Source organism: Brassica napus, chromosome C7, assembly GCF_020379485.1.
Source record: "Brassica napus cultivar Da-Ae chromosome C7, Da-Ae, whole genome shotgun sequence".
Lineage (NCBI taxonomy): Eukaryota > Viridiplantae > Streptophyta > Magnoliopsida > Brassicales > Brassicaceae > Brassica > Brassica napus.
The window spans coordinates 26,993,525-27,054,472 of NC_063450.1; the positions used below are offsets into that span (position 1 = coordinate 26,993,525).

Below are 60,948 nucleotides of genomic sequence, written 5' to 3' on the forward strand. Positions count from 1 at the left end.
CAGAGGCAAGAGGCTTGTAAAAACATGGTTAAAGTTTAAAAGTTTCTATACCTAGATTTGGAGTTCGAATAGCAAAGAAACAACTTCATACACAAAAGTTGACCAACGGAGGATGTATTTCTTCAAAAGCTTAGAAGTTGTTTTCTTTTATATCGAGGCACTGGAATTAGAGCTAATAAATGAAATGACTATGTTAACTATACTTTTAGCCTTCTTCTGTATCAAAACATTTGCTGTTCTCAACACATATGTAGGGAACTTGCTGACGATCTGCAGATTCGAAAAATCTTCTGTAGAACTGAAGTATAATGACCATCTTAAATAAGAAAACGAACCTCAGGCTTGGGATGTACTCTTCATTCATTATTGCAGACCCACGCTCAATTTTACACATTACTATATGTTTAAAAAAAAATCCACATTAATACTATAATCCAGCTACACAGGCAAGACTATGTCAATGTTAGCCCTTGGCGTTCGGGTCTTCGGATCGGATTCGGACCGGTTCTTTTTGGATCCGGATCTATCGGGTCCTAAACATTTAAACCCAATAGGTACTTAGAATTTTCGGTTAATGTTCAGGTCGGTTCTTCTCGGGTCTGAGTCGGTTTGGATCTATAACTAAAATACCCATAATTTTTCGGGTCCATATCGGGTCCGGATCGGATTCGGGTATTTAGGATTCTAAAAGGACATAACATACCCAAATCCATCAAATTTAGTCGATATTTGTCATATATATCTAAAATTTTACAAAATAACTTAAATGAAACTATTAATAATTAAAATAAAACATTTTTAAATTCTAATTTTACATTTTAAAACTTCATATTACTTAAAGATTGTTACAAAAAAAATAACAAATATTGTTAACAAAAGATATTTCAACTAAATCATAAAATAATATATATAAAATAGAACATAAAAAATCATAGTTTTGGATATACATGTTTTTAAGTCGGGTACAAATCGATTCTTATTGGGTTGGGTCTATTCGGGTCGGTTCTTTTTGGGTCCGGGTCTATTCGGGTTGGTTCCTTTCGGGTAAAAAAATTTAGACCCAAAAAGTATTTGTAAATTTTTGGTTCGGTTCCGGATCGAATATTTTCATGTCGGTTCCGGTTCGTGTTTCGGGTCCATGTTAAAATGTTCAGGCCTAGTCAACGTAATGCAAGGAGCCCTTCCAAGTAGATCCATATTCCCATATAATATATCACACGTCTACATTGGCTTCTGCTTAATAATACCTCTTTTCTTGTAATATTCAAAGTTTACGACGGTTGGTTGTTTCAAGGAATATTCAACTGCCAAGAAACTGAAATGGTAAAATTTCATAAGTATGCTTTAAAGATTCTAGAACACAAACCTATTTGACAATTAAAAAACAGAAATTTGAACTCCCTCTTCAACTTCAGTCACTGTCATGTGGGAGTAGTGGACATTAGGACAACCCTTTGAACTGCCTCTTTCGTCAACCTTCAAAATGTACTGTCCTTTCTTCCTTCTCAAAATTATATATTCTTAAGGTATGAAGTTTTTCTTTTGGTGAAGAATGAAGATGTGTAGGAATAATGCTCATGATCACATCATGAGAATGTTTATATCGTATAGTATATACTTTTGCAGGAGAACACGATGTGAACAAGAAGACAAAAGTCAACAACGGAATCCATAATAAGAGAAACATAGAGTGAAAGAGAGAATCCAAACATAAAGCTTTCTCAGCATCTCCAACTTATTTTTACTTTCTGTTTGCAATAAATTTGAAACATGTGTGTGTTGATCAAATAATGGTCCTTCATGCACGCAGTTTGTAGTCATGTAAAATGTTTGTAAGGTTTACGTCATGTTTTTTGAACAAAAAAAAGGTTTACGTCTTGTTTCTTTTTGATTTCTTTCATGTGCAAGTTTGTATTAATAAAAAGACCACAAATAATAAGTTTGTATTGCTTCAATTTCTCATGCATGCAGCCATACTCCACTATATTAGTACAATTTCTACGTTACTTTTATTACCTTTATGAAACAGACACTGTTTCTCGTAAATAATTACTGTATATTGGAGGTAGAAGCGCAAATAGGGGTGGGCACGGATCGAATATTAGCCGAATTTTTGGTATTTGTGATTTTCTTTGTAAGTTACGGATATCTAATTTTTTTATTTGTTTTGCTTCGGAAAAATACGGATATCCGGAAAATATATAGATATTTGCGGATATTTACGAATACTTAAGGTATGTTTTGATTAATACAAATAATTTATAAAATCAGATACAAATTTGTTTTTCAAATATTTTTGCAGGATATATAAAATAAAAATTAAAAGAAGTAATGAAACTACATGTTTTGTAAATTTTAAACTTTGTTAACAATAATAATAAGACAAAAGTTAAAAACAAAATTATAATTGTCACTAAAAATTTCTCTTTTTGATATAATAATTTTTATAAGTAAAAATGTGAATATAATTTCTAAAATCATATGTTAGAGTGATAATTATAGAAATTTATACATTTAAAACTCTACATATAATCAAAATATACATGTAGTTATATATCGGACGGATTAGATCAGATATCCGCTTCTCGAAATTTTAGTATTTGTGATTTGCTTCGATTTTAACGGATATTGATTTTTGTACTTACTTTGCTTCGTAAGTTTATAGATATCCAAGTTTTTCGGATCGAATCGAAACGAATAACGAATCAAATCAAATTTAACGGATAAAATGTCCGACGATGAAGAAGAAAGGGTCAGATAAATCTTTTATGTTATTTTTACTGTTTGATTTTCAACCCCTTTGGCACGGTTAGAATATTTGACATTAAAATATAGTTTCGCAGTTAGTTTAGATATTTTCAGAACTTTTGCAATATTTGCTTCTCAAACGGCTTAAGAGCACGATTATTGGAGGTTCTTAGGGTAGGGTTCTTAGCGGAATATAAGAACCCGTCTCTTAATTTTTAACTAAAAAAATTAAGAATCGGTTCTTAGTTTTTTTAGTTAAAAGTTAAGAGACGGATTCTTATATTCCGTTAAGAACTCCACCCTAAAAACTCCCATCAATGATGCTCTGACACTTATCTCCTCTAATGCAACAGCCTATTTTTTTAAGTTTGGCTTTGTTTTCGCAATTTGTGGACATGGTTTGATTTTAGAACATATCCTTAGAAGGTCTTGTACGATATATCTCGGATCACTTATTTGGTTATACCTAATTTTCGTATTAGATATATAATTATGCATTGTTGTTAGTAAACTCTGCTTGATGTATGTACCTCATATCATTGTATAAAATTATATGTATTTTCTTCTCTCTTAGACACATCCAACCAAGCAACAAAGAAGAATCAGGTTTGTACTTAAGGTGAAAGTTATCAACTTAACGGGATGATATAAAAATGATTCCTGAAAATTTGGGTTCAAGAGGGGATACTGAAGGCCCGTTTAAGCATTAAAGGGCCTTTAAGCATAGAAGGATACCGGTTAGCATCCAAATTAGGGATTATATTAAATGTTTTCCGTCATAAAAATCAACTATTTTTTTTAATCGAAAAAATGTTACTATAAATGTTTTTGAATGTTGTATTTATAATACTCTGGTTTTTATAATGTTTAGGAGTATAAAAAGAGGAGAGAAGCAATGAACAAATGGTTTTTTTATTCGCAAACAAAAGATATACATGTGATTATGTGAGAGCTAGACTGACAAATATCAGCGGCCATCTTCAATGTGTAATCTTGTTACATTCATGATGCTGTCATAGCCAATGGCGTTAGTATCCCCTTGTGCTGATAAGATTTCAACACGGAGCAAGTGCTCAGCCTCTTGTGGTTCAGGATACTGTTCCGACCACTTATGCTTGGTTTTTGTGCCTCTCAAGCCCTCAAGCTCAGCAGCTACTTCTTTCATCCTTGGTCTTTCCTCTCCCATCAGTCTTGTACACTCAACAGCGATTCTTGCAACTTCCTGTATCGCCTTTTGATTATCCTCATTCATTACTTGACCGTCAATAATCTCATGCAACCTTTTCTCTTTCATGGCAGAAGCAAAGTAACTCACAAGATGTTTTGAGGTTTGTGGCCTATCAAAGCACAATGCCTTTTGACCTGAGAGCAGCTCCATGAGGACCACACCGAAGCTATAAACATCGCTCTTTTCGTTCAACAACCCTGTGTTGTAGTATTCAGGGTCTAAGTAGCCTAGAGTTCCTTGCACCATAGTTGTGAGCTGCTCTTTATCCATCGGTATTAATCTTGAAGCACCAAAGTCAGCTACCTTTGCAGTTAAGTTTTCATCAAGGAGGATATTAGCAGTCTTGACATCTCGGTGGATGATTGGAATAGAAGCAGATGAGTGAAGATAAGCAAGAGTTCCAGCAATTTCCACTGCTATCCTCAGACGGTGTTCCCATGTAAGAGAAGAATCAAACAAGGAACCGTGCAAGTGATCAAAAAGTGTACCACTGTTAATGAACTCATAGACCAGCAAGGGAACTTCAGTCTCTAGACAACATCCCAAGAGCTTGACCACATTCCTATGGTTGATTTGGGAAAGCACAAGTACTTCGTTGATGAACTGCTCTACTTGGCTGCTGTCTCCAAGCCTAGCTTTCTTGATAGCAACTACCGAGTTGTCCGGTAAAATACCTTTGTAGACTGTTCCTTGGCCTCCCTGACCGAGGATTCTACTTTCATCATAACCATTAGTTGCTTCCTTCATGCCTTCCTCAGTAAAGATTTTGACATCAATATTTGATGGGCCTGCTCCTGAGAGTCGCTGTCTCAACATGCCGCCACCGTTTTGCTCAAAGAAGTGCTTTCGGAGCTCGGTGTTTTTCATGTGCTTCATTTTCTTTTGTACACAGCTAACCACAAGTAAGATGACCAAGAAGCCGATGGTTGTTCCTGATCACATCACACATATATGATTAGAGAGTAATTATTTTTTTCAGAAAATCAAAAATACAAAAAAAAAGTGAGGGGAGCTTACCAAGAAAAATCTGAGTCCATACATAATATTCAGGCCTGACTTTACGCATGCAGCTATTGGTGGTGACATTCAAGTTGAAACCAGACGGGCAATTACAAGGAAGTGTCCCATAGTGTTCTCACAGGTGCTGGAATCTAAACAATTATGTTTATGGATATGCAACAAGAAATGTTTGAGGAAAACAATTAACTTAAAAAAAACAAAAAAATAATATCAAGTTACCTTGGCAGCCTTCTGGAAGGTATGGATTCCCAATGTAACCGGTTTTACATTTGCAGTTATACCCGGCTCTAGTAATAGAGTCTGAACATTCAGTGTTCAGACCGCATATTTTACTGTCTCCAACTTGCTGGCATGTCTGTTCTCCAATGGACCAATCTAGTACTATAGGGAAGTCCGTGACATTCCTCAGATTCAAAAGATCTTGTGGAGAAGAGAAGCTATACATACCATCTTCGACTAGAAAGGCAAAGAAGCAAGGATTAAACTCATTAACAGACGTCTTGTTGTCAAAGCGACGTGATCTGATAATGAAACGACTGCTTCTCTTAGGGACGGAGGTGTGGCAGCAGCCTTCACCAGAACAAATTCCACTTTCTTTTGGTGTAGAGTCGCATAAAGACAAGCATCCAGTTGAGTAGTTTCGATCTCCAATAACCGTGGTCATGACCGCATAAGTGTTACAACCCACGGCAGTGAACCTGTTCTTGTTAGAAAGAGTAAGATTAGCTAGAGATGTGGTGTAGACAACTTGCCGAGTCAATTGTGTGCTGTTGTAACAAGCGAGAGATCTAGACTTGAGGACGCGTAGCTCGCCGCTATGAGAATAGTTGATCACTTGCATGGAGCCAGCGGACAGCTTATTTGTTGTTTCATTACAGGTGAGTCTGAAACTATTGTATCCGCCATAGCAACAATCTGGAGAAAGTCCAAAAGGGTATTCGATGGTGACGTTGCCACATCTATCTTTGCAACCGGGAAGAGACTTGCCATTGATCAGCTGAGTATATGCAAGGGATAAAATTGCCACAAAGAACAGACCATGCACGTGCACCTTGTTCATCTTCTCTCTCTCTCTCTCTCTCTCTCTCTCTCTCTTTTCTCATATCCTTGAGGTATATGTGCTTTTTTTATAGAAGAAACCTCAACAAGTCTTGAGATGTTTCTCTCTTGACTCGTTTCCGCAGACACTTTTCTAATCGAGGTGCAAATATATGACCATTTCAATGTAACGCAAGGAAACGTTCAAGTACGCTTGTTTGACAGTGACTCCATACTTTTGTATTCAAAAGATTTGTAGATTTTGACCCGCGGGACTATTCTTTGTTGATACCCGTATGTTTGGTCACTAATACATTTAAGCATGTATGTTCGATTTTGGTTTCGTTTTCCAGTTTTTTTTTTTTTTTTTTGGTTCGGTTCTGGCTCGATTGTGGTTTTTCGATTAAGAGATATAGGAACTGTTAGGTTATTTATTATTTATGAATTTGAGTTTAGTTTTGATTTAGTTATTTAGATTTTCGATTCGGTTCTGAAGTACCTTGGCAACCCTTCTCATTTGAAAGGTATGGATTCCCATCAAACCCTTCCTTACATTTGCAGATGTAACCGGTTCCACGGACAGAGTTGGAACATTCACTGTTCCAACCGCATATGTTTGCGCTTCCAACTTGCTGACATGAATGTTTACCAATAGACCAATCCAGTACCACAGGGAACCTCGTGATATTCCTCAGATTCATAAGATCCTCTGAAGATCTGAAGTTAAACAAACCATCTTCCACTAGAAAGGCGTAGCTGCAAGGGTTGAAGCTATGAACAGAAGTATGGTTTGAAAAGCTATATGGTCTTACTCTGAAGTAGTTGATCCTTCTAGGAAGAGAAGTCTGGCAGCAACCTCCACCAGAACATGTTCCATTTGTCTCCCTAGGAGTGTTACATGTTGACATGCACCCAACTGAGTAATTTCCAACTTCATTAGTGTTGAGAAACGCGTAAGTGTTACATCCTACTGCAGTGAATCTGTTCTTGTCGGAGAATGTTAAGTTACCAAGCCTTGTCCACCGGTTACTACGGCCAGTCTGGTTCCCTTGGCTGTTGTAACAAACATAGGATCTAGTAACCAGGACGCGTAGCTCGCCGCTGTGAGTGATGTTGATCACTTCATTGCCGCCAAAGATTAGCTTATTTGTTTCGTTACATGTGAGTTTGAAACTATTATCGCCGTCATAGTAACAACCTTGAGAAGTGCCAAAAGGGTAGTCGATTGAGACGTTGCCACATCTAGTTTGGCAACCTGACAATGATTGGCCATTGAGCAGCTGTGTATAAGCAAGAGAGAAAATGGCCATCAAGAACAGACTCTGAATCTTCATATTCTACCTCTCTTTGATCTCTTCTCTCTAACTTTGAACCTCTTTTCAGGTTTTTCTTTTAAGTTTAATTCTTATAGGAAATAAACCTCAAGTCTTGAGATGTTCTGTTGACTCATTTTGGCAGACATTTTTCCACAAAGCTACACAAACAAGACCATGTCAATGTAATGTAAGGAGAACCTCAAACTATCCCATATATTATATCCTAACGTCTACATCTGCTACAGTTTAACAATGTGACTTATTTTTGTATTGTTCAAAGATTACGACGGTTGGTAGTTGCAAGGAATCTTCTAATGAGAAGAAAAGGTAAATATTCGGACAATATAATGATTTGATTATATTAATTATTGAATTGAAAAGCAGTTTGGCAATTTAGAAAGATTAATTAGTTGACATTTGGTCAACCATTAGAACTCCCTCTTCGTCAACCTTCAAAATAGGCATGGGCGTTTTTACAGCAAATTGAAATCCGAACCTTAACCCAAACCGGGAAAAAAAATCTGATCAAATCCGTTATAAAAAAATATTCAAATGGGACTTGAGAGTTATTTACTTTCAGATTTGGATACAACTCGAACCGAACCCAAAAAGAACCGAACTGAATTCGGAAGAAACCAAATCAAGCCTAACACAATCCAAAAATTAGTAAAACCCGAATGAGATCATAGTACCGAAAACCGAAAAAAACAAAATTAATTGAACCATACCGAAAACCGAAAAAAATCCAAATTAATCGAAACATACTGAATCCGAACAGGACACCGAACGCCTAGGTCTACAATGTATTGTCCTTTATTCCTCAGAGTAATATATACTTCAAGTATAAAGTTTTTATATATTTTATTTTAGTGAAGAATGAAGATGTGTAGGAATAAGGTTCATGATCACAACATGTGGGAGTAGAAACAATTAAGACAAAAGCAAAAACCAAGTGGAACATTACTACCCATAAAGACATTGCTCAAATGTATTATTCTGATAGTGTAGTGTACAATACCAATGAAGAGTTATAAACATAATGATTGATGACCTGAGGATCAAGAATCTATCAAGCACAAAGATTCAAATGTTTAGTATGAAAAGGAAGATAGAAGAAACTTGATCAGTTTCAAGGGAATGTGGCCTAATCAGCGGCCAGCTTCAATGTCCAATATTGCTACATTCTTGATGCTGTCATAGCCAGTGCTACTGGTTTCACCTTGTGCTGATAAGATCCCTAAACCGAGCAAGTGCTCATTCTCCTCTGGCTCAGGATAGTTATCCGACCACTGATGTTTGGTTTTAGTGGCTCTCAAGCCCTCAAGCTCAGCAGCTACTTCCTTCATCTTTGGCCTTTCCTCTCCAGTCACCCTTGTACACTCAACAGCAACTCTTGCAGCTTCCTGGATCTCCCTCTGGTTCTTCTCGTTCATCACTTGCCCATCAATAACCTCGTGCAACCTTTTCTCTTTTGTGGCAGAAGTAAAGTAACTCACCAGATGTTTTGAGTACTGTGGCCTATCAAAGCACAATGCCTTTTGGCCTGTGAGAAGTTCCATGAGGACTACTCCAAAGCTATAAACATCGCTCTTTTCATTTAGCAACCCTGTGTTGTAGTATTCTGGGTCTAGATAACCTAGAGTGCCCTGCACCATAGTTGTGAGCTGCTCTTTATCCATTGGTATCAGCCTTGAAGCACCAAAGTCAGCTACCTTTGCAGTTAAGTTTTCATCAAGGAGGATATTAGCAGTCTTGACATCTCGGTGGATGATTGGAATAGAAGCAGAGGAGTGAAGATAAGCAAGAGTTCCAGCAATCTCCACTGCTATCCTGAGGCGGTGTTCCCATGTAAGAGAAGAATCAAACAAGGAACCGTGCAAGTGATCGAAAAGGGTGCCACTGTTAATGAACTCATAGACCAGCAATGGAATTTCAGTCTCAAGACAGCAGCCCAAGAGCTTGACCACGTTCCTATGGTTGATCTGTGAAAGCACAAGCACTTCGTTGATGAACTGCTCTACTTGGCTGCTGTCACCAAGCCGAGCTTTCTTTATAGCAACTATGGAATTGTCTGGCAGTATCCCTTTGTAGACTGTTCCTTGGCCTCCCTGGCCCAAGATTCTGCTATCGTCATAATCACTAGTTGCGTCCTTCATGCCTTCCTCAGTAAAGATCTTGACATCAACATTTGATGGGCCTGCTCCTGAGAGTCGCTGTCTCAACATGCCGCCACCGTTTTGCTCAAAGAAGTGTTGTCGGAGCTCGGCGTTTTTCCTGTGCTTCATTCTCTGCTGTATAAAAGTAACCACAAGCAGAATGCACAAGAAGCCGATGGTTGTTCCTAATCACATCACACATATATGATTAGAGAGAGAGTTGTTGGTAGAAAATAAATGAATCCAGAAACCGGTTAGGGAAGCTTACCAAGAAAAATCTTAGCCCATTCATAGTCTGCTGAACCTGAGTCAGGCTTCTCGTTAATCTCGGTAAGAAGGCAGCTCATAGCAGAGTTATCTTTGTGGTAACCAGTTTTGCAAGGACACAGGAAGCTTCCGTTCGTGTTCTCACAGTTGCTGTTTTCTGTACAGTTATGTTCATAGGTAGTACTAGTACACTCATCGATGTCTGGCAAGATGCAAACAAGAAACTGTATAATAAGCAAAAGCATCTTAAGTGAAGTGACCAAAAGAAGAAAACAGAACAAGTTAATGTACCTGTACAACCGTCTTTCAGATATGGATTCCCATAGTAACCTGGTTCACATTTGCAGACGTAACCTGTTCTGACAGTAGAGTTAGAACATGTACTGTTTACACTGCACAAGCTCGCGTTTCCAACTTGATTGCATGTCTGTCCTCCGATAGACCAATCTAACACCACAGGTAACCTCCTAGTCTGAAGATAAGAATAATCTACCAATCCTTTATCATTTAACTTAAACTTTCCATCTTCAATATCATTAAACTTAAACTTCCCATCTTCAACGACAAAGGCGTAGATGCAAGAACTTCTATAGGGACGCTCAGAAGTGTCGTTGACAAAGCGATATGGTCTGACTATGTACCAACTGCTCCCTGCAGAGACAGGGTTTTGGCAGCAACCTTCACCATTACATTCTCTATTTGTTACAAGTGGTTCCTCATCACATACCGATATGCATCCGAATGAGTTTCTCCGAGTTCCACTAGTTGTCACAAAAGCATAAGTGTCACAACCTACTGCAAAAAGGGTGTTGTTGTCGGAGAGAGTTAAATTTCCGAGCCTATCGTTATAGTAGGCAGCGCCGTTTTGAAGATGTCCAGACTTGTTGTAGCAAGCATAGGATGGAGGAAACGTGATGCTTATCTGGCTGCTGTGAGAAATATTGACCACTCGAAAGCCATTAAAGAATAGCCCTTGCTCGTTACATGTGAGGTTGAAACTGGGATCTTCCTCATGGTAACAACCTGGAGTTGTGCCGAAAGGGAACTCAAGTGTAACATTTCCACATTTTTCTGGGCATTTTAGCTTGGTTTGACACTTGATGGGTTGCGTACAAGAAAGGCAGAACATAGCCACCAAGAACAGATACTCCTGCAACTTCATCTTCTTTGTTTCTTTCTCTCCAAACTTGTTTTCTCTTTGAGTTCTCTCTGAAGCTTATTCTAAGAAAAAGAAAAGGTAGAAGAGTGATCTTAAAAATGATCCGTTTACCTTCTTAGCAGACCAATTCATATTTTTCTATTTTACTTTGTTTCCCAAATCTATAATACAATAATCCATCATCCAATTACACAGCCAAGACTTTTCTACTTTTATGTTGATCAAGGGAAGACCATGTCAGTGTAATACAAGCCATATAATTTCCAAACATCTACGTTTGCTTCCTTTTAACATAGAAAAGAAAAACCCATTTGACAATTCTTTTTAAAAAAAAAACATTTGTCAACTTGAGTCTCTATCAAAATAACTTTTCTTTTCTTTCTACATTAATTGAATAATGGGATTCGAATCTGGACTTTGTTGTGTTACTGCACCTCTAGAGACGTTCCTCTAATCATAACATGTTATGTGTTTTCTTTTAATGGTAAGTGTTTCTTTTTCTGAAGCTGTATTTACCTGCAACCTGAAGTTAAGAATCAGTGACTTTATTCCTCAGCACAAGTGGTGATGTTCTCTTCTTTTCCCTCGTGAAAGGGACCCTTAGTGTCTGAAGATTCCATCAGCGTGAATGGAGATCACATACTCCGTGTAATAACTCTTCTGCCTAAGGTTCTCTAGATCCACGTCCAACTAAAAACAAGAAATGAAACATTTGTATTTGTTACAGTCCGAAAATTGTATAAAGTTGTCAGAGATAATACAGCAGAATGATGAAAATAACCTTAAGCAGTTGATTACTTCAAGCCTTAAGGTTGATATGAAGAAAGTGACCGAAAGGTGCATATACTAAACAATCCTATATCTCACTACATTCTAAACCCTCATTACTGAATGAAACCACAATGATCTCTCATATCAAAGTCTCGAGATCATTACAATAAAAGCATGCTTACAAGACGAGCACAAAACAATTCTTCATTTACCTAAGCTATATACCAATCAAGAGAGTTTGAAGCCAATGCCGTTATAACTAAACACCCAATTCCCTTTGTCTCAACTCCAGTCCCATCCTATCATTCTCAATCTCTCGAGTTCTTGATCCCTTCTCTTGCTAAACCTCTCCGGCTCTCCCACCTAAATCTCTGTTTCTCCAGTTCCAGCAATTCAACTTGGATGTGAAGCTTTGGCTCTTCTAACTGCAGAGTCCGAGACTCAATCCACTGCGTCTGCATCGCAGCTCCTCCCTCTCACCCTCTTCCCCACCTTGAGAAAAGGCATTTGAGCCAAATATAGCTTATTGCATTGGTCACCTTCCCCATCTGTTCGTAAGTGCCAACTTTAACGAACGCTGCAAAGCAAGGTCATGAGGCAAATGCAATCTATTCCCATTGTTATATTAAGGATCAATCATAATACTTGATTGATTCTAGTATCTCTTCATATATGGACATAATATATGTTCTCATTTAATGTACTTCTAATACCCTAGCTTAGACTCGTGTATATAAAGCTCTCTACTGTACATTCTTGATATATAAGAAACATATTAATCTTACATAGTATCAAGAGCTATACGATCAAAAACTTTTCTCTAAATTTTTCGTTTTCCATTCTTTTGTCAACATGAGTGCTAATGGTAACCTCACTTTCGTCACTGACACGATCGCTACCAATGCTCAAACATTGCTTACCGTAAACATGTCTAATGTTTCCAAACTTACCGCTGGTAACTATCTCATGTGGAGTCTTCAGATCCATGCTCTCCTTGACGGCTATGACCTAGCTGGTCACATCGATGGATCCACTCCTGTTCCCCCACCCACCCTCATTGTTGATGATCAGATCACGGCCAATCCAGACTTCACCATTTGGAAACGCCAAGACAAGCTGATCTACAGTGCCCTCATTGGAGCCATCTCGCCGTCTCTTCAACCGCTAGTCTCCCGTGCGTCCACCTCCCTTGAAGCCTGGCTCACTCTTGCTTCCACATACGCAAAGCCAAGCCGTGACCATATCAAACAGCTCAAGACGCAACTCAAAAACTGGAAGAAAGAAACCAAGATTGTTGATTTCTATCTTCAAGGCATCACCACAAGTCTTGACACTTGCCATTCTTGGCAAACCGGTGGATCATGAAGACCAAATTGATCTCATTCTTGAGGGTCTTCCCGATGATTACAAACCTGTCGTCGATCAGGTTGAAGGAAGAGACGTTCCTCCCTCCATTACGGAACTCCATGAGCGTCTGCTCAACCATGAAGCCAAGCTGCTCAATTCCGCTGATGGGACACTTCCAAATGGACCTGTTATAGTCAATGTTGTTCAACAACGCAGCAATAACAACAATCAGCATCGCAGCTACAACAATAACAAGCAGAGGAACCAAGGGTCACAACAAGGCTTCAACACTCAATGGAACCAGTCTCAGCAACAGAATTGCTATGACAACAACAAAGGGCCAAGACCATACCTTGGTCGATGTCAGATCTGTGGCACACAAGGTCATAGTGCCAAGAGATGTCCACAACTCCAAACCTTTCAAGCTGGACTACAACAACAACAAATGACTCCCTTCACTCCTTGGACTCCGCGCGCCAACTTCACTGCGATCAATCATCCTCATGCGAGTCAGTGGGTGATGGACAGTGGAGCCACACACCATATCACGTCAGACCTGGACAACCTTTTTCTTCATCAGCCCTACCATGGAGGCAATGATGTAATGATTGCTGATGGCACTACAGTCCCCATCAACCAAACTGGTTTTGCATCTCTCTCCACTCCTACTCGTTCTATTGCTTTACCGAATGTCCTTTTTGTTCCTAACATAAACAAAAACCTCATATCAGTATACAAGCTTTGTAACAATAATGGTGTATCTGTGGAATTCTTTCCACAATCCTTTCAGGTGAGGGATCTGACAACGGGGGTCCGGTTATTATGCGGCAAGGCTAAAAACGAGATCTATGAGTGGCCAATGACAACACATCAAGTCAATTCTGCGACTACTTACCCTAGTTCAAAGACTACTTTATCATCATGGCACTCAAGATTGGGTCACCTATCCTCCTCTATTTTAAATTCTATTGTTTCAAGCTATTCGCTACCTATCTCTTTACCTTCTCAGAAAAACTTTTCTTGCAATGATTGCTTTATCAATAAGAGCCATAAACTTCCATTTTCTCAGTCAACAATAGACTCTACAAAACCTTTTCAATACCTATATTCAGATGTTTGGACATCACCTATTCTATCATCTGATCAATACAAATATTACTTAGTAATTATAGATCATTTCACCCGCTATTCTTGGTTCTTTCCACTTAAAAAGAAGTCAGATGTCAAAAACACAGTTGTTGCTTTCACAAACCTCATTGAAAATCATTTTAATACAAGGATGGGTACCTTTTACTCAGACAATGGTAGTGAGTTCCTGGTGCTCCGGCAGTTCCTTCAGTCCAAAGGCATTTCGCACTTCACATCACCGCCACATACACCGGAGCATAATGGAATCTCCGAGCGCAAGAACAGACATATAGTTGAGACAGGGCTTACTCTTCTCTCAAAAGCCTCGGTTCCCAAAAAATATTTGACTTTTGCTTTTGCGGTTGCGGTTTATCTTATCAACAGGATGCCAACACCGCTTCTCTCCATGGCGTCACCTTTCTCGAAGCTCTTTGACAAACCCCCAAACTACATAAAGCTCAAAACGTTCGGTTGTGCTTGCTACCCTTGGCTCAAACCTTATACGAGACACAAGCTGGAAGATCGCTCCATCAAGTGTGTCTTCTTTGGCTATTCCACAACTCAAAGCGCTTACTTCTGCTATGATGTCGCCAATGCTCGTCTCTATGTCTCGCGCCATGTCCAATTTGATGAAAAGGTCTTCCCTTTTGCCTCGTTTTCTACTTCACCAGAACAGTCAAATCCACCATCGGAGACACCAACTGAAGCGTCTGCTTCTCAATCGATTCCACTAATACTCGTTTCGTCGTCGAAAACCCCGTTGTCGACCCCTCACCAACTGCCGTCGTCGTCAGCTATCCCCACCGGATCCGTCATCGCATCATCAAATCAGGTACAACCTTCGAACTCTCTATCTCCTTCTGTTTCTTCCTCCTCTGAGCCCACTGCTCCAAATAATAATGGGCCACAACCCACGGCCCAGACAAACCCCACTTCTGAGCCCACTGTTCATACTCAAAATGGGCCGCAACCCACGGCCCAGACAAACCTACCCTCTCCAGACCAGACACTAAGCCCACAAACATCAATCCAAACCCACACAACTAATCCAAGCCATCATTCCTTCTCCTCCGACAGTTCTTCGTCGTCTTCACAACCACCACCACCACAAAATCAACCCCAAATTCGACCCAATACTCACCCAATGTCCACTCGAGCAAAATCGGGTGTGACGAAACCAAATACCAAATACCTCTACTCACTCCAGCTTACCAAACACACAGAACCTCGAACCATCAATCAGGCGCTTAGAGATGAAACATGGAGAACCGCTGCGACAAAAGAGTTCAACGCTCAAATTGCCAATCATTGATGGGATCTAGTTCTGGCTCCTCTTCCTCACGTCACCATCGTTGGCTGTCGTTGGCTATTCACGACAAAATACAACCCCGATGGTACAGTCATACAACCCAAAGGACGACTTGTCGCAAAAGGATACAACCAACGACCCGGTCTCGACTATGCTGAAACCTTCAGCCCAGTGATCAAGTCTACGACGATAAGGATAGGTCTCGGTGTTGCGGTTAACTGTAATTGGCCTATACGCCAATTAGATGTGAATAATGCATTTCTTCAAGGGACCCTTACTGATGAAGTCTACATGGAGCAGCCTCCGGGTTTCATCGACGTTGACAGACCACATCATGTTTGCAAACTACGGAAAGCTATCTACGGACTGAAACAGGCCCCGCGTGCTTGGTATGTGGAGCTTCAAACCTTCCTTACTAGCTCTGGTTTTCACAACTCAGTTGCAGATACTTCACTGTTTATACTAAGACAAGGCGCCTCAGTGGTCTACATCCTTATATACGTGGATGATATTCTGGTCACGGGAAATGACAACAAGCTCATTCTTCATACTCTACAGACTCTTGCATCTCGTTTCTCCGTCAAAGATCATGAAGAACTTCATTACTTCCTTGGAATAGAAGCATCCAGAAGCTCTACTGGACTTCATCTATGTCAGAGGCGTTACATTCTTGATCTCCTAGACCGGACAAAAATGCTTGGAGCCAAACCAGTTATAACTCCAATGGCCACTTCACCGAAGCTTTCTCTACTTTCTGGTACAAGCTTGCCAGACCCTACGGAGTACAGAAGTGTCGTCGGCAGCTTGCAGTATCTTGCTTTTACCAGACCAGATATCTCATTTGCTGTTAATAGACTGTCACAGTTCATGCACTCACCCACGGATGATCACTGGAATGCTGTCAAAAGAGTCCTCAGGTACTTAGCTGGCACGCATGATCATGGAATTTTTCTCAGATGAGACAACTCTATCAACCTCCACGCTTTCTCAGATGCGGATTGGGCAGGGGACGCAGATGATTATGTGTCTACAAATGGGTATGTTGTCTACATTGGTCATCATCCGGTTTCATGGTCCTCTAAGAAGCAAAAGACCATTGCACGGTCGTCTACGGAAGCGGAATATCGGTCCGTTGCCAATACTTCATCTGAACTTATGTGGATCTCCTCTCTGCTTCATGAGCTTGGTATACGCCTCCCTCGTTCTCCTACCATATATTGTGATAATGTTGGGGCTACATATTTATGTGCAAATCCGGTGTTTCATACTAGAATGAAGCATGTAGCTTTAGACTATCAATTCATCAGAAATCAGGTACAATCAGGGGCTCTCCGTGTAGTTCATATCTCCACCAAGGATCAGTTAGCAGATGTCCTGACAAAACCGCTCTCTCGACCACTCTTCATCAACATCACAAACAAGATTGGAGTGGCAAAACCCCCCTCCATCTTGAGGGGGTGTATTAAGGATCAATCATAATACTTGATTGATTCTAGTATCTCTTCATATATGGACATAATATATGTTCTCATTTAATGTACTTCTAATACCCTAGCTTAGACTCGTGTATATAAAGCTCTCTAATGTACATTCTTGATATATAAGAAACATATTAATCTCACAATAAGAACACATCTCTTCAGAGAATAACTGTTTGGAACTCATGATTTTTCTAACGTCATCCTTCTCTTTATCATTCAAGTAACCAATAGAATCCAAAAGCATAGGATTGATTCTCAACTACTTGACAAGAACTTCAAATCATTCAAACTTATCCTCACACTGCTGAGGCTAAACATGACAACCTCTCCCAGACATAACTATACAAACCGATCTCCACTTGCCCCTTTCTTCTGCAAAACCCCAAACTTTCTTCTAACTACTCTAATCATCACCTATATAAGACACAGCGGTTATCAACAACTTCATCATCTTATCAGTCCACTGCCATGGAGACAGACCGATGGATCACAGACCCTTTAGCTGATTTGTTGCTGTGACCATCACCATTCACCACCTTCCTCGTTGAAACTTGGCCAATCATCACTCACTTGCTCAGTCATCGCTGTGACCGTAGTAAAGGGAAGACCTTGATGATGAACTCTCGTTGTAGATCGAATCCTCCGTACACCATGAACCACTCCTCCTTGAAGGAAGTTCCCATCCATTTCTTATCTCTTCTTATTAGATAAAAGCATAAAACCTTTTCACCACAATGCCAAAATCTCAAGTGCTTGTGAGAAAACTATCTCGTTGAAACACTAAAGATCGAAACTTTAGTGAGGAAACTGAAAAGTTTGAACTTGCTTCCTCGTCTCCACTCGGCAGCTTCTTTCTTCCTCCTTTTTGTTTAAATTTTCTTTTCTTTTCAAGTCCAAATGTTTAGCCCCACAAATTATTGTCGTTATAAAATGACAAGTGTTTCCTTGTGCTTGGACTTGTATTTATAATTTTTTTTTGCAGCATTTGTCTCTTTCCTGCACAAATTCGTTATTATAATTTTTCTAAGTTTTTGTCACAAAAATAGCGTTCAATGAAGAAAATAACAAAAATAAATTTTATTAAATGATAAAAATATAGACTTAGGGTTTAGAGTTAAGGAGTGGAGTTTTGGAGATAAGGTTTCAAATTTTAAAAAATAAAAAATTAAAATTAAAATTTTCAAAATAAAAACGAGTTATTTTGGTCATTTTTAAGGCTATTTTATGATAAAAACTTTAAAATGGCTATTTGAGAGAATTGTCATTTGTCTTATTGAACTCCATTATAATGGTTCATTTAATCTGGGAGATTGGTTGTTTTTCAAATTCTATTTTTAAAAAATTATTTGCATAAATGAATTCGATTTCGATATAAAACACACACACTCATAAAGTATCTATACTATTAAAAAAAAATCATCGTACAAATCAATTTCAAAAAGTTGTTGCACATATTCATTTTTAGCCCAACCTATTACGTATAATTTATACTATTAAAACAAAAAACATTTATTTGAGGTACCCTTCTGTTTTAAAACTATTTACGGACCCATGAAATTTCCTTATTAAAAATATATGCTTTTTATTTAAATCATAACAAAATCTATTTAATCCTAACGAAATATTTTTAATCCAACAATATTTAGTTTTAAGTTTTTCTTAAATAACTGAACAACAATAGAATCTCATATTTTAACTAGCTCTTAATTTTAGGATTGATTTGTTTGTTGTATAATTGTTTTGATCTATTTTGCACTTAAAAATATTTCAGTATATTTTTAACATCTGAAATTAAATTATAATTAAAAACTATGTGAAAAATATTTTCAATAATTTAAAATATTTATATGTGTTGCAATTATCATTTAAAATGACCACATAAATGTTAATTTTTAATGAGGCTCTCTCTCTCTCATCTTGTCCTTCTTAACCAAACTATATCTTTCAGAGGGAGGATGATTTTCGTTTTCTTTTTGATGTAAAATAAGTCTTCGATCAAAAGATCGATTTAGTCTCTTCGCTTTGGCGATCTTCCTTCGCGTTAGGCAATTTTGGTGTGTGTTTCAGTTCGATTCAGAGCTCTGTTCTTCATGGATTCAACCCTTCTCTGTTCGGATTGATTGAATAAAGATGTTGTCTTTCCTCCTCTTTCACAAATCACTTAAATCTCGTGTTGGTTGAATATGTTCTTCTTCTCTATCGGTTTATGCATCTATTCTTTTCAGAAAGGAGTCAATCTCTGCTCATCCTAGAATGGATCCGAGATCGGCGCAGGAGCAAAGTTTCCTTGACGGAAAGAAGACGGTGGCGATGAAATTACTTTCGTTGATTGAAGGAAGATCCAGCAGAGTCGGCATCTCCAGATGGTCTGATGAAGAATCTTCATTAAATCATTCGAAGTTGATTCTCTGTTTTAACAACCGGTCTAGCCAGAAGCTCCGATTTCAAACAGCGGCTTTGGTGAAAGTTAGGAGTTCATGGAGTACAAGTTAATGGCAGTTGTGGCTCTGTGGTGGAGAAGATGATTAAAGATGGTGGTTGGAAGTCATAGAACCGCCGTCGACTTAGATCTCCGATTTGCATGCTTTAATTTCACCACGTCGCTTGCTCTGTCTTCTAATGCTTACACGTGTAAAATAAGTATGTTTATGTGTTGTACTCCTCTGCCTTCGGGCTTATGAAATGCAATGTTGACAAAAAAATGTTAATTTTTAATTTTAAACAAAAAATAGAAAAATTTTATTTTCTAAATAAATTTGAAAAATTTAAACAAACTATTTAAAAAAAATGTTACAGCTACTCATAATATTGACACATATATTAAAATCGTAGAAATAATTATTTTCTAAATCAATATGACGTAAATTTACTAAATATATGCGCTTATAAACTATAACTTTACATAAATTTTAAATATTTTTTAAATCAACATTTAAAATTTTAAAATAATGTTAACTTTCTAAAATCAATCTTCCGAGTAGAAATTTTTACAATTAATATTTACAGGTTATTTTATTAAATATGTAAAATATGTGTCAAGTACAAATGGGTCTAACCAATAAATTTTTTATTTTTATTGTGATTTAACAAACGGATTGATAATTTTATCAACAAAATATAATTCCGCATTTTCGAAGCACAGATCAAAATCTAGTCAAATATTATAACAAACCCCTATTTTAGCAGCCAAATAACATCTTCTAACATTTAAATAAACCCATATCGTGACTATACATATATTTGATATAAATGTTGCTCTGGTATATCTCGACCTGAATCATTTTTTATAAAAATTTGATATCAAGCTTACTATCATATATGAAATTGAGATATCAGACCACTGAAATTCTATCTACATTCTGAGGTCAGATATTCGAACTATGATAAACTTCAGATAATGAGTATATACTGATTTGGATGTTTTGAAGTTCAGATGTTTGCTGAGGAAGAAGCTATAGAACCATCCCATCAATGGCTTACCTTTACATGTAGAAATTTGATCAAACAAAGTCAATTGAATTTCATCCTCATTAGGGAATCTAACTTCTTTACAGAGATTCATTATTATCCTGCATTTAACGCCTTTCTATGCATTATTTTCTATATCATATTATTCACACTCGTGGTTTATGAGTGTTTTTTTTTTAAAATTAGGTTAGTTAATTTAATGGATTGGGTATTTTGGACTTTAACTCACATTTTCTTTCTTTCTTTGTTGTTTTATGTTATTCTAGTCATTACAAAAAAAAAAAGTTATTATAAGTAATTTCCCTATATTATAACCAAACTGTATAATTGCATCCTTAAACCGAATCGTATAAATGCTTTAGATATGATGCTAATTTATATAAGATTTTCCTAAATTCACGTGATTAAGACTCAAAAAATACGAATTTATACTATTATATATACAAAAATATTTATCAATTACATATTTAGATTTAAACGAGAATTTTGAGTGTATTATAACCAATCATTATTATTTTTTAAGTTTTGTTTTCTTAATATTTATTGGACTATGATAGTATATTCTAATAATGTTAAGATATCATGCTGATATATATATATATATATATATATATATATATATATATATATATATATATTTCATTTAATTTAGCTTTTTTTTTCAAAAACGAATCTATACTGTTAAAGATACTAAAATATATTCGTTTAAAAGAGATTTTTTTAAATAAGGTTTCTAAAATATTTAGCAACTCTACATATAGATTTAAACGAGAATTAGTGTATTATAACCAATATGAATATTTATATGTTTTATTTTCTTAATATTTATTGATCCATTTACATATATTCTAATAACGTTAAGATATTATTCTGTTTTAATACTATTTCATTTAATTTATATTGATAAACACTCAAAAACTAATATCATATCAAAGATACAAATTCAGGTAAACAGATCGGGTAGTTGGATCGGGTAAAAATCGTTTTTGGATCTGACTTCTTCTGGTCCTAGAAATTTGGACCTTTTGGTTCGGGTTCGAGTCGATTCTTTTCGGGTCCGATGAGTTTAGGTACATAATTTAAATACCTATAAAATATAATAGGGTACTAACGTGTCAGGATTGGTTCATGTATTTAGGATCCCAAAAAGACTAGAAGTTCCCGAAAACCCAAAAATAATTTTGAAACACAAAAAATACCTCAAAACCCAAAAAATTACCAGAACAATATTCAAATACCAAAAAGTCCCAAGATTTACCAAAATCTGATCCTAAAGAACTGAAAATACCCAAAATTTATTTGAATACCCAAAATATATGTTTTTAAAATTGAAAATTTTACCCAAAACTTGAAACTATAATCAAAAACCCATCCCAAAACTTAAAATATGTATATAATACCAAAAATATATCTGAAATACCCGGATATACATAATATACACAAAACATTTTGGATACTCCCGATCAGGTCTCAAGTAGGACCCGGACTCAAACCGAGACCCGCATGTCCAAGAAAATACCCTATAGGTATTTTTCCCTGAACCAAACTTGTATTTTTGGGTCAATTTCGGTTCGTTTTTTAGATCCAAATAAAATACTCATACCTAATAGAGAGTTACATAATCTCAAATAAAATACCCATACAAATCTCAAATAAACTACCTCAAAAATTATAAAAAGAAATTTAAAAATTCCTTCTTCGATATAATATGAGTTTGTAACATAATAATGCAACAATCCCAACATACTAATTCATATGAAAATTTGTATATAATCCAAAAAATATGCGCTTTCGAAGCGCGGATCAAAATCTAGTGATATACAACTGAAGCAAACTGATTGTCATACATAAATATTATTCCATGATACTAGTTGGACTAATCGATTAATAAACTAGTCAAATTCTAGGAATCAATCAATTGCAAATATACAATATTAAAATTTTGCAACCGGAAATTTAGCATATAAATTTGAATAATTTTTGGACTTTAGTTCATTATTATAGTGTTTAGAGGGACTTGTTGTATTAAAAGTTTCATAAAATTTTAGTTTTTTAATTCTTTCTTATTGGATATGGTATTTATAAAAAAAAATCTAACATATTCATTATTATTAGATATAGTATTTGTAGAAATCTTATTAAAACTTCCTTTATTGGAAAATATGGATTTGATCAATAATTTATATCAAAGATTATTTTGGATTATTAAAAAATAATTTGTGCTTCAGATTCAACTGAAAAGATGGAATTTTTAAAAATAAAAGAAAACAATGACACATCTATACTATTATTGGTCTTACCTTATATATTTGTAACAATATATTAGTCAATACCATATATTTAACCGATTTTTATTCCTCCCTCTAACAATGTGCGTGATATTATTAATTAATATCATTAGTTTGTTACCGAAATTAGAGGGAATCAAGTTATGGGGACTTTCCCATCTATGCAGCATGTCCATATGTGCTATTTTATTGTTTATTGTTTATTGTTTATACTTCTTGATTAAAATGAACTGCATATTTAATTTAGTACTATATATATATATATATATATAATCTTTCCATGATGAGGAAAGATGGACGTCTAATAATACAATCATCCATCAACTAAAAACATGGTTCAAAATCTTATTTTAAATTTATTATTATTATTACTCTTCGTTTTATATAAAACACTTCTTCTATAAATTAACTTTATGCTCAGGATCTACAATATTTATATATATTGTTTTATTAAACATATTGTACTATATCATTTTACACTATATAGTTTTAAATATTTACAAACTCAAATTTAATAAAAATAGTTTGGCAAATCATATGTTAAAACAAAATTATATATATATATATATATATATATATTACGTCAACTTAATTTTTATAAAAATATTATAATAAAAAGAATTACTAAGAAAGTTTAACAACTATTGAAAACATACAAATATGTTCTATTGAATTAGCTAAAAAAATCTACTAAGTAAATCTTAATCTATATCAATTTAACAAATGTAACTCTTATAAAATAAACAAAATATAGTGAGAGAGTAGGTATGGATATTCTGATATTCAGGTCAAGTGTTTTTTATCTTGGTTTTTTGGGTCCTAAATATTTAGACCCAATAAATATTTAAATTTTTTTAATTAGGGTTTAGGTTGGTTCCATGTCCGGGTCGGTTCAATAAATATTTAAATTTCTTTAATTAGGGTTTAGGTTGGTTCCATGTCCGGGTCGGTTCGGAATAATAATACAAATACATGTAACATACATGTAATATTTGGGTACGTATCAGGTCTAGGTTGGTTCAGATATTAAGATCTGAAAAGATTAGAAATACTTGAAAACCTTAAAATAATCTAAACTTGAAAAATAACCAAAAACTCAACAAACACTCAATATATATTCAGATACCCGAAAAAGATCTGAAATGCCTCCTGAAATATAACCTGAAAAACAAAAAATACCAAAAATATATTTTTAAAAATTTGAAATTATTACATGAAATCTGAAAGTATAACTGAAAACTTAACTCAAAAAGAGAATATATGTAATATTGAAAACAGATCCAAAATACTTACATATACCTAATATACACAAAACATTTCATGTACGTTGGGTATCCGACCGGGTTTTGGGTAGGATCCGTCTGAACCAAGATCCGCTGGTCCAAAAAAATACCCAATATGTACATTTCCCTGGACTTGGACACGATCGGGTTTTTTTCAGACTCGAGTAAATGTCTAGGTTTAAGAAAGAGAATTATATAAAAATGTACATAGAAAATCTCAAATAAACTAATTCATAAATTATATAATTTTTTAAAAAATTCTCTTCTTCAATATTATACAATTTTGTTACATAATAATGTACAACAACCGTAAAATACTAATTCATGTCAAATTTTGTCTATAATTAAAAAAAACGTGCTTCGAGTATAATCCAAAAAACTTCGCGCTTCGAAGCGCGGATCAAAATCTAGTCTAATCTATTAAAACTAGAGTACAATTAGTACTTAACCCTTATCTTTTTCTAATATTTACCATGGAATGCCATTAGTTTTTAAATAATGTCGTTTTATAACTTGCTAACCATGTCTAATAAATTTACGGGTACTTAAACTTAAATAACAAAACTGAGTGAACCTAAAATCACATGATTTGTTAACTATAATGCTTCAGTTTGATTTCGTCTGCATAAATCACACCACAAGAAAACACTCCTAATTCCGACGGAGCTTCCGACGGACACCAAGGTCGTCGGACATTTGCGACGGAATACTGACAAATTTCCGACCAAATCCAAAAAAATGAAGTCGTCGGAATTCCGTCGGCGACGACATACGGTTCGTCGGAATTTTCCGACGACTTTTTGACGACATTCCGATGAAAAATGTAACCGTTGTAGTCGTCGGAAGTTCGTCGGTATATTCCGACGAAATTCCGACGACATTCCGATTAACATCAAAGTCGTCGGAATTCCATCGGTATTTTCCGACGGAATTCCGACGAACCATGTGACCGTTGCCGACAAATACATATGACCATTGTATAGCCGTTTGGGATTGGACAATTCCGACGGAATTCCGACGGACTTCTTTACATCCGTCGGAATTTCGTCGGAAAGTCGTCGGAGGTCCGTAAGCAATTTCCTATAAATACAACCCCTCCTCATTCAACTCATTCACACTTCATTCTCTCTTCATTCTCTTTAGTCATAACAATTCCGTGAAAATCATGTCTTCAGAAGTTTATTATCGTTCGTGGATGGATAAACCTCATTTGGATCCGAACACCAATTTGCTTACGGAAGAATACGTTCAAGGGATTGGAGAATTCATGAGGCTTGTTCAACAGCAACCGGATGCAAAAAGTGGTATGTTAAGATGTCCCTGCTCTTCTTGCAATAATAATAAGGTTATAAAAGAATTTGATGTTTGGACTCATTTGTATATGAAAGGGTTTTCACGTAATTATAAAGTTTGGTACCTTCATGGGGAAACTGGTTATGAATATGGTAGTACTAGCGAACCTCAGCCTGTTAGTGAACCTCAGCCTGATATTAGGTTAGAAGAATCTAGAACGGATATAGATTATGGTGTAGGTACTGAGCAGATGGTACATGATCATTATAGAGGGGAAGAACCAAACCCCGAGTCTAGGAGATTTTTTGACATGTTGGATGCAGGAAAACAACCTTTGTATCAAAATTGTAGAGATGGTCATTCAGTCTTATCATCTGCAACTAGATTAATGGGTATTAAGACAGACTATAATTTGGCTGAAGAATGTATGGATGCGATTACTGATTTTGTCAAAGGTATTCTACCTGAGGATAACCTTGCACCGGGTTCATACTAGATTAATGGGTATCAAAACAAATGTTCCTTGGTTAAATGATGGTCTGCCACTCCTATATTAATTATAAAATCATTTTAATTATTTTAAAATAGAAATACAGTACATTCGTATTATAAGGAGATTTTATGATTTCATTACTGTTTCTTTAGTCATTTACAATTAGACTAACAAATGTTGGTCATATAAACTATTATCTAAATTTTTGACGTCAAAAAAAAAAAAACTATTATCTAAATTAGTCCCAACAAAACATTACTGAACGAATTTAAATCTTTTTTTTCTAGCATATTCATTTAAACAATGTCATTAAAATACTGAACAAGCAATTAGAAAAATATCTTACATATGGATTTATGATACTGAAGAGTATTAGTTTAGATTTTTTTATTTTATGTATTGAAGAAAATCGGTAAGGTTTTTGCATTTGACAAAATATCTCAATACATAGTTACATTTATTTTTAACATATGACTGTATTAAAATAATTTAATATACTACTATATTTTAATATATTCATTTTGGAAAATTTTCAAAATATGACATGCTCCATTATGAACATTATCCTTACTCCATAAATCAATAATATAATTATTATAGCGTACTGTATACACTATAAAGAAATGTATTTTATATACATAAATAAACCAAAAGTGTATTTACATTTTTAAAAATTAAAATAAATAGGAGAAAATCTAATTATTTTGAAAATAAATAGGAGCAGATCCAGATTGAGATCATTAATATTAAAATTTGAATATATTTTAAGAGAGATTATTAAAAATTACAAATACGTATAAATTTTAAGAATATATTTCCAGTCCTTATTGTTTACTAAATATTTCAGATGCAAAAATATATTTTACATAGTAATATATTGATTTATATAATATCAAGAATATCTAATAAAAATTCATAGTTATAAACATCGAAATACTCAAAATACTCAAAATACTCTATAATTATTAAGTTGGTATTTGCAACAGATTTAATATTATAACACTTTTAATATCGAGAATTTACAAAATATATCCTGAATATAAATTTAAATCAGTTATTTATAAAATACAAGATATATTGTTTAAATGGAATTTGATAAGCCGAGAACCAATAACCGAACTGAAACACAAATAAAAAAAATAAAAACTATAACCACATTAATGTTCAAAAATATCTAAACGGTTCCTATATCTCTAGAACAGTAAAAACTAAACTAAATCAGAACTAAACTGAAAACCAAACTATCCAAATACAATTTATATGCCTAAATATTTTATTTATAAACCGAATTATCCAAAAAAGTTGATAACCTTATTACTTTTTATCCAAAATATTTACAATTATCATAATTTTCTGATATAACCAAATCACCCTAATAATTTTATCCAAAATATTTAAATTATCCAAGTGATCTGATATTTTATCAAAAAAATCCCAAAAAATGTTTTTTTTACCCAAATTATTCAAAACTATCCAAAAACGAAAACCAAACCAGAACCAAATTTTGTCGGGTTGCTTACATTATTATCCGCACAAACCAAAAACAAAAATAAGAAAACCAAAACCAACTCAAGTTCATAAATAACCAAACGGTTTTTGTATCTCTTTCAACTGAAAAACTAGAAACCATTACCAAACCGAAAATTCTCGTATGCAACCGAAAACTGAATGTCTATGCCTAAACATATTAGTGAACAAACAGACAGGTTAATACTGTTAAAAAAAAAACAGATAAGTTAATAAATTTGTCAACAAAAAATAAAATAGTTATGTGCTTCCTATGGCTTATCTAATATATTAATATAGAACATGGACCCATTTATCAATTTATAAATTCTCTTAATAATATATATACTATTAATAGATTGGATGTATCTTCGGTGCATTCCACTATATAATATACATACCAAAGTTGATTTATATTAGTTAAACTATACGAAACATAAAATTAGAGTTTCACCATTTTAACAATTAATATATGATATTATATATATATATATATATATATTCCTATATGTTGTTTTAATAGATTAGATTACAATTTTTTACAAAGTACATATACATTCATATAAACAAACAGCTAAAAGAATTGAATATTTGAAACAATAAATTACAACATATAAACAATCAAATTGTTATGTGTAGACATCTAAACTATTAAAACTGAAGTACAATTATTACTTAACCTTAACCTGGACTTTTTTTATTTGAAGTGTTATTAATGATTCACTGCATATATATATATATATATATATATATATAGATCATATACATAAAAACTCCATGCAATTCCTATTTCTCTAAACCCGAAAAATCAAAACCGAGCAAGTACTTCAATATTCAGAATATAATAAAATATTAATTACTTGAATTCCAGGTTTTGGATATTTATAAGTAAACGATATCCAAAAACCCTGAATTGCCCTAGTTTTTTCGAGTTTTCTAGATTTAATTCAGGTTTTTTGGGTATTTTTGGGATTTTGGTTTTAAACTTGAACCAAACCCAGACCATTCATAATTCGTTTCCACTTCAGATTTTATAAAAACAGAAACCCTATCTAAACCCAACATTATCCGAACCGATCCAATCCAAATGAAACCATTAAGTTGTTGTGTTTTGAAATGTTTATGTAATTATCGAAAAACAAACAACCGCGAGCGCGCGGATCATAATCTAGTTCTATCTGCTTTCACATACCTCACAAAGTGACAACTCACAACAAGGAAGCTTATTTCACAACCATCTTTTGTGTTGCTCTTATCCTCTACTTTCCTCATACTTCCCCTGGAGTTCCTTTGAAAGGTTTGGAAACAGCCATCACAGTGCTTCGCGTCAGAGGCTGAGCTCTCTTGGCCAATGCCGTCATCACCTCCGATTCCATGCTCTTCAATCTTGACATGACTTATTCTAACTACATACTTAAATATATAAAAGGAACATAATTTTTTATACGTGCTTTAGACGCCATTTTGATCGGGACCGGTACTGATAATAACTGTAGTCTTAACTGTAATCTCGAGAATTTTAAATAAAAATTACTATTTAATTTCTTCATACATAAAATAAATAGACTTTTAATTTTCATGGGGCTACAGGTTCTTTTCCATCCTTAGAAACTTGGATAGTTAACTAAAAACATATTGGACCAGGTTCAGTAGTTTAGAACCCAAAACCTATTTTTTTTATGTGAGCCCGAAACTCAGTAACGGCTAATTGTAAAGATCTTATTACTACCTGTTAGGAATCAAAGGTGGTGTTTGCGTGACTTATAGATATTAAAAATTGTAATAATATGAAGAGAGTATTAGTACCATACCAACAAGCTTCGAGTTACAGTAACAATGGAGCCATGCAGAGAGGATATATTCTTATCTTCGTCCAATATAGAGAGTCTTATCTTTGTCTGAGTCTGGCTCTAACTGAGAGCCCACTGATTGTGACTCTCTATAGTTTCTGCGTAAAGTTGCAAGAACACAAAGATTATAAGAATTTCTTTTTTTATTAGATTTAGAAACTCACACAAAACTAAGGTGATGATTGTTTGGATGGTTTTTAGATTTTAGTTTTTGGTTTTTGGCTTTTGGTTTTTAGTTTTTAGATTTTGGTTTTTAGTTTTTGGTTTTTGATTTTGCAGTAGTTTTTAGATTTTGAAAAAACTCGAATGGCAATTTTGGTTTTTAGCTTTAGATTTTTGATTTTACTGTAATTTTAGTTTTTAGAAAAATACAAATGATATTTTTTCAGGTTTTAATTAATTTTAGTATATTTTAGTTAATTATTTTCTGTTATTTTTTAAAACGTTAACTTATAATTTAATTTATTTTTTAAACAAACTTAAAATTACTCTAAGAATATATCAAAATTTTCAGTAAAATAACACCAATAGATTATTAACAAAACATGCAAACTTTACATAAAAGTAAATTTAAATAATTAAATTAATTTTAGTAATTTTAGTGGCAAATTTAAAAGAATGTTCTTAATATATATTATTTTGTATTATATATGTTAAACAAATTCTTATTACTAAAACTTATTTGCTCATACTTATAGTAGTTAGCATTTTATTTATTTATTCCTATATTAATGCACAAATGTAACAAAACTTTTAAATTTTAAAAAAAAAAAAAAACAAGAAAAAACATCGTGAGATGTAGAAACCAATAAAATTGGGATTTTGGTTTTTCTTTAGAAAATAACAGTTATTTGAAAAACTAGTTTCCCTAAAATGTAGGGAATCTATTTTCTTAAAAACTTGATTGTCTAAAAATTGGTTTTTCCAAAAACAAAAGCCAAAAACTACTTCAAAATCTGTAAACAATCAACCTCTAAACCTTTCAATGTGTTTCTCTTGATGTTATATTTCTCTCCATGAGACTTTTTTATATAGGACTAAGCTACTCCTTAACCTAATAATAATATGGAAACATAAATCCTAAGCTTGATTTGTTTTTCTTTTTTCTTAACCCAATAAACTTCACTTTAATGAGTTAACTTGCTCCTTAAGTTAATTGGAATTATCCAACATTCTCCCCCTTAATTCCAACTCGAATCCCGTTGAATTTAGATCCAACACTTGTTCTAACGAAACTACGATGTGAATGAACTTTGTTCTTGGAAGTCCCTTCAAGAACTTCTTTACCATATTCGTTTCTTTCATTATCTCTCCTAACGCGGCTGCTCTCGATGCTAAGACTGAAAGTTTCCTGCGTAGTCATCCACCGTGTCAGTGTCTGCCATCTTCAGGTTGTCGAACTCCGACATCAAAGTCTGTAACCTCGCTTCTCTCACGCGATCAGCACCTAGGTTACGGGATTTGATAGCTTCCCAAATCTTCTTCGATGTATCATGTTCTCTTATCTGAAGTATTAGCGCTTCCGGGACTGATTGAAAGATCAGAGCAATTGCCATATTGTTCTTCTTTGCATCATCACTCCCTGGATCAATTGTATCCCAAACTTCGTATAAACGAAGCATCACTTTCATTCGCATCGACCATACGGTGTAGTTGGTCGTATGTCTTTCTTCATCTCAAGACCTTTATCACGTCCTTGAGAATTGTTATCTTCTCCCATTTTTTTGATCGAGTTACAACTCCTCTTGTAAACGATCTTCGAAACCTGGAGCTCTGATACTAATTAAAGTTGCAACAACACAAAGATTATAAGAACTTCTCTTTTTATTAGATTTAGAAACTCACACAAAACTAAACATTTCAATGTGTTTTTCTTGATGTTACATCTCTCCATGAAACTTCTTTATATAAGACTAAGTTACTCCTTAACCTAATAATAATATGGAAACATAAATCCTAAGCATGATATGTTTTTTTTCCTTAACCCAATAAACTTCACTTTAACGAGTTAACTTGCTCATTAAGTTAATTAGAATTATCCAACATCTGCTTGGAGAATCCATTGATACTCCGGAAGAACTAGGCAGATTTGGTTACTGGCGGCACGGAATCTAACGGGATGGTCTCGAAGATATATGCACTGTTCAAACGAGTCCTCTCCTGCACCAACCGGGGCATTTCGCTAGTAAACAACTGGGCAAGAGCCTAAAGCACCAGTAACAAATTAGAAAGAAGTGTGAACAGAACATAACTGGAATATAACTTCTCTTGGTTGTGTGCTTGTGGCTTGAATGTTGTGACATTTGATTTGATATAGGTTATAAGTGATGTTACTTTCGTGCGCAACGAAAGTAAAATTAAAAAGATCTATTTACCTTTTTGGATATCATATAATTTACTTGAAGTATTTACCTTGTGTTCTCTATATTGCTTTTCTAATGGTAATTTGTTGGTTACTTGGTTGTGTATATTTTGTATATGGAGATATAAATGTTTCTATCATTTTATAAAAGAACCCCACATGTTCCATTTTCCTTGTTACGAGGATGTGAGAGTTTACACGCAATCTCGTGCCAAAAGCAAGCATAAAATTTAGATTTACAAATCGGAATAATACATATGAGATCATTGAACACGACAACGATTCAACAACTAGTTCTCTTTTATTTTTCTTTCTTTCGGAGATCATTGATTTGTCATGAAGAGCTTTGTTTATGGTCGAACACGATCAAACTCTAAAGTTTCTGATCTTTGGTGGTGATATTTTTTTTTTTTCGGAACGTACACTACAAGAAAACAGCGGTATTCTGACAGACATTCCAACGGAAAATGAAATCCTCGGAATATACCGAGGAATTTCCGAGGAAATTCCGAGGGAACACAAAATTGGGGTTCCTCGGAATATACCGACGGAATTCCGAGGAAACCTCAGTCCGTCGGAATATTCCGAGGAACAATGTGTTCCTCGGAAAAAACCGATGAATTCCGAGGAAATATTATAGCCGTTGGGGGATTTTACAAAATTCCGAGGAAATTCCGACGAACTAGCCTTTTCCGTCGGAATTCCGTCGGAATTTCCTCGGTATGTCGGCAGGATTTAATCTATATAAACAAGCACTCCTCTTCCTCTTCATTCACTCCATATCTTCATCCTCCCTCTTACTCTATTTACACACGAATTTGATTCATAAAAAATATGTCTTCTTCAAATTATTTTCGTTCTTGGATCGATCGACCTCATTTGGATCCGAACACGAGATTGCTTACGGAAGAATACCAACGAGGTATAACCGAATTCATGGGGTTAGTTCACCGACAACCGGAAGCAAAAACAGGTAAGTTAAGATGTCCTTGCTCTAATTGTAAAAATAGAAAGGTTATTAAAGAGTGGGATGTTTGGACTCATCTATATTTGAGTGGGTTTACACGAAGTTACAAAATTTGGTATCATCATGGGAAAACTGATTATGAACATGGTAGTACTAGCGAACCTCAGCCAGCGGTTAGATTAGAAGAACCAATTAGAACGGATGTAGATTATGGTGTAGGTACTGAGCAGATGGTAAATGATCATTTTAGAGGGGAAGATTTACCCAATGCAGAAGCTAGGAGATTTTATGATATGTTGGATGCTGGAAAGCAACCATTGTACGAAGGTTGCAGAGATGGTCATTCAGCTTTATCATCTGCTACAAGATTGATGGGCATTAAAACAGATTATAATTTGGCTGAAGACTGTGTGGATGCGATTGCTGATTTTGTAAAAGATATTCTACCCGAGGATAATGTAGCTCCTGGTTCATACTACGAGGTTCAGAAACTCGTAGCTGGTCTTGGTTTATCGTATCAGGTAATAGATGTATGCAGCGACAACTGCATGATTTATTGGAGGGCGGATGAACAGCGGGTTACATGCAAATTTTGTGGAAAGTCTCGTTATAAAGATACGAGTGGAAGAGTTCCAGTGCCATATAAAAGGATGTGGTATTTACCTTTGACGGAAAGGTTGCAGAGGTTGTATCTGTCTGAACGCACAGCGCAACCAATGAGATGGCATGCGGAGCACTCAACAGATGGTGAGATCAGACATCCTTCAGATGCAAAAGCGTGGAAGCATTTCCAATCAAAGTATCCCGACTTTGCGTATGAGAGAAGAAATGTCTACCTTGGATTATGTACTGATGGTTTTAGTCCGTTTGGCAAGAGTGGAAGACAATATTCTCTATGGCCCGTCATTCTTACACCATACAACCTCCCCCCAAACTTGTGCTTGCGACGAGAGTTTTTGTTTCTCTCGATTCTCGTTCCCGGACCAGAGCATCCAAGAGATCACTTGATGTGTTTCTTCAGCCACTAATATATGAGTTGCAACAACTATGGGCTCAAGGTGCTGAAACATACGATGTTTCGTGTAAAGAAAACTTTCAAATGCGGGCAGTACTAATGTGGACAATAAGTGATTTTCCAGCATATGGTATGTTGTCTGGATGGACAACGCATGGAAGGCTATCATGTCCATATTGTCAAGATAACACTGATGCTTTCCAACTAAAACACGGAAGGAAAACGTGTTGGTTTGACTGTCACAGGAGATTCCTACCACCTGATCATCCATATCGTAGGAGTAGGAATTTGTTTACGAAGAACAAGAGGGTGTTTGACAGTCCACCTCCGGAAATTTGTGGGAAAGATTTGAAGATACAACTAAGAGATTTTGGTGCAGAAAGGACGCCAGAAGTCGGTGGACATGAGCGTTTTCCGGTAGATGCTGTTGGAGAACTACATAACTGGCACAAAAAAAGTATTTTCTGGGATCTGCCATACTGGGAGGATCATCTGCTAAGGCATAATTTAGATGTCATGCATATTGAGAAGAACTTTTTTGACAATCTCATGAACACGATCCTTAATGTTCAAGGTAAAACAAAGGATAATTTGAAGTCAAGACTGGATTTAGTCGATATATGTGCTCGTTCAGAACTTCATGTTGATGAAAATGGTAGGGCTCCTTTTCCCATATACCGACTTGATGCAGCGGGAAAAGATGCGTTATTTGATTGGATTTCAAACGATGTGGAATTTCCAGACGGTTACGCATCAAATTTGCGTAACTGTATCGACAGAAAGGAAGGAAAGTTTACTGGCTTGAAAAGCCACGATTGCCATGTAATGATGCAGCGCCTCCTTCCGTTCGCCTTCAAGGAACTATTACCACGAAATGTTCATGAAGCAATTGCAGGGATAAGTGGTTTCTTCCGCGATTTATGCACGAGATCAGTGACTCTTGAAGGTATTGAAAATTTGAAGACTAACATAGCCGTGATTCAGTGCAACCTTGAGAAGATATTTCCTCCCTCATTTTTTGATGTTATGGAGCATCTTGTTATTCACCTGGCAAGAGAATTGGAACTTGGTGGTCCTGTGCAGTATAGATGGATGTATCTGTATGAGCGGTATATGTTCCATTTGAAGAAAATGGTGAAAAATTTAAGTAGGGTGGAAGGTTCTATAGTCGCACAGATGATCAATGAAGAAACTTCAAACTTTGCCGAGTACTACTTTCCAGCAGAAGTTCAGACCAAAAACAGAAGACCTGCTCGGCATGATGATAGAGGCGAACGGGCAGCATATCATGTTACGGTTCCAGACATTTTCACAGATGTTGGACGACTTAGCGGAAAACCAAAGGACCGTCGACTTACTGAGCAGGAGCGCAGTCATTTGCAAACATATTTGCTCACCAACTGCGAAGACGTTCTTCAATATGAGAGGTAAATAAATGAGCTTACAAATTTTTATTTTAACAAGTTGAAATTTAAATCTTAATTAATTACATTATTGTCATCATATACAGGATTTTCATGGCAGAAAAGCGGTTCGAGTATAGATACGCCACAGAGGACGAACTAGAAGAAATGAAGCAGAGAGAATTTAGTGGATGGATGTTTACTTATGTGAGTGCTTTAAACAAATTAAAATATATTTATCACATATTTATACTAATTCACATTTATTGATATAATATATATATATGTGCTATTAATAGGTGTCTGCTGGTTTGGCCAGAGGTGAAACATTTGACGATTGGATACGTGAGATGGTCGTTGGACCAAACTTTGTTGTGAAGTCATATCCGAGATTTTGTACTCGAGGATATGCATTCACAACTCAGAAGAGGAGACGTTCGAGTACGACTTATGATGCTGGCGTTTGTTCTGCATCAGGAGATGATGTATACTACGGACACATACATGAGATTTTGGAAATTAAGTATTTGGGCATGGTTGGATTGCGCTGTACTGTTTTCTATTGTGATTGGCACGACAACACCCCAGATCGAGGTGTGAGAACAGATGCATTTGGTGTTACATCAGTAAATTCGAGGCGAAAGCTGCAATATTATGATCCTTTCATTCTTGCTTCTCAGGCCGATCAGGTAATTAAATGTTAATTATTCAGAATGATTCATCATCATGTGTATTAATTTATAATTTTTCTAAATGTTACAGGTTTGTTATATCAAGTACCCCCGGGTAAGGAACAGAGATGATCCATGGGTTACTGTTACAAGACTCAACCCGAGAGGCCGAGTTCAGGGAAGTTCTGAGCTGGAAGACCCACTACAACCAAGCACATCCGGCAACTTAAGTGCAGCAGAAGATTTAGCTGGAGTTGGCCTTGTAGTCGATTTAACCGACTTTGGAGAGGAAGCCGTCGTTCACGTAGAGGATGAACCAGTGATTGGAGAGTTTCACAAAGATCCAGATTCAGATTCATCTGGTGATGATGACTCGGAAACAGACTACCATTGAACTTATTTATTTTTATTTTTAAAGAAATACCGAGGAAATTCCGAGGAACACTTGATATAACCTCTTTCCTCGGATAATAGTTATTTGTTTTATCTAGCAAGGCAAAGCTGAATACGAATTAAAAACTACTCAGAACACAACCAAATAAAACGAAGAAACCATGTAAAAGAAATACGAACTCATAATTAAGAAACCCAAAAAAAAACTCAGTTCAAAATTAACAGAAAATAAGACCATAAAACGTTAGAATAGAAAAGAAAATAAAATAGCCGGTGATAGCTCCTACTCCTCGTCTCCTGCTCCAGATGTTCCTGCATCGTTGGGTCTCTTGGACCTCTTTCTTACCCTGTGTGTACCACTCGAACCCGAACCAGAGGTGGATGGAGAGTTGTCCCGATGAACTACATCATCCTTTTGGCAACGACACGGCCGGATACGTGAAATGGCAGCCCAGATCTTGTGTAGCATGTCGTTGTTTGTCTTTATGCTCTGATCTCTCCAATGTTGTTGCTGGCGCGAAGTGGCGTTCGGTGGAAGCTCTTGCAGCTTGTACTAGCTGGAGTCTGATGGGAGTAGCTGATGGGGTTGTGAATCATCTAGAATGGCTTGTGCAGCCTCATCTTCTCCTTCTTCATCAACCACGCCCTTGCCTTTGGTCTGATATTTTGGCGTGAAGAAGGATGGCTTGTCTACTAGTGCGGTAGCAGGGGGTAGGAACTCAACTGCAGCCTCTGAAAGTAGAGAAGTGAGACCGATCTAAGGTAGGTGGCAGTAGAGTGTTTTCTTCGCTCGGTCCTGGAATACGTAGACGTAAGGACCATCCCGATGGATCCTCGAGTGGGGACCAGCAATGAACTCCTTACTTACTAGAGAAATGACATCCAGGTAGTTCCAAGCAATGTTGTTCGATCTGTCCAGTGCTAACTCCTGGTTCTTGCAGTCTACACCCACATGTCTAAGGATCCGAGTAATCACTGCACCAAATCCACATGCATTGCTCTTTTTTTTGGTTACTTTCCCCTTGTATCCTGCTAAGTTTGCGGCCAGCACCGCTCCCATGTTGAAGGCAGTAGCAGGTGGGAATGTAGAGTTTCCAAATGCCGGTAGCAAATGCCTCACACCTTGGTACAGGAGGCACAACTCCCATTGCGTGACTGATGCGGCTGTGGTTGTCCCGTATAGCAATGAGCCAATGAGGCGTGTGGCATATCTCAGTACTGGGCTCCGGATAAGTGACTCCTTTGCCTGAGAAGATCTATAAACCCCTGTGCCAATCGTTTCCCAGAAGTTCAACAGCTCTGAAGTCCAATAAAGACCAGATGTCCTCTCCCCTGCACTCAATCCAAATAGTCTGCAGAGGTCTGTGAAAGATACCTCATAGTATACTTTCTGCACTACGAATGCCAGAAAACCTTTCTGATGGCTATCATCGGGACGGGTGACGTATGCGGATGCTATGAACTGGCGTACCAACTCCGGATAAGTGGGTTCGTTGAGGTTGCATAGTTGGCCTAGACCCATGTTCTGGAACAGTCCTTCAATGTCTGCTTGGATTCCCAATATTGTCATCGTCTCAGGACATGCTAGTTGTGTAGCCGGAACGGCTACCTTCTTCATGTTGTTGTAGTGGGTGGTATCAGACTTATCCCACTTCTTTGGCCTTTGCTTCTCTCGCTGAGACGAACCCTCTTCTTGTGTGTTCTTCTTTGCTGACATTTTTGTGCGCTTCATTCTCTACAAAATAGAATCATTGCTCTCAACATGGTTATAATCAATTAAGAACTCAAAGCAACATGAAAATGAAAAGCGAAATCGAGTTGTGATAAAAAAAAACCAAATAGAAAAAAATTCTCAATCCCTAAATCATCTCAAATCCTGTTCCAAACTCGTTGATCACAGACAATTGTGTTCTATTCCATGTTTAAACATCTGTTTCATGCATATTTGATCAAGGAATCAACACGGAAATAAGAAATTCACAAAACCCAAAAAATTGCTCAAGAACAGGATTTCAGAATGTGGAGATTCGCGGAGTATACCTGTCTTAGGGTGAAGACGAGTGTAGGAATCAGGTAGAGCTCGAAAAATCAAGTGGAATGGAGCCCAAAATTGTTCAAATCGGATGATTATAGAGAGAGAAAGGGGGGGCGAATAATAGGGGAAATCGGAGGGGATGAGAGTTCTAAGGTTTAGATCCAGAAAAGGTCGGGTTTTGCCTTATAATTCTGTTTTCCGAACACACATCGATCGATGCGTTTTTGTTCTATAACGCATCGATCGATCACAATCTTACGGCCCGGTCCATATTTGTAATCGATCGATTTGTTTTTGTTCAAAAACGCATCGATCGATGCGTTTTTAAAAAAACATACAAGATTTTCCGAGGACATTCCGAGGAAAAATTGAGATTCTCGATCGATCGATGGGATACTCTCATCGATCGATCACAATCTTACGGCCCGGTCCATCTTTGTAATCGATCGATTTGTTTTTGTTCAGAAACGCATCGATCGATGCGTTTTTAGAAAAACATACAAGATTTTCCGAGGACATTCCGAGGAACAATTGAGATTCTCGATCGATCGATGGGATACTCTCATCGATCGATCACAATCTTACGGCCCGGTCCATCTTTGTAATCGATCGCTTTGTTTTTATTCAAAAACGCATCGATCGATGCGTTTTTAAAAAAACATACAATATTTTCCGAGGACATTCCGAGGAACAATTGAGATTCTCGATCGATCGATGGGATTCTCTCATCGATCGATCACAATCTTACGGCCCGGTCCATCTTTGTAATCGATCGATTTGTTTTTGTTCAAAAACGCATCGATCGATGCGTTTATTTAAATAAAATTACGTTTTGAAACCCCAAACACTAGTTCCTTGGAATTTCCTCGGAATATTCCGAGGATATTCCGAGGAAGAAGAGGGTTTCCTCGGAGTTCCCTCGGAATAATCCGAGGAAATTCCGAGGAAATAGGGTTTTTAAATCGTTTTTTGTGATTAAATTATTTGGGAATTTTTTTTAAAAAAAAATTAATTTATATATTTCTGTATTTATTAAATATATTTTTTAAATTTACAGGTCTCATGATGATCAGACCCGGCCTCGACAGCGTCGTGGTCGTGGTGGTACGGGGAGCCAGTCTCGGGATTCCAGCCATTTTCAGGATTCCCCTTCGCCCCACAGCTCCAACCATACATCTCCCTCTGCTGCACCCGCTCCTGCTCCTCTCGCTCCCGCTGCTGCATCCGCTCCTGTTCATCCGGGTCCTCCGGGAGTGATGCGTGTTGCGGAGTTGGTTCAACAGCCCGGTCGTGACCATCTTCCGTATCTCACTCCGTATCCACATGGAAGGGGTCAAACATGGTAATTAAACATTTTTTTTCTTTAAATTTGGATTCATTATTAACCGTTTGTTCTTTTACTATGGTTCAACCGATCCGGGAACGGGATCAGCGCATGGATCAACCGTATGATGTACTCGGCCCTCGACAGTGGACATCCGACTTTCACTCACTTCCCAACCGACAAGCAGGTTCTGTGGTTTCGTCAGTTTGCGGTAAGTATTCTAATTTTTTACTTATATTTTTAATCTTTAATATAAATTTTCTACTAATTGTGTTTTTTTTCAGCAAGAGTTCAACTGGAATTCCGATGAGACGCTCTTTATCTATCACCACTTCGTCCATAAAGTAATGGACAACTATGGGAAGTAGATCCACGAGTGGAAGAAGAAGTGGGAAATCAATAAGGTTCGATTTAATTTATTAAACCATTTTTTAATTTATTAAACTATTTTTTAATTTATTAAATTTTTCTTTTTTTTTTATTAAAAGGTCCCAAAGTCGATGAACGACACGGTCTGGAAGGAGTTGTGTGCGCATTGGGATAAGGAAGAGACGAAAGAAACTTCTTCCACCAACTCCACCAACCGCAAGAGCGACCGTAAAGGGAAGGGCATCTACAAGCATAACTTGGGTGCTCAATCTATTGCCACTCTCGGAGATCGCATGGTAAGTTCAACCGCTTTTTCTTCAATTATTTGAGTTTCAGAATTTAAATTTATTGTGCATTTCTTCTAATTTCTAATGTTTCTTTAATTTATGTTTTTTTTCAAGGCGGAAGAAAATGATGGCGAGCCAGTTGATGATCTCGCCCTAATGAGGAGGGCGTATACCAACAAGAAGACCGGCCAGATTGATGACGGTCTTGTGAGGGACGTGGTCGACCTGGTCCAAACTCAGGTGGTAGACGAAGTGTCTCAGCTTCAAACCGAGGATGACGCTTCGACGGCTTCGACCAACTTGTCCCGGTTTCGAATCAACGAAATCGTTGAATCCGTAAGTTCTTTGTTTTTAAAAGTTCAATTCATTTATTTCTTGGTTTAAATTTCTAAATTTGGCTTTTTTCTATTCAGTCGGTTCCAAAGAAGAAGGGACGTTTGGTCGGTTTGGGTCGTCGCACCCGGTCGGTTCCCCCTTCTTCTGCACCACCGCCCTTCGTTGATCCAGAAGTACTTACGGCCCAGTTGAAGGACAAAGATGATCGTATATCTTTGTTAGAGACCCAGATGGCGGCTCAACAGGCGGGCTATGAGGCACAGAGGAGGCTGAACCAGCAAATGATGGAGATGATGCAGAGGATGTACCCGAACGAGGTGTTCCCGGGCGTGCCAGACCCGTAGTTTTTTTTTTTTCCACAAACTCGGAATGTTTTATTTTTATTTGTGAAACTTTGAATATTAATTAATATGATTTCAATTTTACTTTTAATTTCATATTTTCGAATTTAAATTTCAGAAATTTTATTTTTTTTTAAAAATTAATATTTTTTACATTCCGAGGAAATTAATTATATTTTTCACTTGATCGATCGATGCGTTTTTGTTCAAAAACGCATCGATCGATGCGTTTTTTAAAAAACGTTCGGGCTATACCAAGGGACAGGTTCCTCTGTTTATTCTGAGGAACTTTTCCCTCGGTATATTCTGAGGGACATATCCCTCGGAAAATTCCGAGGGAGCCGTCCCTCGGAAAATTCCGAGGAACTGGTCCCTCGGTATATACCGAGGGAAAAGTTCCTCGGAATAAACCGAGGAAAATGTCCGTCGGTATACTCCTATCGATCGATGTATATATGTCCAAAAACGCATCGATCGATGAACTTCCGAGGAATTATATCGACGAAGTTCTCCCTCGGTATATTCCGAGGACATTTCCGACAAACTAGTGATCCTCGGAATTTCCTCGGAATTCCGACGGAAAATTCCGAGGGATTTCCGAGGAAAAAATAAATTCCGAGGAATTATTTCCGACGACGTGTTTCGTCGGTATGTCGTCGGAATAACGATATTCCGACGAAATTCCGACGATTTTTTCCCTCAGAATCCTTGATGTTTTCTTGTAGTGGTAATTCATTCGTGTTTCTAGTCTAAAGAGTACAAAATTTGAATAGAAATTCATTCACAAACACATTATTTTCTCAAGCAAGAATGAAATGGATAAAATTTAATTAATTAGGCTCTAGTAGATGTCATATAGTTATAAATGCTAACGGGTTATGACTACCAACAAATTCGGTGGTATTTTGGCGGATGAGGTTTTGACCAAAAAATATACATTTTTATATTGGAGTCTGAATAAATTAAAATTTTATATTCATGATTACGCTTTCATCTAATATATTCCCTCCGTTTCTAAAAGATAGACTTTTTAATATTTTCACACATATTAAGAAAACACATTAAATTACCATAATAAATGTATCGTTTTCTGTAATTTTTAATTTTCAATAACTTTTAACCAATAGTAATTCAATAAAGTCAATTAATTTTGTTGAAGTTTACATTTTTTTCATAGAAAACACAAAAAATACATCTTTCTGAAAAATCTATCATTAAGCAACGGAAGGAGTATATTTTTTAAAAAAAGTTGAAACTTTGCTTGCATATATTTAGTAGTGGCAAAGAATTTTAGTATTTGTTTGCTTCATACACTTATGGTTTACCAGTTTTACGAGTAAAATTAGAATGGAAATGGAAGTAAATTTACGGAAATCTTGCCGTTTGTCTATTAGAGCTACAAGTGTTAAAAGACTCAACGCGCCATTTATCATTACTAATAAAACGCCATTTGAGAGGTTTATAAACATATTGGCTTTTACATAAATCTAAAAACAAGACATGAATCCATATATTCCAAAGTTTCTTACATAAAAAGAAACGTAACCGCTGAAAGTGGGATGCATGAAACATGAAGAAGGGTTCGGTCACGTATGTAAACACACACACACAAACTATCACATACCATGTGATCCGACCAGTTTGGTCAAACCAAACGTAACGGCCATAGCTAACCATCCTCCAATCAAAACCCTAGCCGATGACTTAACCACCGGTGCTTTCCCTAAAACCGCTCCCAACCAACCAAACATAACCAAAGCCAACGTCACCGCCGCCAGAATCACTCCAACCCTCACTTTATACTCTTTCACAAACGCAGCCGCCAATAAAGGCACAATCGCTCCAAGAGAAAAGGCTAACGCAGACGCAGCAGCCGCTTGCATCGGGCTCGGAAGCTTTTCTTTCTCTATCTCTCCTCCGTTCTCTCTCTTCATTTGAGCCACCTCTATGTCGTACTGAGAGTAAACAGAGACAAACTCTCCGATCGCCATGCTACAAGCTCCGGCAACTAAACCGGCAAAACCAGATAACATCATGGTTTTAATGTCTCCCTTAACCGCACCGACACCCATCATAAGCGAGGCCGTGGAGACAAGACCGTCGTTGGCACCGAGCACGGCGGCTCGTAGCCACTGAGCTCTTTTGGAGAAGTCGAAAGCCTTTTCTTGATCTTTCTCCATGTCTACGTTCAAGCTGTTGTTCACGTTGTGGGACTCCATAGTGATTTTGGTCTTTCTTTTACTTTATTTTGGAAGTTGAAATGAGAAGATAAGAGAATGTTTGATGAAGTGTGGAGAACACACGCTTGAGTTCTATTTATGGAGAGATTTCGTGTGAAACATTATTTAAAATAAAGAATATTTATGTGGTGGAGTCGACGATTCATATATGTGGCCCACCATCACAACTAATGGAAATACTTTTACAGTTTTACTATATTGGACAAATTGGACTGGAAATTAACCACCACCTGTTTTCATCTTATTACAGAATTTGTTTCCACTAATTACATATTCAAAAAAAAAAAAGAGTTTTGTTTACCAAACATAGAGCTTGGCTAATTAATATATGTGGATCATCTCCACCAGTTAAAGAAATAATTTCACTATATTGGCCAAAATGTGGACTAAGTAACACGGACCTCTTTTAACTTTTAGTTCTGTTTTCTTACCTTCATTAATAATCTTCAAAACATTAATTTTTCTTACCAAACACACAAAAACATGGTTATCACAACTTCTATGTGTATACCAAATTCAATGGCTGGAGATGATGAAGTGAGCTGAAACTGTGATGTTACACTACAAGAAAACAGCGGTATTCTGACGGACATTCTGACGGAAAATGAAATCCTCGGAATATACCGAGGAATTTCCGAGGAAATTCCGAGGGAACACAAAATTGGGGTTCCTCGGAATTTCCTCGGAATATACCGACGGAATTCCGAGGAAACCTCAGTCCGTCGGAATATTCCGAGGAAATTCCGAGGAACAATGTGTTCCTCGGAAAAAACCGATGAATTCCGAGGAAATATTATAGCCGTTGGAGAGCCGTTGGGGGATTTTACAAAATTCCGAGGAATTTCCGACGAACTAGCCTTTTCCGTCGGAATTCCGTCGGAATTCCCTCGGTATGTCGGCATGATTTAATCTATATAAACAAGCACTCCTCTTCCTCTTCATTCACTCCATATCTTCATCCTCCCTCTTACTCTATTTACACACGAATTTGATTCATAAAAAATATGTCTTCTTCAAATTATTTTCGTTCTTGGATCGATCGACCTCATTTGGATCCGAACACGAGATTGCTTACGGAAGAATACCAACGAGGTATAACCGAATTCATGGGGTTAGTTCACCGACAACCGGAAGCAAAAACAGGTATGTTAAGATGTCCTTGCTCTAATTGTAAAAATAGAAAGGTTATTAAAGAGTGGGATGTTTGGACTCATCTATATTTGAGTGGGTTTACACGAAGTTACAAAATTTGGTATCATCATGGGGAAACTGATTATGAACATGGTAGTACTAGCGAACCTCAGCCAGCGGTTAGATTAGAAGAACCAATTAGAACGGATGTAGATTATGGTGTAGGTACTGAGCAGATGGTAAATGATCATTTTAGAGGGGAAGATTTACCCAATGCAGAAGCTAGGAGATTTTATGATATGTTGGATGCTGGAAAGCAACCATTGTACGAAGGTTGCAGAGATGGTCATTCAGCTTTATCATCTGCTACAAGATTGATGGGCATTAAAACAGATTATAATTTGGCTGAAGACTGTGTGGATGCGATTGCTGATTTTGTAAAAGGTATTCTACCCGAGGATAATGTAGCTCCTGGTTCATACTACGAGGTTCAGAAACTCGTAGCTGGTCTTGGTTTATCGTATCAGGTAATAGATGTATGCAGCGACAACTGCATGATTTATTGGAGGGCGGATGAACAGCGGGTTACATGCAAATTTTGTGGAAAGCCTCGTTATAAAGATACGAGTGGAAGAGTTCCAGTGCCATATAAAAGGATGTGGTATTTACCTTTGACGGAAAGGTTGCAGAGGTTGTATCTGTCTGAACGCACAGCGCAACCAATGAGATGGCATGCGGAGCACTCAACAGATGGTGAGATCAGACATCCTTCAGATGCAAAAGCGTGGAAGCATTTCCAATCAAAGTATCCCGACTTTGCGTATGAGAGAAGAAATGTCTACCTTGGATTATGTACTGATGGTTTTAGTCCGTTTGGCAAGAGTGGAAGACAGTATTCTCTATGGCCCGTCATTCTTACACCATACAACCTCCCCCCAAACTTGTGCTTGCGACGAGAGTTTTTGTTTCTCTCGATTCTCGTTCCCGGACCAGAGCATCCTAAGAGATCACTTGATGTGTTTCTTCAGCCACTAATATATGAGTTGCAACAACTATGGGCTCAAGGTGCTGAAACATACGATGTTTCGTGTAAAGAAAACTTTCAAATGCGGGCAGTACTAATGTGGACAATAAGTGATTTTCCAGCATATGGTATGTTGTCTGGATGGACAACGCATGGAAGGCTATCATGTCCATATTGTCAAGATAACACTGATGCTTTCCAACTAAAACACGGAAGGAAAACGTGTTGGTTTGACTGTCACAGGAGATTCCTACCACCTGATCATCCATATCGTAGGAGTAGGAATTTGTTTACGAAGAACAAGAGGGTGTTTGACAGTCCACCTCCGGAAATTTGTGGGAAAGATTTGAAGATACAACTAAGAGATTTTGGTGCAGAAAGGACGCCAGAAGTCGGTGGACATGAGCGTTTTCCGGTAGATGCTGTTGGAGAACTACATAACTGGCACAAAAAAAGTATTTTCTGGGATCTGCCATACTGGGAGGATCATCTGCTAAGGCATAATTTAGATGTCATGCATATTGAGAAGAACTTTTTTGACAATCTCATGAACACGATCCTTAATGTTCAAGGTAAAACAAAGGATAATTTGAAGTCAAGACTGGATTTAGTCGATATATGTGCTCGTTCAGAACTTCATGTTGATGAAAATGGTAGGGCTCCTTTTCCCATATACCGACTTGATGCAGCGGGAAAAGATGCGTTCTTTGATTGGATTTCAAACGATGTGGAATTTCCAGACGGTTACGCATCAAATTTGCGTAACTGTATCGACAGAAAGGAAGGAAAGTTTACTGGCTTGAAAAGCCACGATTGCCATGTAATGATGCAGCGCCTCCTTCCGTTCGCCTTCAAGGAACTATTACCACGAAATGTTCATGAAGCAATTGCAGGGATAAGTGGTTTCTTCCGCGATTTATGCACGAGATCAGTGACTCTTGAAGGTATTGAAAATTTGAAGACTAACATAGCCGTGATTCAGTGCAACCTTGAGAAGATATTTCCTCCCTCATTTTTTGATGTTATGGAGCATCTTGTTATTCACCTGGCAAGAGAATTGGAACTTGGTGGTCCTGTGCAGTATAGATGGATGTATCTGTATGAGCGGTATATGTTCCATTTGAAGAAGATGGTGAAAAATTTAAGTAGGGTGGAAGGTTCTATAGTCGCACAGATGATCAATGAAGAAACTTCAAACTTTGCCGAGTACTACTTTCCAGCAGAAGTTCAGACCAAAAACAGAAGACCTGCTCGGCATGATGATAGAGGCGAACGGGCAGCATATCATGTTACGGTTCCAGACATTTTCACAGATGTTGGACGACTTAGCGGAAAACCAAAGGACCGTCGACTTACTGAGCAGGAGCGCAGTCATTTGCAAACATATTTGCTCACCAACTGCGAAGACGTTCTTCAATATGAGAGGTAAATAAATGAGCTTACAAATTTTTATTTTAACAAGTTGAAATTTAAATCTTAATTAATTACATTATTGTCATCATATACAGGATTTTCATGGCAGAAAAGCGGTTCGAGTATAGATACGCCACAGAGGACGAACTAGAAGAAATGAAGCAGAGAGAATTTAGTGGATGGATGTTTACTTATGTGAGTGCTTTAAACAAATTAAAATATATTTTATCACATATTTATACTAATTCACATTTATTGATATAATATATATATATGTGCTATTAATAGGTGTCTGCTGGTTTGGCCAGAGGTGAAACATTTGACGATTGGATACGTGAGATGGTCGTTGGACCAAACTTTGTTGTGAAGTCATATCCGAGATTTTGTACTCGAGGATATGCATTCACAACTCAGAAGAGGAGACGTTCGAGTACGACTTATGATGCTGGCGTTTGTTCTGCATCAGGAGATGATGTATACTACGGACACATACATGAGATTTTGGAAATTAAGTATTTGGGCATGGTTGGATTGCGCTGTACTGTTTTCTATTGTGATTGGCACGACAACACCCCAGATCGAGGTGTGAGAACAGATGCATTTGGTGTTACATCAGTAAATTCGAGGCGAAAGCTGCAATATTATGATCCTTTCATTCTTGCTTCTCAGGCCGATCAGGTAATTAAATGTTAATTATTCAGAATGATTCATCATCATGTGTATTAATTTATAATTTTTCTAAATGTTACAGGTTTGTTATATCAAGTACCCCCGGGTAAGGAACAGAGATGATCCATGGGTTACTGTTACAAGACTCAACCCGAGAGGCCGAGTTCAGGGAAGTTCTGAGCTGGAAGACCCACTACAACCAAGCACATCCGGCAACTTAAGTGCAGCAGAAGATTTAGCTGGAGTTGGCCTTGTAGTCGATTTAACCGACTTTGGAGAGGAAGCCGTCGTTCACGTAGAGGATGAACCAGTGATTGGAGAGTTTCACGAAGATCCAGATTCAGATTCATCTGGTGATGATGACTCGGAAACAGACTACCATTGAACTTATTTTTTTTTTTTTAAAGAAATACCGAGGAAATTCCGAGGAACACTTGATATAACCTCTTTCCTCGGATAATAGTTATTTGGTTTATCTAGCAAGGCAAAGCTGAATACGAATTAAAAACTACTCAGAACACAACCAAATAAAACGAAGAAACCATGTAAAAGAAATACGAACTCATAATTAAGAAACCCAAAAAAAAACTCAGTTCAAAATTAACAGAAAATAAGACCATAAAACGTTAGAATAGAAAAGAAAATAAAATAGCCGGTGATAGCTCCTACTCCTCGTCTCCTGCTCCAGATGTTCCTGCATCGTTGGGTCTCTTGGACCTCTTTCTTACCCTGTGTGTACCACTCGAACCCGAACCAGAGGTGGATGGAGAGTTGTCCCGATGAACTACATCATCCTTTTGGCAACGACACGGCCTGATACGTGAAATGGCAGCCCAGATCTTGTGTAGCATGTCGTTGTTTGTCTTTATGCTCTGATCTCTCCAATGTTGTTGCTGGCGCGAAGTGGCGTTCGGTGGAAGCTCTTGCAGCTTGTACTGGCTGGAGTCTGATGGGAGTAGCTGATGGGGTTGTGAATCATCTGGAATGGCTTGTGCAGCCTCATCTTCTCCTTCTTCATCAACCACGCCCTTGCCTTTGGTCTGATATTTTGGCGTGAAGAAGGATGGCTTGTCTACTAGTGCGGTAGCAGGGGGTAGGAACTCAACTGCAGCCTCTGAAAGTAGAGAAGTGAGACCGATCTGAGGTAGGTGGCAGTAGAGTGTTTTCTTCGCTCGGTCCTGGAATACGTAGACGTAAGGACCATCCCGATGGATCCTCGAGTGGGGACCAGCTATGAACTCCTTACTTACTAGAGAAATGACATCCAGGTAGTTCCAAGCAATGTTGTTCGATCTGTCCAGTGCTACCTCTGGTTCTTGCAGTCTACACCCACATGTCTAAGGATCCGAGTAATCACTGCACCAAATCCACATGCATTGCTCTTTTTTTTGGTTACTTTCCCCTTGTATCCTGCTAAGTTTGCGGCCAGCACCGCTCCCATGTTGAAGGCAGTAGCAGGTGGGAATGTAGAGTTTCCAAATGCCGGTAGCAAATGCCTCACACCTTGGTACAGGAGGCACAACTCCCATTGCGTGACTGATGCGGCTGTGGTTGTCCCGTATAGCAATGAGCCAATGAGGCGTGTGGCATATCTCAGTACTGGGCTCCGGATAAGTGACTCCTTTGCCTGAGAAGATCTATAAACCCCTGTGCCAATCGTTTCCCAGAAGTTCAACAGCTCTGAAGTCCAATAAAGACCAGATGTCCTCTCCCCTGCACTCAATCCAAATAGTCTGCAGAGGTCTGTGAAAGATACCTCATAGTATACTTTCTGCACTACGAATGCCAGAAAACCTTCCTGATGGCTATCATCGGGACGGGTGACGTATGCGGATGCTATGAACTGGCGTACCAACTCCGGATAAGTGGGTTCGTTGAGGTTGCATAGTTGGCCTAGACCCATGTTCTGGAACAGTCCTTCAATGTCTGCTTGGATTCCCAATATTGTCATCGTCTCAGGACATGCTAGTTGTGTAGCCGGAACGGCTACCTTCTTCATGTTGTTGTAGTGGGTGGTATCAGACTTATCCCACTTCTTTGGCCTTTGCTTCTCTCGCTGAGACGAACCCTCTTCTTGTGTGTTCTTCTTTGCTGACATTTTCGTGCGCTTCATTCTCTACAAAATAGAATCATTGCTCTCAACATGGTTATAATCAATTAAGAACTCAAAGCAACATGAAAATGAAAAGCGAAATCGAGTTGTGATAAAAAAAAAACCAAATTGAAAAAAATTCTCAATCCCTAAATCATCTCAAATCCTGTTCCAAACTCGTTGATCACAGACAATTGTGTTCTATTCCATGTTTAAACATCTGTTTCATGCATATTTGATCAAGGAATCAACACGGAAATAAGAAATTCACAAAACCCAAAAAATTGCTCAAGAACACGATTTCAGAATGTGGAGATTCGCGGAGTATACCTGTCTTAGGGTGAAGACGAGTGTAGGAATCAGGTAGAGCTCGAAAAATCAAGTGGAATGGAGCCCAAAATTGTTCAAATCGGATGATTATAGAGAGAGAAAGGGGGGGGCGAATTATAGGGGAAATCGGAGGGGATGAGAGTTCTAAGGTTTAGATCCAGAAAAGGTCGGGTTTTGCCTTATAATTCTGTTTTCCGAACACACATCGATCGATGCGTTTTTGTTCTATAACGCATCGATCGATCACAATCTTACGGCCCGGTCCATCTTTGTAATCGATCGATTTGTTTTTGTTCAGAAACGCATCGATCGATGCGTTTTAAAAAAACATACAAGATTTTCCGAGGACATTCCGAGGAAAATTGAGATTCTCGATCGATCGATGGGATACTCTCATCGATCGATCACAATCTTACGGCCCGGTCCATCTTTGTAATCGATCGATTTGTTTTGTTCAAGAACGCATCGATCGATGCGTTTTTAAAAAACATACAGATTTTCCGAGGACATTCCGAGGAAAATTGAGATTCTCGATCGATCGATGGGATACTCTCATCGATCGATCACAATCTTACGGCCCGGTCCATCTTTGTAATCGATCGATTTGTTTTTGTTCAGAAACGCATCGATCGATGCGTTTTTAAAAAAACATACAAGATTTTCCGAGGACATTCCGAGGAACAATTGAGATTCTCGATCGATCGATGGGATACTCTCATCGATCGATCACAATCTTACGGCCCGGTCCATCTTTGTAATCGATCGATTTGTTTTTGTTCAAAAACGCATCGATCGATGCGTTTTAAAAAAAACATACAAGATTTTCCGAGGACATTCCGAGGAACAATTGAGATTCTCGATCGATCGATGGGATACTCTCATCGATCGATCACAATCTTACGGCCCGGTCCATCTTTGTAATCGATCGATTTGTTTTTGTTCAAAAACGCATCGATCGATGCGTTTTTAAAAAACATACAAGATTTTCCGAGGACATTCCGAGGAACAATTGAGATTCTCGATCGATCGATGGGATTCTCTCATCGATCGATCACAATCTTACGGCCCGGTCCATCTTTGTAATCGATCGATTTGTTTTTGTTCAAAAACGCATCGATCGATGCGTTTATTTAAAAAAAATTACGTTTTGAAACCCCAAACACTAGTTCCTCGGAATTTCCTCGGAATATTCCGAGGATATTCCGAGGAAGAAGAGGGTTTCCTCGGAGTTCCCTCGGAATAATCCGAGGAAATTCCGAGGAAATAGGGTTTTTAAACTGAAAACAACGTTTTGCCGTTTGAATAACACCTATATAACCCTTATTAAGTGTCTTACGTTCATTATGAAGACAAAAATTTGTTCCTTACCGTATAATTAACACTTTTCCGATTGTATGAACGAAATCTCGCAACATAAGACAAACACTTATACCTTTTAATGAACGGTAAAGGGAATACTTTCAATTAGTTTTGAAATTTTTTATTTCATGGTTTATGCTCATCTATACAAAGAATCCTCAATGGTATGCATTACAATTGTATAAGAAATGAAATACGGCAAAAAAAATTGATGTTTTGAAACCCCAAACACTAGTTCCTCGGTATTTCCTCGGAATATTCCGAGGAAATTCCGACGGATATTTTACTATCCGTCGGAATTTCCTCGGAATATTTTCATTTTACCGGGCAAATATTTCGCGAAAATTGAAATTAGAATTCCGACGGAATTCCGACGGATAATATCCGTCGGACCCTAGGTTTTATAACCACGAGCCACTTCTTCTTCCCCATTTCTTTCTTTTTCCTCTGCGCGACTCCTCTCTTTTTCTCCGGCGATTTCCCCCTGAAATCCGACGATATCTCCGGCGATCTCCCCCTTTTCTTACACAAATCATGTAAGGACCCTATCCCACTCTCTTAGGTTCTATTTGTTAGGTTTTTGTGTAGTTTTGATAGATTTTTGTTAGGGTGATTGGTTAGGATTGTGATTTGGTTGTATAATAGGTTTAGAATTGTGATTTGGTTGAATGATTTGTTTTGTTGAATTGATTTAGAATTTTTTTATAATTTTTTTTTTCTATTTATAAAATCGATTTTTGTATATAAAATCGATTTTTGTATTTTACAAAACGATTTTTCTATATAAATTCGATTTTTTGGACTTTACAAAAAAAAATTTCTATATAAATTCATTTTTTGGATTTTACAAAACATTTTAAATATCTATAAAACTTTTTTTGTGATTAAAAACTATTATTTGGGATTTAAAAATATTTTTAATATATATATATTATTAAAACTATTTTTTTGTAATTATTAAACTATTTTTATTTATTACAACTATTTTTTGTTTATTAGAACTATTTTTATATATTTATTAAAAAATTTAAATATATATAAATCTTTTTTTGTGATTAAATTATTTGGGAATTTTTTTTTTTAAAATTAATTTATATATTTCTGTATTTATTAAATATATTTTTTAAATTTACAGGTCTCATGATGATCAGACCCGGCCTCGACAGCGTCGTGGTCGTGGTGGTACGGGGAGCCAGTCTCGGGATTCCAGCCATTTTCAGGATTCCCCTTCGCCCCACAGCTCCAACCATACATCTCCCTCTGCTGCACCCGCTCCTGCTCCTCTCGCTCCCGCTGCTGCATCCGCTCCTGTTCCTCCGGGTCCTCCGGGAGTGATGCGTGTTGCGGAGTTGGTTCAACAGCCCGGTCGTGACCATCTTCCGTATCTCACTCCGTATCCACATGGACGGGGTCAAACATGGTAATTAAACATTTTTTTTCTTTAAATTTGGATTCATTATTAACCGTTTGTTCTTTTACTAAGGTTCAACCGATCCAGGAACGGGATCAGCGCATGGATCAACCGTATGATGTACTCGGCCCTCGACAGTGGACATCCGACTTTCACTCACTTCCCAACCGACAAGCAGGTTCTGTGGTTTCGTCAGTTTGCGGTAAGTATTCTAATTTTTTACTTATATTTTTAATCTTTAATATAAATTTTCTACTAATTGTGTTTTTTTTCAGCAAGAGTTCAACTGGAATTCCGATGAGACGCTCTTTATCTATCACCACTTCGTCCATAAAGTAATGGACAACTATGGGAAGCAGATCCACGAGTGGAAGAAGAAGTGGGAAATCAATAAGGTTCGATTTAATTTATTAAACCATTTTTTAATTTATTAAACTATTTTTTAATTTATTAAATTTTTCTTTTTTTTTTATTAAAAGGTCCCAAAGTCGATGAACGACACGGTCTGGAAGGAGTTGTGTGCGCATTGGGATAAGGAAGAGACGAAAGAAACTTCTTCCACCAACTCCACCAACCGCAAGAGCGACCGTAAAGGGAAGGGCATCTACAAGCATAACTTGGGTGCTCAATCTATTGCCACTCTCGGAGATCGCATGGTAAGTTCAACCGCTTTTTCTTCAATTATTTGAGTTTCAGAATTTAAATTTATTGTGCATTTCTTCTAATTTCTAATGTTTCTTTAATTTATGTTTTTTTCAAGGCGGAAGAAAATGATGGCGAGCCGGTTGATGATCTCGCCCTAATGAGGAGGGCGTATACCAACAAGAAGACCGGCCAGATTGATGACGGTCTTGTGAGGGACGTGGTCGACCTGGTCCAAACTCAGGTGGTAGACGAAGTGTCTCAGCTTCAAACCGAGGATGACGCTTCGACGGCTTCGACCAACTTGTCCCGGTTTCGAATCAACGAAATCGTTGAATCCGTAAGTTCTTTGTTTTTAAAAGTTCAATTCATTTATTTCTTGGTTTAAATTTCTAAATTTGGCTTTTTTCTATTCAGTCGGTTCCAAAGAAGAAGGGACGTTTGGTCGGTTTGGGTCGTCGCACCCGGTCGGTTCCCCCTTCTTCTGCACCACCGCCCTTCGTTGATCCAGAAGTACTTACGGCCCAGTTGAAGGACAAAGATGATCGTATATCTTTGTTAGAGACCCAGATGGCGGCTCAACAGGCGGGCTATGAGGCACAGAGGAGGCTGAACCAGCAAATGATGGAGATGATGCAGAGGATGTACCCGAACGAGGTGTTCCCGGACGTGCCAGACCCGTAGTTTTTTTTTTCCACAAACTCGGAATGTTTTATTTTTATTTGTGAAACTTTGAATATTAATTAATATGATTTCAATTTTACTTTTAATTTCATATTTTCGAATTTAAATTTCAGAAATTTTATCTTTTTAAAAAAATTAATATTTTTTACATTCCGAGGAAATTAATTATATTTTTCACTTGATCGATCGATGCGTTTTTGTTCGATCGATGCGGTTTTTAAAAAACGTTCGGGCTATACCGAGGGACAGGTTCCTCTGTTTATTCTGAGGAACTTTTCCCTCGGTATATTCCGAGGGACATATCCCTCGGAAAATTCCGAGGGAGCCATCCCTCGGAATAAACCGAGGAAAATGTCCGTCGGTATACTCCTATCGATCGATGTATATATGTCCAAAAACGCATCGATCGATGAACTTCCGAGGAATTATACCGACGAAGTTCTCCCTCGGTATATCCCGAGGACATTTCCGACAAACTAGTGATCCTCGGAATTTCCTCGGAAATTTATTTCCCCGGAATTCAGACGGAAAATTCCGAGGGATTTCCGAGGAAAAAATAAATTCCGAGGAATTATTTCCGACGACGTGTTTCGTCGGTATGTCGTCGGAATAACGATATTCCGACGAAATTCCGACGATTTTTTCCCTCAGAATCCTTGATGTTTTCTTGTAGTGTTAGGAGCTTTCAAACCAGTTCTGAGGGATATCAAAGCACCGAGAATACAAGTACTCACTTAATCTAAGTGCAACCAATGATTTAGATGAGTTTTAAACTACTAGTAATACTAGAAATCAATAACAGAATGATACTTTCTTGAATAAGGAAAAAGAGAATTCATGGGCATAGTGATTAGACCTTGGGTGATCAAGTATCGAACTAAGGATGACAAATGATCAATCAAACTATCAACCTTAAGCCTAGACACAATTCTAAGCAAGCTCTATATCTAGATGAAGGCTCTTTTGCTAACATATCTCAAACATCAAATGTCTTTGGTTGAATAATATGAAAGCAATCATTACTAACAAGTCTATTAGCTATTTTAGCACCTTTAACAACAAATGTCTTTGGCAAAGTATACTAAAAGCCTAGGAGAGTTGTCTCAGGCATTTCATCAAACACCTTTTGGGTGGGAAATGTCTATTGATCAACTTTTGAGTGGCCAACTCAGAAGATGCATTATGAATACTCTACTAGCAAGGAACAAGAATGATCTACACTAAAACATCCTAGAACTAACCTAATCACCCTTAATCTCTCTAACCCATGAATTCAAAAGGTGATTACTCACTAATCTCCATGATTCCTCTTAAACCCATATTGGATTTCAGATTAATCATGTAGAGAAATAGATAAGAAATCAACAAGAACACAAGATGAAAGCAATGAAATCTGAATCAAAAGAAGTTTTTACTAGTTCTTCGCTCTCGAAAAGAGATTATCTGCCTCCAATGACTTACAAAAGTACTTAACTTAGGTTTAGAAAGTGTAAAAACATCAAAACAAATGACCAAAAGACCCCTGAAATAACATAAAAATAGTCCAAGCAAAACACGCGGAGTGACCTAGCATAGTCGCTCCAGGAGGTCACTCCCGACGCGTTTCTTTGTGTCTCGACCCGTCAAAACGCGAGTGACTTGAGCTGGTCGCTCTGGCTGGTCGCTCTGGCTGGGAGTGACTTGAGCTAGTCGCTCTGGCTGGTCGCTCTGGCTGGGAGCGACCTCGGTAGGTCGCTCTGAGAGGTCACTCTGCGATGCTCGACCAGGATGGATATGCCTCTAGTAAATTGATCATAACTCCTTCATTGCATCTCCAAATGACTTGAAACCACTTCCATTAGAAAGCTAACTCAATTTTATGTGTCTCCACAAAATCTTTGCAACAGGAGATTTCTCTAAAGGCTCCATCCATGCTCATCTTTCACCTCCTTTTGGATCACAATGCTCCCAAACATCTCAAATCACTCCATGGCACACTCCAACACCTAATAAGGACAATGAATGCAAAATGCAACCTAGACATGGCTAAATCCTAATCTATATGATGAAAATGCTCATGGATGAATGGATAAAACAATGTAAATATGCAAGATATCAATTCCCCTAAACTTGTTCTTTTACTTGTCCACAAGTGAACTTTCTAGAACTCATAGGGAGAGAGGTTTGAAGTTGGGAGCTCATAGCCAAAAGAAACACAACTAGCACACACAATTAGCACACTCTCTTATTACACTCTAGCTTCTCTAGGCCTATCTCAACTCTTTTTGCCCTTACACTCATCATCAATCATCCACATATTCAAATCAACCAACTCTCACATTCGTTAAGCACAAAACATTAGGTGAATTCTTGCAAATGGTCAGTTGGTCCAAATCATTTGGTTGGGTAAGGGAAGGCTTTTATTCAAGTGATTCAAGAGGTTCAAAACATATGATCTTTAAGGTGGTTTACTCTCGAAACAAGTAGACTTGACATTGCACATAATATATCTAATTAAGAAAGGGATCAACTCATGCATACAATGCTCAATCTCCATTGTTCTACCCTTTTCCCAAACATACAATTACACAATCATTCTCAAATGTCAAACCCAACTCACATCTCTCACCAAAAGATCCTAAGAACATTAATTCCTTCTCTTTGAAATCTACAAGGGATTTTTCACAACCTCAAAACATTACTTAGCTCCTAACAACTTTGCTAGCTCCCTTTTTCTTTCTATTTCTTTTCTTTTCATATTTTTATTTTTTATTTTTTTTTCTTCATTTTTTATTTTCTTTTCTTTTGTATTTCGTTTTTTTTTTTTTTTTTTAGGTGGGGGCCAAAACTTTCATAACTTGAGCTAGAGGTTTATCTACTTATCCCAATAAAACAATTCACTTAAACACAAAGAGTCATTTCTTTTCCTTTTTCATTGCTCCCAGATCATAATCACAACACTCATCCCCCACCTATAGCTAGACAATAGAGTGTCCAATCTAGCAAGAATGAAGATCAAGCATTGTCGTTCCCGATACTCTCAACATTATGCACATGTAAGAATTTCCGAAGAAGGCCTCACTCATCAAACAATGAAAGCTTAAAAGGAGAGAAATGTTTTTTTTTTTTGGGAGTGGTCTACCACTAGAGTTTGTCAAAATAACATTGGCATAAAGGATGTGACAACTCAAGTGTGTATAGCCATGACTCAGTACACAAGGGACCATGAGCAAGAAGCATTAAGTTCATTCAGTTCAAATAGGGTTTGTAGTTGGCTTCAAAAACTGAGTTTCAGCAATCAACTAGTTTCAGGAAGAGTTTTCAAGGCTCGAAGCATACAAGTCTTTTTGAAAGGTGCATAAGCTACTCAGGTGCAAAGTAGTGTTCTTTACAAGGCGTTTAAAATCATTGCTCCAAATGCAAGTGAATGCAACTTATATGCTCTAGACTCTCCTAAAAATGCAAGTGATGCAATCTATATGACTTGTTTTTTTTTTTTTATGCTAAAAGGTATGTATGCAGGACTCAATGAAAAATCATCAAAACAAACATGATCAAATACTTGGTACCTCCCCCAACTTAGATGACACAGTCTCTGTGTTGTCAAGTAGAGAGAGATACCCAAAAGAGAAAGCTAATATGAAAAAATGAAATGGTATATACAAGGGAAAGTAGAGAAGTACCTCAAGTGAAAAGTGGAGAAGGAGGATCCTTCTCAATGTAGGGGTCTCCAGAAGTGATGGTTCCACAGTACTCAACATCCAGTGGAGACTGAATTGGGTAAGAGACAGCTTTGTTGACATTGAGGAGTGTGACCTTCTTGTTAGCGAAATCGATGCAAGCACCCACAGTAGTAAGGAATGGTGTGCCCAGGATCAATGGAACTCTCTTCTCAGTTGCCATCTTCAAGACAGTGAGGTCTATGGGGATGGTGCAAGATCCAATCTTCAAAGGGAAATCCTTGATGAGACCAATAGGGGTAGTAGAAGAAGAATCCCCAAACGTGAGAGAGGAAGTATCTGGCTCCATGTGTTCAATCTCAAGACTCTTCACCATCTCCATTGAGATCACATTCACACTTGCACCAGAATCAACAAGAGCATCATCAAAGTTGAGCTTACCAAGAGAGCAAGACAAGGTGAACTTCCCTTGGGATTCTAGTTTAGGGAGAGACTTTGGTGTGACTGGTGGATCAAGTTTCAAAGTTGAGATGTTGAAAAGCTCTGCTACTTCTGCTTGGTGGTCTACAATGTCCTTGATGAGCATCATTTGGACATGAGCCTCACGCATACCCGAAATCGCTGGAAGCTTAACTCCAATATCACTTAGGTCTTTTCTAAACTTGGAAATCACCTTCTTCTGAGCTTTGGTGAGAACCCTTTGTGGAAATGGGAGCTTGTCATAGGGTGACTGCTCAACCTCAGTGGTGTCCTCCAGCTTGACCTCTTTCAGCTTCTGGTTAGCTCTCTTCGTAACCGGTTTCTCAGCCATGGGTTCATCTCCCTTCAAAATCTTTACTCAACCATTTTGTCAGCTTCCTCCACAATCTTTGCTTCAGCTGTTGCTACAATCAGATGCTGAACCTGTTCAATCTCAGTTCCAAACACCAATCTTTCAATTTCATCTACCTCTTTCTTGTGGTTACTCAATTCAATCCCTGAAGAAGTGGTAGAGAGGACAACATTGCAATACTCCTTGGGTGTTTGCTCAGATTTTCCAGGTAGAGACCCTTGCTGGCGATTCTGGTGAGTGGTCATGGAAGCAAACTGGTTTTCCACAGCCCTGAACTTGTTGTTGAGCTCATTGTAACTTCCATCAATCTTGGAGTGAAGGTTCTTCAACTCATAACCAACCTGCTTTTCACTTCTAGTCTGAGACTCCAAGATCTGTTTCAGTAGAACATCAGTGTTGCTTTCCTGAGGAGTAGAGGTAGAAGGATTAACTTGTTGTTGAGAATACTGGTTCCTTTTGTTGGAGAAACCAGGAGGAGGGTTTTGCTGAAGCTGATAGTTGCCTTGCTGGTTGTTCCTAGGCTGATAACCACTCTGTTGGTTGTTAGGATAGGATTTCTGTTGGTAGTTGTTGTACTGAAAGTTGGGCTCTTTCTTGTACCAACTGCCATTGTTGTTGATGAAACACATCTCTTCTTGACCTTCCAAACCCTCAACCTCATTGATCCCAGGTGGTGCATCTTGGTTTGAGTTACCAACAAAGTTCAGCTGCTCTTCGGTGGATTTATCAGTAATGAGTATGTCTATCTTATCCTGTAGAGCCTTTAACTCCTTCCTCGTCTGCTTGTCATCAGTTCTACTGCCTCTATCGTGGTCTCCACTGTAGAGTGCGTCACTCTTTACCATGTTGTCAACCAGCTCCTCTGCATCTTCCTCAGTTCTTCCCAAGAAGAACCCATTGCTAGCTGTATCCAATCTGGCTCTGTACTAAGGAAGAGCTCCCCTGTAGAATGTGCTCAACAGGCTTTCCTTAGAGAAACCATGGTGAGGGCATTGAGCTTGGTAGCCTTTGAATCTCTCCCAGGCTTCACTGAATCCTTCCAAGCCCTTCTGTTGAAAGCTGGAGATCTCATTTCTCAGCTTAGCAGTTCTTGAAGTAGAGAAGAACTTCTCCAAGAATGCTTTCTTGCAGTCATCCCAAGTGGTGATAGAGTCGCTGGGTAGAGATTTCTCCCACCGACGCGCCTTATCCCCCAAAGAGAAAGGGAATAACTTCAGCTTTAAGGCATCCTCTAACACACCATTGGTTTTTGACAACCCGCAGTAGCTGTCGAACCTGTCCAAGTGATCGAATGGGTCCTCGAAAGCCAAGCCATGAAATTTGTTGTTCTCGATCACGTTGAGGAGTCCTGACTTGACCTCAAAGTTGTTGGCTGCCACAGCCGGTGCTCGGATTCCCAGTCTATGACCATGAATGTTGGGCCGGTCATAAGTACCAATGGGTCGAGCTGCCCGCGGTTGGTGTTCTGCCCCTTGTTGTGGATCTGCCATATCAACGTCCAATTCCTGCAAGTGGGCTTGTTACTGTTCTTCTCTTCTAGCTCTAGCACACTCTCTCTCTAAAGCTCTGAAGAAGAAGAATCAATAACAAAACAAAATTCAAAATGACTTAGTCTCAAGCAAGTGACTAAATCTCAATGTTTCAATCTACTCAGAATTTGGCAACGGAGCCAATTTGATGTTAGGAGTTTTCAAGGCTCCTAAGACAAATGTTGTAGTATAAAAGATTGTCGAACCAGTTCTGAGGGATATCAAAGCACCGAGAATGCAAGTACTCACTTAATCTAAGTGCAACCAATGATTTAGATGAGTTTTAAACTACTACTAATACTAGAAAGCAATAACAGAATGATACTTTCTTGACTAAGGGAAAAGAGAACTCATGGGCATAGGGATTAGACCTTGGGTGATCAAGTATCGAACTAAGGATGACAAATGATCAATCAAACTATCAACCTTAAGCCTAGACACAATTCTAAGCAAGCTCTATGTCTAGATGAATGCTCATTTGCTAACATATCTCAAACATCAAATGTCTTTGGTTGAATAATATGAAAGCAATCATTACTAACAAGTCTATTAGCTATTTTAGCACCTTTAACAACAAATGTCTTTGGCAAAGTATACTAAAAGCCTAGGAGAGTTGTCTCAGGCATTTCATCAAACACCTTTTGGGTGGGAAATGTCTATTGATCAACTTTTGAGTGGCCAACTCAGAAGATGCATTATGAATACTCTACTAGCAAGGAACAAGAATGATCTACACTAAAACATCCTAGAACTAACCTAATCACCCTTAATCTCCCTAACCCATGAATTCAAAAGGTGATTACTCACTAATCTCCATGATTCCTCTTAAACCCATATTGGATTTCAGATTAATCATGTAGAGAAATAGATAAGAAATCAACAAGAACACAAGATGAAAGCAATGAAATCTGAATCAAAAGAAGTTTTTACTAGTTCTTCTCTCTCGAAAAGAGATTATCTGCCTCTAATGACTTACAAAAGTACTTAACTTAGGTTTAGAAAGTGTAAAAACATCAAAACAAATGACCAAAAGACCCCTGAAATAACATAAAAATCGTCCAAGCAAAACACGCGGAGTGACCTAGCATAGTCGCTCCAGGAGGTCACTCCCGACGCGTTTCTTTGTGTCTCGACCCGTCAAAACGCGAGTGACTTGAGCTGGTCGCTCTGGCTGGGAGTGACTTGAGCTAGTCGCTCTGGCTGGTCGCTCTGGCTGGGAGCGACCTCGGTAGGTCGCTCTGAGAGGTCACTCTGCGATGCTCGACCAGGATGGCTATGCCT

The 60,948-nt window shown here is 37.5% G+C and overlaps 3 protein-coding genes, 1 long non-coding RNA gene, 1 other non-coding gene and 1 pseudogene across 5 annotated transcripts; 2 read left to right on the forward strand and 4 right to left on the reverse strand.

The window, feature by feature from the left end:
* Positions 1–3,644: 3,644 nt before the first annotated feature.
* LOC106436586 lies at positions 3,645–6,140 on the reverse strand (annotated as a pseudogene).
* A 222-nt stretch (positions 6,141–6,362) lies between these two features.
* Positions 6,363–8,095, reverse strand: LOC125590313 (wall-associated receptor kinase 2-like). The gene has a single exon (XM_048763775.1). The coding sequence runs from the start codon at positions 7,366–7,368 to the stop codon at positions 6,502–6,504; it is 867 nt and encodes a 288-aa protein (XP_048619732.1). The 5' UTR covers positions 7,369–8,095; the 3' UTR covers positions 6,363–6,501.
* Positions 8,096–8,314: 219 nt separating this feature from the next.
* On the reverse strand, positions 8,315–12,314 carry LOC106436581 (wall-associated receptor kinase 4). Its single transcript, XM_022713268.2, has 4 exons — positions 11,714–12,314; positions 10,065–11,622; positions 9,775–9,975; positions 8,315–9,691 (listed from the first exon to the last, which is right to left on the reverse strand). Exons 2-4 carry the CDS (start codon positions 10,933–10,935, stop codon positions 8,499–8,501), a joined length of 2,265 nt encoding a protein of 754 aa, XP_022568989.2. The 5' UTR covers positions 10,936–11,622; positions 11,714–12,314; the 3' UTR covers positions 8,315–8,498.
* Positions 12,315–18,193: 5,879 nt separating this feature from the next.
* LOC106436582 lies at positions 18,194–19,712 on the forward strand. The gene is made up of 2 exons (XR_001287154.3): positions 18,194–19,100; positions 19,194–19,712. It is a non-coding gene; the product is annotated as an uncharacterized LOC106436582 (long non-coding RNA).
* A 22,422-nt stretch (positions 19,713–42,134) lies between these two features.
* On the reverse strand, positions 42,135–42,956 carry LOC106436585 (vacuolar iron transporter homolog 1). Its single transcript, XM_048763793.1, has one exon. It carries the CDS (start codon positions 42,869–42,871, stop codon positions 42,269–42,271), a length of 603 nt encoding a protein of 200 aa, XP_048619750.1. The 5' UTR covers positions 42,872–42,956; the 3' UTR covers positions 42,135–42,268.
* Positions 42,957–59,113: 16,157 nt separating this feature from the next.
* On the forward strand, positions 59,114–59,220 carry LOC125590817. Its single transcript, XR_007326819.1, has one exon. It is a non-coding gene; the product is annotated as a small nucleolar RNA R71 (small nucleolar RNA).
* The last annotated feature ends 1,728 nt before the right edge of the window (positions 59,221–60,948 follow it).

Bases quoted from the DNA above. Each gene is read 5' to 3' on its own strand.
- LOC106436585 (XM_048763793.1), bottom strand. From the start codon at position 42,871: ATGGAGTCCCACAACGTGAACAACAGCTTGAACGTAGACATGGAGAAA.
- LOC106436581 (XM_022713268.2), bottom strand. From the start codon at position 10,935: ATGAAGTTGCAGGAGTATCTGTTCTTGGTGGCTATGTTCTGCCTTTCT. The intron at 9,976-10,064 runs GTACATTAACTT...GCATCTTGCCAG, and splicing joins TCTGAAAGACGGTTGTACAG to ACATCGATGAGTGTACTAGT. The intron at 9,692-9,774 runs GTAAGCTTCCCT...TGATGTGATTAG, and splicing joins ATGGGCTAAGATTTTTCTTG to GAACAACCATCGGCTTCTTG.
- LOC125590313 (XM_048763775.1), bottom strand. From the start codon at position 7,368: ATGAAGATTCAGAGTCTGTTCTTGATGGCCATTTTCTCTCTTGCTTAT.